The sequence below is a fragment of the Phragmites australis genome, chromosome 16 (assembly GCF_958298935.1).
Source record: "Phragmites australis chromosome 16, lpPhrAust1.1, whole genome shotgun sequence".
NCBI lineage: Eukaryota > Viridiplantae > Streptophyta > Magnoliopsida > Poales > Poaceae > Phragmites > Phragmites australis.
This window is the reverse complement of record NC_084936.1, coordinates 19,923,273-19,995,361: the sequence shown is the minus strand read 5'-3', so window position 1 is coordinate 19,995,361 and position 72,089 is coordinate 19,923,273. Positions and strand designations below refer to the sequence as shown.

General features: G+C 43.8%; 2 protein-coding genes and 1 non-coding gene across 8 annotated transcripts; 2 read left to right on the top strand and 1 right to left on the bottom strand.

The window, feature by feature from the left end:
* The first annotated feature begins 13,696 nt into the window (after positions 1-13,696).
* On the top strand, positions 13,697-13,835 carry LOC133896525 (small nucleolar RNA Z247). The gene has a single exon (XR_009905778.1). It is a non-coding gene; the product is annotated as a small nucleolar RNA Z247 (small nucleolar RNA).
* A 13,088-nt stretch (positions 13,836-26,923) lies between these two features.
* On the bottom strand, positions 26,924-37,797 carry LOC133895319 (inactive poly [ADP-ribose] polymerase RCD1-like). Of its 6 annotated transcripts, none has more exons than XR_009905586.1 (10): positions 37,506-37,797; positions 31,002-32,068; positions 30,672-30,913; positions 30,505-30,584; positions 30,223-30,351; positions 30,036-30,131; positions 28,235-29,003; positions 27,933-28,130; positions 27,589-27,833; positions 26,924-27,409 (listed from the first exon to the last, which is right to left on the bottom strand). XR_009905586.1 is itself a non-coding variant. In XM_062335550.1 (10 exons), the coding sequence occupies exons 3-10, from the start codon at positions 31,952-31,954 to the stop codon at positions 27,688-27,690; spliced, it is 2,613 nt and encodes an 870-aa protein (XP_062191534.1). In that variant the 5' UTR covers positions 31,955-32,068; positions 33,605-33,792; positions 37,506-37,797; the 3' UTR covers positions 27,420-27,687. The 6 variants fall into 6 exon arrangements, 5 of the variants coding, with proteins under 5 accessions (XP_062191534.1, XP_062191536.1, XP_062191535.1 ...); XM_062335550.1 differs by lacking the exon at positions 26,924-27,409 and adding an exon at positions 33,605-33,792 and having other exon boundaries at positions 27,420-27,833; XM_062335552.1 differs by lacking the exon at positions 26,924-27,409 and having other exon boundaries at positions 27,420-27,833; positions 28,235-28,837; positions 28,916-29,003.
* Positions 37,798-55,937: 18,140 nt separating this feature from the next.
* On the top strand, positions 55,938-57,753 carry LOC133896479 (probable inactive 2-oxoglutarate-dependent dioxygenase AOP2). Its single transcript, XM_062337096.1, has 3 exons — positions 55,938-56,548; positions 56,651-56,975; positions 57,061-57,753. Exons 1-3 carry the CDS (start codon positions 56,169-56,171, stop codon positions 57,328-57,330), a joined length of 975 nt encoding a protein of 324 aa, XP_062193080.1. The 5' UTR covers positions 55,938-56,168; the 3' UTR covers positions 57,331-57,753.
* Positions 57,754-72,089: the final 14,336 nt, after the last annotated feature.

Sequence of the window (72,089 nt, the reverse complement as noted above, 5' to 3'; positions counted from 1 at the left end):
CAAACATCAGGTAATTTGCAGGAGGTAAACTGAAGCTCTTCTATTCTCAACGAATGTCAAGTGCTCCAGAACTGAAATTGCAACAGCAAATAATGTCAGATTTACACACATGTACAGGAAATTGACAATCAAAATGAATGGAGAATACCAGCAACAGATTCAATTATATCTGTAGATCAAATTCTTGGGTGAAATGGAATATCGTAAGTTGCAAGTTGCAGTGTTGAACAGTTATTTGGTTGAAAGAAATTGAAATCCAAAGCAGCAAAACTACAGAAGAAAGGAGCTAACTAAATTCTCAGTTAGCGCCACCAATTTCATTGCAATAAATATATAGTATACACACGGGTCCACTCCATAAAAACTAGGTGTAGTATTAGCTTTTAAGCCACCTACCTTGTGGTAATTAAGACCATGTTTTTCAATAAATAACTCACTTGTTGCACGTCAACATTGTCATAATGTTCGAGAAATCATGCCAATATTTGGGGCGGGGGGGGGGGGGGGGGGGGGATAACCATTGAGTAGCGTTTTCATCCATGGATTTGCCATTTCGTACTGATTTAGATTCTAGAATCAAGATGACTGTAAGAGTAGACAGGGACAAGGGGTAAACAGGAAGTCAAAGATCCATCAAGGACTATTAGCTGCAACTGCTCAAGTTCTTGGTAAAGTCCATACTACATTAGTTTTAGCAAAATTAGCATCCAGTTAATTGGGTGATGACCTGATCCAGCTTCAGGAGTATCTTAGTAGTTGGGAATAACAGACTCAATCAATTCATAAGGGAGCATGTTAAAAAAAACGACGACTTGACTCTTCTAATCTACAGATAACAAAAGTTTAGTTCCAGCAGCCATATGCCCATCTGCAGTTTAATTTACCATACAGCCAACAAGCCAAGCAAAAATGGGCAGGAGGGTGACAAGGATAGCCCACTAAATGTGAAAGTTTAACCCAAAATTAGTGATGATACACCTAGATTGAACTAAAGTACCAAACATTGCTCTATCTTGAGAAAAAAACAGTACCTAGTACTGTCATCCATGAGTCTAGCTTTCTTTTTAGAATGACTACCATGCTAGTTAAAGAGCAAACAAAACTTAACGGGTTAGTTCTAGCAATTTGATATAAAATCAATCGGACCCTTTTGAAAACAATGTATTATCAAGACTAAAGAGTGTAAAAAATGTGACCACAAAACAAAATAGCATCTGAATGCAACTACCAAGATACATCTAGTCTTAAAAGCAAATCAGGAAAATAGACACTGAAAAGCATCTCTCATGCCATAAAAAATTAGAACCCAGTTGAGTCCATGTTAACTTACTTGCCAAGTTAAGCAAACCTTGTCTTTTCTCAAGGAAACATCAAAATGCTACGTTGATACTATATAAATAGAAAGAGAGATGCAGAGAGCACAAAACATTAGAAAGTGCCATGCGCCTTCTAATGTTTTATGGGTTAAAGGAAGACCTTAGGAAAAATTTCAGTGACATCATAGTTCTGAATAAAATATTTAAATTGTTCTTGGCAAAATATTAGTGTATGCCTGATTGCTCGTAGACAGTGAACTTCAGTAGAACCTTTTTACCCCTAGGCAAAGCTGAATGTTCAACAACAATGGAACAAATTAAGAAAACAATAATGCAAGCTACACATGATGATCCATGCAGGACACATTATCAGTGCATATATGCATAGATCAACATCGTGCTAATGCTTTACACAAACAACAAACTACTAATACTAGCAGCACATAACTTTCCATTATCTGCCAAGCTCACAGTAACCATCAACAATAAATGAACACAAACTTTTTAAGCGACCACGTGACGTTAATACGTACTAGCTCGTGGCTTTGCATACTTGGAAGGTGAAAAGATCTGTCACCTTGCTTGTAACATAAATAGAGAAGCCTAAACAGAAAATTTGGCTTCCAAAGAAACATAAAGTACTAAGTTCAACTCATGTTCCACTTATAAGGATTCCATTTGGAGTAAATCTCGCATGGAAATTGAAGCAGTACAATCTAGCAACAACTAAAACACTGCCCTGACATCAAACTGACATGCAAATTGGTTCAACAGCACTAAAGAGTAAAGAGTATTCCTACGAACAAGCATTGCAGTCAAAACAGACAATGCACAAGACTAGCCACCAAATTTGGGGAACTTTTTCTCAATTTGGACTAGGCTACAGAAATTTAAATCAAGCTTGCGATTATGCAACAACCATATCAGAACGAATGAAGACATACAACAAAGACCTTACACCTTGGACGATCACACACTATGCCCTCCGTCCGAAGCGCCTCCTTCGAGGCACACGCTGTGGCATCCTCTCCCTCCTCCACAGATCACCGGCGACGAGGCAGAGGATGCAGCCGGCGATGAGGGGCACCCAGACGTACACCTCATCCCTCAGAGTACGTTCCACGGTGGGCTCCATGCCGACGGGTTCGTTGCCTCCGCTCCAGGGGAACTGCCATGGGAGGAACCATCATCACACGAAACCCACCAATCCAGAGCGTTTGTAATAAATTTTTCGGGGAGAAGCGGAGGGGAAAAGGAGTTGGGGGGGGGGGGGGGGGCAAGTCCGGCCGCAAGCCGACGACGATACCTTCAGGACGGTCTGGTGGACCGTGTACAGCCTGATGATGGCGTTCTGGGTGCAGAGCCCCCCGACAAGCAGCACGGCCGCGTAGAGTTGGGCGGTGCCGCGGACCCATCCCCTGACGACCGCGACGATGCCGCCGGCGTAGAGCAGGAGCAGCCACGGGGAGTTGGTCCAGGCGTCGAGCGTGGGGTTGCTGCCAGGGAGCGCCATGGGAGCCGGAACCCCAGGTTCTAGAACCTTCCGTGCGGGGGTGGAAGCAGGATGTGGAGTGGTTGGTGACTTCGGCGTGGGGCGTGGGGGTGGTGGAGGAAGGCGAGCGACGACGGACGACGGAGCGAGGCGTCCGGCCCGGGGTTTTTGAGGTGGCGGAGCGGGTGACGGAACCTTGTCGGGTTAGCGGGTGGGTGGTGGAGCGAATGGTGCGTTCCCGAACGGGTCCAGCTGTCAAGTGGAATCCGTTGGGCGCACCCAACTGGTGTACACAATTCTAGTGCAAACAACGTGCGGTTTCTTGGCGCAGTTTGCAAATGTTTGATGCCAAAAGGGCACTACGGCCTCGGTATATATTTGAATTTTTTTTCCCGTTGTTCTTAGATTTTTTGAATTAGAAATCTTGGGAGCTATAAGATTTTGGTATTTATATAAGTTCATCGAAATTAGATGATTTTTACTTGTTTATTTTACCACCAAGATTAGTTCATATGTAGTAATTCCAACAAAATTTCATTTCAATTGGGGTTTCGGAGTTCAACTAGTCACCCATTACATTTTGCTAGGTGATTATGGTCAATGCCAAGTCAAGTTATATAATCAGGTTGATGGTGGTGTCAATTGAAACGGTGATCTACGGTAATGTTAAAAATCATGTATATGCAGGGCTATTTTAATCGGCTCCCTATAGTTTGTCTAGCTTGGGGTTTACAATTGACACGATCTTAGGATACACATAAAAAAATGTAGTAAAAGAACAAGTGGTTTTTATGATGAATCTATGGAGGTTTTGGAATGCTAGAACTTCACGATAATTCTGCGGGAATTCTACAGAAAACAACTCGAGAGCCCAATCCATCCCGCGACGACCCCACCAAACGGACAATGCTCGTGTCGCGAGCGCGGGCACCTTGGCACAATTGCACCACCGCTCGCAGCGCGGGTGTTGTGGTGAAGATCTTGGCGCGCGGCCTGGGACCGGGAAAGCACGCGCGATCGAGAGGCGCGACGCTCGTCAATGGTTGGCCGTTTGACGCGCTAGCGAGCTGTTGGTGATTTAGCGTTCGGCGCTCGGCGACTCTCCGTGTCGGTCGGTGCACGCCCATGCGGCGGGGCGGCTCTCGCTGCCGTCCCGAGAGGGGGGCTGACGGTGTGCAATCGCAACCGTGATGTGCGTTGCTCACAAGTAAATTAGCGGCCGCGATGTGCGCACATGCGTGCACCCGAGGGCGGCGCGCGGAAGCTATCTGATGCCCCGGCAGGCCGACGATCACGGCCGGAACAGAGGATGACGGGGCCAGGATGCCAGGCGCTGAAGCGTGGCCAGTCAACTCCGGCGGGTCGTGTAAGGCAAGCCGCTTCAGGTTGCACGCCTGAAGCGGAGCAAACCACACAACACGATGCAGGATACCATACCTCCGAGTCCAAGTGCAGATTTCAAGGCTGAATCCGTGTCTAACTCGGATCGATATGTCCTCAAGACCATTTGTATATTTCAGGGAGCACAAGAGAACTCAGCAACAGGCATAGTACAGAGGCAAAGCAAGCAGAACGTCAAGGAAGCCACTGGGTGTCATCAATCCTCAGTAGCAGAAGTGCATATATCTCGAACTGAAGTATTGGCTGACTAAGTCGAGTGTCGACACGGAGCTCGCTATCACAATTTCCTTTTTCCCAGCGTAGTTTCAAAACTGATGTTCGTGACAGCCTTATAAGAAAATAAAACGCACGAACGATAGCCATATACTAGATGATTATGACTAAGGTAGTTTCCACCAAGGTTTCAGGACAACCAATAACTGGTAACGGGATGTAGCATCGAGTCTTGTTACTCCAACCACTTGTAGCTGAACTAATCATCAGGTCACTTGCAGAAGGTAAACCAAAGCTCTTCTACTCCAAACGGAAATGTCGCATGTTGCAGAACTGAAATTGCAACAGCAAATAATGTCAGTTTTACACACAGGAAATTGACAGTCAAAATGAATAGAGCATAATAGAAAGCCATTCAACTATATCACATTCTTGGGTGAGATGGAATATCACAATTTGCAAGTTGCACAGTCATTTGGTTGAAAGAAATTGAAAGCCAAGGCAACAAAACTACAGAAGATAGGGAGCTAGCTGAAATCTTCGTCCCACCAATGGTACACAATGGTCGTCCCACCAATGGTACACAATGATCCGTTCCAAGAAAATTAAGCATAGCATTGGCTTTTTAGGCACCCAACCTGTTGTGTTTAAGACTGCATACTGCGATAAATAACTAACTGGTTGCACATCAACGTTGTCATAATTGAGAAATTATGCCATTTTTGGGAGCATAAAGCAATTGAATAACAGTTCCATCCACGGGCTTGTCATTCAATTCTGATTTTGATTATAGAAAAAGATTTTAGATAACTATCAAAGTACATGGGGACTAGGAGTAATCAGAAAGTCAAAGAGCGCAGGATATTAGCTACAGTTGCTCAAGTTCATGATAAAGTCAATAATGCATCAGTTTTAACAAAATCGGCACCCAGTTAATTGGGTGATGTGATAATCCAGCTTCAGATTGACCTTAGTAGTTGGGATGAACAGACTCAATCAATTCATAAGAGAATGGACATGTCTATCAAAAGGACTTAACTCTTCTAATGTACAGATAACCAAAGTTCAGCTCCAGTCACTAATAGATACTTGAAAGGAACTGATACAATTAAATGCCACCCACTGTATGCATATTAGAATAGTGAATCCCTGCATTAGCCTTAAAAATAGCATTCAAAAATAGTTTATCCATGCACTAGTGCGTTTCTTTATCAGTTGGCACATTGACAATACTATTTCAAACCATGTATCTATAGTCAAAGCAAATAGACATGGGCAAATTAAGAGAAACTAAGCAAGATTCATCACAGTTGCTAACTTCACACTGCAGACCAAATCAATGCTTTTAACAAACAATGGGAGAGTTAAACCGCCTTACTCTCTAGTCTCTATGTCTGGAAAGGCACCGATGATTGAACATCTAAACCAGCACCTGATTGGATGTTGTGCTAATTTAGCTTTTTTAGTGGTAAGTGGTAAGAAAAACAGTCAATCCCAATTTAATTCATCATACAGACAACAAGCCAACAAGTAAATCAAAAGTGGGATCGAGTTTGGCTAGGGTAACCCGCCAATTGCAAAAGTTTATCGAATCAGTCAATCACTTGAAAAAATGTATTATCAGGACTAAAGAGAGTGCAAAAGATACTAGCAAGGCTTAAATAATCTCTAATTGTAACTACCAAGACACATCACACATAGTGTCAACAAAGCAAATCAAGGAAATGTAAGGACAGGGGAAAACATCTCATGCCATAAAAATGAGAATCCATCGGTCCAATGCTACTTGACTTGCAGAAAGCAAACCCGGTCAATCTCAAGGGAACATCAAAGAGCTGTGTTGATATCATATAAACAAAAGGAGCAGTGCACAGAGGACAAAACATTAAGGCCATGCACCTCTTGGACTTACCAAGCTTTATCCTGGGTTATTGGGTTAGAGGGAGATCATGGGGAAAATTTAAATGGCAACATAATTCTGAATGAAAGGCACCTAAAAAAATTCTCGGCAAGAAATTAACGTGTGCCCATTATTAATTGACTGCAACTGTGCATTTTTACACCTAGGCCCAAGCTGACTGCTCAGCAACTACTAAATTAACTCAGGAAACAATAATACAAAGTACATATGATGATTCATTCTGGCCACATTTTTAGATCAACATCAAGCTAATGTAAGCTTACACAGAAATCAGTATCTAACAGCTAATATTAGTGGCACACGCACTTCCATTATCTGGAAGAAGAATTAATACCGATGTCCCAACAACGGTACTCAACAATTAATGAACACAGACTTTTTTAAGGTCACTACCTCATGTTAAATACTAGCACGTGGCTATGCATATTTGGAGGGTGTCAAGGTCTGTCACCTTTCTTGTAACATAAACAGAGAAACCCTGGCAGCTAGCAAAGATTCCATTTGGAGTAAAGATGGCATGTAGCAGTCAAAGCAGTACCATTAGCAGCAACTAAAACATGGCCCTGACATCAAACTGACGTGAAAATTGGTCCAACGGCACTGAAGCGTATCCCTAGGAACTAACATTGCAACCAAGCAGACAATACACAAGACTAGGCAACAATTTTTGGAACTTTTCTTCGATGTGGAATAGTCGAAAGGTCTTTTCTGACTGTAAGGAAACTAAACAGTTCTCAGCAAGAAATTAATGCGCCCATTAATAACTAATTCAATGTAGCGCATTTTAACATCTAGACCCATTCTGAATACTCAACAACAACGGAATTAGCTCAGGATGCAATAACGCAAACCACATACGATGATTCATGTTGGACACACTATCAGATAATTAGCTGATAAAGGTGCCCAAACAGTGCATATAGATCAACATTGTGCTAAATGCTTTACACATAAAATCCAGTATCTAACAACTAATATGCATACCAACTTTCCATTATCTGGAAGAAGAATAAATACCAAAACCACAGCAACAGTACTCAACAATTGATGAGCACTAGCTTTTTTTACGTCAACTACAAGTACAACATGTTAATATTAGCTCGTGGCTATGCATATATTTGGAAGGTGCCAAGGTCTGTCACCTTTCTTGTAACATAAACAGAGAGGCCCAAACATATATAAACGGGAAATACTAAGTTTAACCCACGTTTTGCTTATGAGTATTCCATTTGGGGTAAATGTCGCATGGCAATTGAAGCAGTGCCATCTAGCAGCAACTAAAACACTGCCCTGACATCAAACTGACATGAAAATTGGTCCAACAGGACTGAAGAGTATCCCCAGTAACATGCATTGCAACCAAGCAGACAATACATAACACTCGGCACCAATTTTTGGAACTCTGCTTCTATTGGGAGTTTGGGTATAGTCGACGGAAATTTAAATCATGCTTGCGGCTTGCGGGTATGCAACAAGCAAATCAGAACGGATGAAAAAATACAGTAAACAAACAGAAGAGCTTATACCTTGGACGATCACACACTATGCGTCTATGCCCTCCGTCCAAAGCCCCCCCTCTTTCGAGGCACACGCGGAGGCACTGGCACCCTCCCCCTCTCCCTCCTCCACACGGCCTGCACGCAACCACTGAGGGCGAGGCTGAGGATGCAGACGGCGACGATGGGCAGCCAGAAGTCCGCCTCATACACCAGAGTACCCGCAGCGGCCTCCACGCCGGAGGCATCTTCGCCTCTGCTCCAGCGGACCTGCCATGGGAACCACCGCCACATGAGACGAAAACCCACAAACGCAGCGCGTTAGAAACTTTCAGGGAGCTTTTCGAAAAAAAACTTTCAGGGAGATGGAAGCGGAGGGAAAGGAAGGGAGGCAAGTCCGGCCACATGCCAGAGACGATACCATCAGGTGGATGGATCTGTGGGCAAGCATCGCGGCAAGGGCCATCAGGGACGAATGGAACCGGCCACCGTCGCGGATCAGGCCCTTGCAGATCGCGACGTCAGCGCCGGCGTAGACTCCCAGGGCAGCGCCTGCGTAGCTGAGGAACGCGGCGTAGTCGGGGAGCACCATGGGAGCGGAAACCCTGGGCTCTAGAAGCTTCCGTGCGGGGGTGGAGTCGTTGGTGCGGTGGCTTCGGTGAGCGTCAGGAGGGTGGTGGCCTTGTGGAAGGGAAAGGAAGGCGAGCAAGGCAGCCGGGGGTTTTAAGGTGGGCGAGTTCGGGTAGCGGGTGTGCGTGAGGAAACGGTGCGCGGCCGACCTGCTCCAGCTGTAAAGGAGAATCCGCTGTGCACACCCACTTGATGTACACAACTTAGTACCTCTGATGTGGTTTCTTGCGGCAGTTTGCACATGCTCTGTTCATAGTATTTGAAACTTCAAAAGTCTCTTTTTTGTCACTTGTATCTTGTTTCATTAGAACATCTTCATAATAGCTACTGCAACTAGGGTTTTATTTACCGATAGCAAAAATTTATCGGGGGTTACTGATAAACGGAATTTTCGGATTTATCGGAATTCTATCGGCGATAGGCAAATTTTTTGGTCAAAATAGAAAAAAACAGCTAAATTTCTTTAGAAAATAACACCAATTATCTCCAAATCATTTAACATAAAAAAACTACACATAATAATATAGAAATGAGATAGTATCACTGATTCAAAGATACAATAATAGTGTGTAATGGTGTGGTACTATGCGAGAATTTTAAAAAATAAAAATTTCGGGCGATAAAAAAAATTTACCAGACCCAACCGATAAAACGGAAATATCGGAATTCTATCGCCGATAAATTTTTCCCTACCTGCAACAATGGTGTAAATCAAAAGGGACGATGAAGCAAGCTTTGTTATCAAGTCGAAGATGGAGTGAATAGAGGCGTTGAATATGATGGCATGCACTATGATGGAGGAAGTTTGGCACTACAACTCTACAACTCTGCAAGAATAGATAATGGCTAGCAGGATACACTTTGGTTTGTGGCAGAAGAGGTGAATGAACATATGTCTTAAAAGATGTTAATATGAAAATGTATTTTTAGATGTTTATTTGCACTCGAGGTACTATGATTCCATGTCAATCTCTAACTATCCTTATATTGGTATATGCGTTTAAGCCGTGAGATGCCTCGCTATAAATGGGCTTAACCTAAATGTATGCATTAGTACCTAGATATGGCTTAATGAGAGGATAAAATGGAATTGCATCATGTGCTCAAACACCTGTCACCCGTGCAACTAGTCGCGCCATGCAGCCGCTGCTTGAGATCAGTTAGGGGTTCTAGTGACAACCCCCACCAAATGGACGACGCTTGTATCGCGCGCAAAGCAGCCGGATTGGCGCCGCGCAGCGCTCGCCCGTGTGGGCACCTTTGAGCACCACCCCCTCTACCCAGAGCGTGCGGCCCGGCGCGCGCCTCCCCCATGCCGCGCGCGCGCCCTAGCCGCGAGAGCCAAGCTGCCAGGCTCCTCCGTGGCTTGCACAGCCTCAGCGCAGACGCGAGGCACGCGCCGCCGCACCCCTGAACAGGCGGCCGCTCGCTGCCCGGCCCCCCCTTGCGAGTCGCGTCGTCCTTCGCAGCTTCGTACGTCACAGGCGCCGGTGGTTGCGGCGACCACGTTGGCATGCCGCACCGCCCGTCCGTGGAAAAACTCGCCGATTTCTGCAAGCGTGCGTGGATTGTGACATGTATGATCGAACGGCGCGTGCGGCTGTACGTCCGTTGGGTCAGAAAATATATAGGTAGACGCGAATCAGTGCTCGGTTGGTCGGGGCAGTTGGTCCCGACGCGGCGACGCCCCGGCCTGACCCAATCGGGGCTAGCGAGCCTTGCAGCCCTGGAGATAATGGGTCCACGACGCCGCTCCAGCAGGCCGCACCCGCACCACGCCCGACACTGCTTCTCTTTACGCATCCGCTTCGAGTCGTAAGCATCGGACTACCACCAAGCAACACGATGCAATTCGATCAAGTGTGCAAGTTCAACTCCCAATTCGTTCAACGTAATTCAGCGACAGGCAGGTGGACAAACATAATCTCAGAAAGCGAGAACTATATGTCATCTTTAGGAAGTACATTTGGCTGTATAGTGTCATACTGTCATCCGATAGCAGAGAGAAGGAAAGGAAAATAGAAGTCATATTGCACCTTTTCTCCATCGTCGTATCAAAAACTAAAGTTCATCAGAAGCTAATATGAAAACAAAATGGACGAAAACGGTTAACATAGCCCAATTATGGCATGTTCACAATGATTTTAGAACAGAAAAACTGCGGTAGCGTGTAAGTAGCATCACATCTTGTAAAGGTTCCAGTAATCAAGATTTCAGACAAAGAAGATAAATCGAAGCTCTTTTACTCCAGCAAAATGCCGCACATCCGAGAACTGAAATTGCAGCAAGAAGAAAATGTCAGTTTTATACAAAGGAACTGTCAATCATAATGTACAGAGAACAACAGTAAGGCAGCAACATTTCACCGTAGCAAAGTCTAGAGCGAAACAAAACGCTGCAGTTTAGAGGTCCTACAGTTATTGACAAAAGTGAAGTCCAAAGCGAACGGCTATTGAAGAAAATACGCTAACTCAAATCTGAATTGAAACCATTTACCAATTTCATCATGACAATATAGTCCGTTCATTGGTATGTAACCAAGATCGGCTGTTTAGGAAGCAACCCTGTGATGATTAAAACTGCATACTGCGATAATTAACTGGTTGCACATCAACAATGCAGTAATGTCTGATATGACGGTGCTTTTGAGGAACCATAATCTCACTGGTTGCAAGTAGTGAATATGATAACCATTTACTAAGCGTAGAAGACTGGATGAAAAACAAAATCACTAACAAGAAAAAGCACTCACTACCTATGGGTAATCGCCAAGTACAATCTTACAAACCACTTTAAATAGAGCAGAGCAAGGGCTCATTATAAGTAATCATATGTATATTATTGGAGACCACTTCAAATAGAATGAAGTTCGAAAATCACTGCATAACAACAGATAGCTTGCTACAAATCAAATTTAGGACCATGCTCTTAATCACGTATTTTGCTTGCAAAATCAATAGAGTTGGAAAATGACTTTAAACAGAATAGAGTTGGAAATTCACCAGATAACAATAGACAGCTTTCTAAAAACAAATGTAGAACCAAGTTGATCATCACGTTTTTTTTTTTTTTTTGCATAAATCAAACAAAGTTTCACTGAGATCGTACAAATGCTTTGTAGGTATACTAATACAAAGAAAGATGCATTTATACAGGAAATGAAGGAAGAAAAAAGGAGAAATGGTCACCCAAAGCACATAAGCACATTGGAAGAGCTCATAAAAATTATCAGTTGAGGCATCCTGGACATGCGGAGCATGGCTTCTAACAACCAATTGAGACAACACAATAAATTTCACCATAAACGACATTGCCCCAAGCACAAAGATCTTTTTTCCTATGAACTATACAGTTCAAATAAACATCGCAAAAGAATAGGCTCAATTGTTGAAAACTTTGCTTCCATTTTGACTTGATGACAGAAGAAATCTAGCATGAGAGTTGAGATATGCACAAAAAACCACCACAATGAAGACATAAAGCGAAGGAAGTATCACTAGGATGATTCACACTCTATAGTTCTAAGCATACAGCCATGAACCCCATACGCAGGCCCTGGACCCATTTTCAGGGTAAATGATTTTTTCCGGCAAGAATTGCCCATGGCAGAGTCCTCTAGAAATGCAAAACATTGGTACATAGCAAACCTAAAACATCGGAACAGCAACCGAGAAGTTGTGTCAAACTTACAACTTACATACGGCCAAATTAGCATGAAGGATCTACACTACTAAATTTCCACACCAGAACTATGGAATAAAACCTGAATAGATGTCACATAACACAAGGCCCCAATTATCTCTAATACCCACAAAACAGAGTAACCAATGCAACAGGCAACAATAAGCAGAATACAACAACGAGCTACAAACGTATCCACATCAACAAGCTGCTGGTGATACCATAGAGAGGAGTGAATGCACACCTTGTACGAAGTGCATGGTTATCAGTGTAACCTAGCCGTTCAGCAGTTCAGCTTGGTGCAGCTAGTCCTCAGTCGGATCACAATGTTTGGAAAAATGGCGAAGCAGATCATAAGAGCGTGGATGAAGACAAAAATGTCAATAATTTTGGAACCGATCCTCTCCGTGGAGGACCCCTTTGCCGGATCTAGCTCTTGCATCAGCAGACCCACGGCAAGGAACATGAACAACAAGACGACGAAGGGTACGGGGATGGGATCATAGAGTCCATCCAGACAGCCGCGTGCTCCGGTGTTCTCAGGACAACGCGGCTCAGACGCGGGCTTCTTGGCGCCTCCATCTTGACCAATCTGCCAGGAACTCCAAGGCTCACAAAGCGCTCACAGAGAAAGATTTACAGGAATCATTGAGAGAAATCGCGCAGAAATACCTCTCGGACCTTGGCCTTGAGGCTCTCAAGGCGCCAGTGTTGGAATACATGGTAGCTACGGCCGCATGTTGTATGTCTTCGTTGGAGAGTCCTGGTGATTATTTCCCTGTGTTTGGTATTGAATATCCTCTAGAGATAAGGTTCCATGTCTAGGCTAGTTTGTTTCCTAGTTTGTTCCTTCGTATCTCTGTAATCTGGAAGGATCTCCGCTGCTGATCCTTTATCTGTAATCACCACGGTAGAGGTTGTTTCTACCAATATATATACATGCAAGCTGTGACGGACGAGGTGACAGCTTCCTCGCCATCTTCACATGGTACCAGAGCCATCCACGTTACCCTCCACGTTGCTGTGCTAGATCGCATCTGGAGGTGCCTGTGCCATGGCTGCTTCATCCTCAACGCCGAGCGCAGCAGCCATGAACCCTTTGCTCGGTCATCCCGTGACGGAGAAACTCGGCAAAACCAACCATGCCCTCTGGAAGGCGCAGATCAGCGCCACAATTCGTGGAGCTCGCCTCCAGGGATACCTCACCGGCGCGGCAAAGGCGCCGGAACTGGAGATCACCACCACGGTGAATGAGAAGCTGGTGAAAACGTCGAACCCGGCGTATGAAGACTGGGAGGCCTCCGATCAACAAGTCTTGAGGTACATCCTCTCGTCCCTAACACGGGACGTCTTGACGCAAGTCGCGGCATGCAAAACTGCAGCCGAGGCATGGAGTGCGATTGAGCAAATATACTCGTCGCATACTCGAGCGAGGTCGGTGAACACTCGCATTGCCCTCGCCACGACGCAGAAGGGCAACATGACGATCACTGAGTACGTCGCGAAGATGAAAGCTCTTGGTGATGAGATGGCCGCCGGTGGTCGGCCACTCGACGACGAAGAACTGGTCCAGTACATCATCACTGGCCTAGATGAAGATTTCAGCCCCATCATCTCCGCCATATGCGCCAGGGTGGAGCCCATCTCAGTCGGCGAGTTGTATTCACAGCTCCTCAACTTCGAGACACGGCAAGAGCTCTACTGTGGCGGTCCTCAGGGCGGCTCTGCAAACGCCGCCAACCGCGGTCGTGGCACCATGCGCGGCGGTGGAACCAGTACACGCGGCGGCGGCTTCAGCGGCAGAGGCGCTCACCAGCAGCAGCGTGGACGCAGCCGCGGCAGTGGAGGCCGTGGCCGCGGGCGCAATGGAGGCATCGACAACCGTCCCGTTTGCCAAGTTTGCTCCAAGCGAGGTCATATTGCTATTAACTGTTGGCATAGATATGATGAAAATTATGTTACAGATGAGAAACAGGTTGCCATCGCCACAAACTCCTATGGAGTAGACTCAAACTGGTACATAGATACCGGTGCTACCGATCACATCACTGGAGAGTTGGAGAAACTTACTGTCAAGGAAAAATACAATGGCGGAGATCAGATCCACACAGCTAGTGGAGCAGGTATGGATATTAGTCATATTGGTCATACTACTGTTCATACCCCCAGTCGTGATATTCATCTTTAAAATGTCCTATATGTTCCACAAGCCAAAAAGAACCTTGTTTCTGTACATCGTCTAGCCGCTGATAATTGTGCTTTCCTTGAACTCTATCCTGATTTCTTTTCTATTAAGGATCAGGTCACCAGGAACACGCTTCTTAAAGGGAAGTCTCGAAATGGGCTCTATCCTCTCCCCAGGGCATCCATCAAACAAGCCTATGGCGCCTACAAGATTCCTTTCTCTCGGTGGCATGGGCGACTAGGTCATCCTTCCCACTCCATTGTCAAACAAGTAGTCACTAAAAATAATCTTCCTTGCTTAGATGAGTCTGTTAGTGAGTCAGTCTGTAATGCTTGTCAACAAGCAAAGAGTCATCAGTTGCCCTATCCTACCTCATATAGTGTTTCTACTGTTCCTTTGGAGCTTGTCTTCTCTGATGTTTGGGGCCCTGCTCCTGAATCTGTAGGGAGAAAGAAATACTATGTGAGCTTTATTGATGATTTCAGTAAGTTTACCTGGATCTATTTGTTAAAGTACAAATCTGATGTTTTTCAGAAGTTCCAGGAATTCCAGACTCTCGTAGAAAGGTTGTTCAATAGAAAAATTCTTACCATGCAGACTGACTGGGGGGGAGAGTACCAGAAACTTAATTCTTTTTTCTCAAAAATTGGCATTACACATCATGTTTCCTGTCCTCATACACATCAACAAAATGGGTCTGCTGAGAGAAAGCATCGCCACATAGTTGAAGTTGGTCTCTCTCTTCTTTCTCATGCTTCCATGCCCTTGAAATTTTGGGATGAAGCTTTCCTAGCTGCCACATATCTCATCAACCGTGTGCCTAGCAAAATCATTCAAAATGTCTCTCCTTTGGAACGTTTATTTCACCAAAAACCTGATTACAATTCTTTGAGAATCTTTGGGTGCGCATGCTGGCCTCACTTGCGCCCATATAACTCCCATAAACTCCAGTTTCGTTCCAAGAGATGTGTTTTTCTTGGTTTCAGTGATATGCACAAAGGGTTTAAGTGTTTAGATGTTTCTTCTGGCCGCGTCTATATATCAAGAGATGTCATCTTTGATGAAAGTGTGTTTCCTTTCTCTGAACTTCAACCGAATGCAGGCGCCAGGCTTCAATCTGAAATTTTACTCCGGTCTCCTAGCCTTTTTGATTCCACTGTTTCTGGTCCTAGGGGTGCACAGGATATTGACCATATGTCTAATAATCCATTACCTACTAATATATTTGCTCCTAATGCTACTAATAATCTTTGTGAAGAAATCAGTACAGAATCTGGAGCTCCAGCGCAGGAAATAGTGGCTGATCCGGCGGCAAGTCACGAGGCAGCTGGTGCTGATCCCTGCTCTGCTGTGCCGTCCATCCAGAACTCTGCGTCGGGGGTGTCAGCAGGTGGCGCCCCTGCGGATGTTGCTGTCGCCGCTATTGAACAGCAAGTCTCCGCTGCCGATGACAGCGATATGTCAGGGGAGACAACTGGAGATGCAGTGGCTGATCAGTTGGTCTCCAGGCCGAGGACTCGTCTACAAAGTGGTATTCGCAAAGAGAAGGTATATACTGATGGTACTGTTAGATATAGTTGCTTTACTTCCACTGGAGAGCCTTCTAATCATATTGAGGCATTGGGGGATGAAAATTGGAAGAATGCTATGGAAATAGAGTATGATGCTTTGATGAAGAATAAAACCTGGCACCTAGTTCCACCTAAAACAGGACAAAATGTCATAGGATGTAAATGGGTGTACAAAGTTAAAAGAAAGTCTGATGGTACTTTAGACAGATACAAAGCTCGTTTAGTAGCTAAAGGATTTAAACAGAGATATGGGATAGATTATGAAGACACTTTCAGTCCAGTAGTCAAGGCAGCTACAATTAGAATTATTCTGTCTATTGCTGTGTCTAGAGGCTGGAGTCTTAGGCAACTAGATGTTCAAAATGCCTTTTTACATGGATTATTAGAAGAAGAAGTTTACATGCAGCAACCTCCTGGTTTTGAGGTTTCATCCAAACAAACTCATGTATGCAAGCTGGATAAGGCTTTGTATGGTCTGAAACAGGCACCAAGAGCTTGGTATGCTCGTCTGAGTAAGAAACTTCATGAACTTGGTTTTCAGTCCTCTAAGGCAGACAATTCTTTGTTCTACTTTAACAAGGGAGGTGTTACAATCTTTGTACTAGTTTATGTTGATGATATAATTGTGGCAAGTTCTACAGAAAAAGGGACAGTAGCTCTGTTGGAGGACCTAAAGGAAGATTTTGCACTGAAGGACCTTGGTGATCTTCACTACTTTCTTGGAATTGAGGTGAATAAGGTAAACAATGGTATTGTTCTGACACAGGAGAAATATGCCAATGACCTGTTAAAAAGAGTTAATATGGCAAATTGCAAACCAGTTAATACACCTCTCTCTGTTAGTGAGAAGCTATCCCTTCATGAAGGTTCTCCTCTGGGTCCTAATGATGCAACACAGTATAGAAGTATAGTAGGCGCTTTGCAGTACTTAACTTTGACTAGACCAGATATATCTTTCTCTGTGAATAAAGTCTGTCAGTTTCTTCATGCTCCTACTACTGTCCACTGGGCAACAGTAAAGAGAATACTTCGGTATCTAAAGCAATGCACAAGGTTAGGACTTAAAATACATAGAAGTTCAAGTACTCTTGTCAGTGGGTTTTCAGACGCAGACTGGGCAGGTAATCTTGATGACAGGAGATCTACTGGAGGATTTGCAGTTTTTCTTGGATCAAACCTTGTGTCATGGAGTGCCCGTAAGCAGGCTACAGTGTCAAGGTCCAGTACAGAAGCTGAGTATAAAGCAGTTGCTAATGCTACAGCTGAGATTATGTGGGTGCAGACTTTGCTTGCTGAGCTAGGGATTAAAGCTCCACAAGCTGCTAAATTATGGTGTGATAATATTGGTGCAAAGTATTTATCTGCTAACCCAGTTTTTCATGCCAGGACTAAGCACATAGAGGTGGACTACCACTTTGTGAGAGAACGGGTATCACAGAAGCTTTTAGAAATTGAGTTTGTTCCCTCAGGAGATCAAGTTGCTGATGGCTTCACGAAGGCTCTGCCTGTGCGGCTGCTACAAAACTTTAAAAACAATCTCAACTTGGCAAAGTTGTGATTGAGGGAGGCTGTTGGAATACATGGTAGCTACGGCCGCATGTTGTATGTCTTCGTTGGAGAGTCCTGGTGATTATTTCCCTGTGTTTGGTATTGAATATCCTCTAGAGATAAGGTTCCATGTCTAGGCTAGTTTGTTTCCTAGTTTGTTCCTTCGTATCTCTGTAATCTGGAAGGATCTCCGCTGCTGATCCTTTATCTGTAATCACCATGGTAGAGGTTGTTTCTACCAATATATATACATGCAAGCTGTGACGGACGAGGTGACAGCTTCCTCGCCATCTTCACAGCCAGAGCAGCAGCAGGAGGACGACGGGGAGAAGCAGCCTCAAGGCAACGGAGCAGTCAAGGGCGAACTCCAGCGCGACGGCCGCGGCGCGGGAGTCCTCGCCGCAGGTCCAGCGCACGGCGATGAGGGCGGCGTTGGCGGCGTTGATCACCCACAGCACGACGAGGAACCAGCAGAGGAAGGCCCCAGCGGCCAGCGCGAGGAGCCAGCGCAGAGCCACCGCCGCCGCCGCCGCAGCGGCCCTCCTCCACCTCGTCGGCGGCGGCGCCTGGGGTGGATCCGTCGCTGCCTCGATGTCCGCCATGACCGCAAGCGCAAACCCTAGGCTCCAGAAGGTTCTTGAGAGCGGGGTGGAGGAGCGGGGGTTTTGGGTTGGTGAGTTTGGGCGTACGGAGGAAGACGAGGCCGGTGGGTTTTCCACGACACGTGTCGAGTGTGCGTGCGCAGCCGCATGGCCTCTTCGATTCTTTAACGGGCCGGAGAAAATGGTGCGCACCCGAACCCGCCGAAGGAATTGTTAGAAGCACCAGGCATACTGCACACGGCTTGTTATAGCTGCTCAAATCTCATTTGGTTGGATTTTTTTTATTTTGGCCGTAACACAAGACGTGTTTGGCTGGGCCCTAGCTCTAACTTTTTAAATTGGATATCTCTAACTCCAAGAATATATATAATTTGAGCTATGATTACATCAAAGATGTTTAGATGAGATATCTTGTTTCGATTTTAGGCTATAAATAGAGGTTTAGTCTACTTTATATTAGCCTAAAAACTCTAATCTGAAATGAAGTTGAGATCTAGAGCTCTATCAAATAGAGTCATATTGGATTTGTTTGGTTGCCCGAATCTTCCCTAATTGGTCAAGTGGATGTGTATAATCTTAGAGAAAAACGTGTTTTGTTGTACGTATCTACTGTTCCAGCCTACCCTTGTGGATGTAAATATACGACCTCATCCTAGCCTAGAAGTGTCACTCCGTAGTCTAATCCCACGAATGCAAGCTTTGCATCCGCTCATGCAGACATACCCACTTGTTATTGTCACAAAATCATATTCATGTGAGTAACCAATCACAATCTCAACTCTTATATCCGCTCTTGCGGACTCAGATTCAGTCAACCAAACAAAAATTTGGTTCAGTTTGTCTAGATAGAAACAATAAACTAAACACTTTTCTTTTCAATAAATATGACTTCGTTCAGCCTGCTTATACGATGTAGCTCTATGAAACCTCGTCCAGAGAACCAAACAAACCCATTGACTTCCCTAGTAAAATTTTGGAATTCATCTTACTTTTACCACCATAATTTTCATATAAAAATACAGTTTGGATCATGAAATACAAATTACCTTATTTGAACTATAGCGAAGGTTTAGGTAGTGCTTGGTTAGTTGAATGAAATTAAATGAGATAGGATCATCGTGGATGGATGGGATGATCCTGTATGAGGTGGTACAAGTAGATTGTTCGGTTAGATGTATATGAATGTACGGGAATATACTTGGTTGAATGTATTGGATGATACAAGAACATATTTAGTTGCTTAAAAGTCATGTATTATATCCATGTATAATTTAATTATTTTATAGAAATAATAATTTTATATTTGTTATTATCAATAAACTATGTTAATTAGTACTAATCATTACTAATTCCAGTTAATCATAACTTAAGTTGTCAATAATCATCACTAAATACCCATAATGATAATTAGTTATGGTTAGTAGCATCTAATTGTAACTAATATTTAACTAAAAATCCTTAATAACTACTAATAGTCATTAATCATCACTAACCGCAAGTGATTAGCGGAGTTGATAGAAACTTTATAGGGTCATTCGGCTAATTTTTCTGAATGGAGTGGTACATGATATTAAGAAAATATTCTCATAATTTGTATCACTTTGTCCTAGATGAGATGATACGGTTCAGGCAACCAAACACATGGATATATCATATCCAAAATCATTCCGTACATGTACCATCTCATTCAAGGAACCAAACACTACCTTAATAAGCACTTTGACTCATATGCTGCTTACATTGCTTAATATTTGTCATGATTGCCCAAGAGCATATGCCAAATTAACATATTTTTCCACATCAACATTAGGACATATTTGGTTCGCACATAAGTTTGATACGTCTAAGGTTAGTCTCGTCACTTTTAGACAATTATTTGGTTGACTGTCACAACTGTAGCAAGCCACATTTTGTTAGCTCCTGGTCCACACGTCATGCACTTAGTTTTTAACTAACTATGCCATACTTGTGGCTAAAAATTTGTTTGACACACTTTTTGTGGCAAGCCACACTTGTCTCACCTTAAGCGTGACAAATTTAGCTACGAACCAAACAAACCCCTAGTGTCTACATCAAGTTGCTTCTCGCCACCTCAATCATAATCTCTATTCAACACATGGTTGCATTCAGCAAAAGGCGCTAAAGATATCCGACCACTACACTGTCACCATGGACACACATGCCTTACATGGTTTCCATGGCTAGCAAGTACACGGCTTCTTGACTATGTCAGACTATGTTCATGGATTCCTTAGTGAGCTTTCATTGTTGATATTTGTTTGATGATGTGAGTCACCTAAATTGATTAACCTTTTGGTCTGCCATGGGTACTCTTGCTCCAATACTAACAGCATGGCAAAAAAATCTTTCCTGAAATTAACCCAAAAAGCCCAATCATACCTTCTTTTTCTGAGCCACAAGGATACAACAATACTGATCTTGCTAGTGTTTGAACTTATCACCGTGTCTAGATCTTCTACTCTAGTATCAGTAAGTCATGCACATACCACCTTGGTGGTCACACTGTGCTACGATCTTCTTAGACATTATTCATGGGAACAATCTATGATTTGCCACTGAATAAGTGCTTGTTCCACGATATGCCATCCATTGTGAGAATGACATTGACACACTGATGGTATATCGTAGAACAGGCAACTTATTCAATAGTAAATAGTAGAATCTCCCTTATTCATAACTTCTGTTGTCGGACCAGCTACAGGAGGCAGAGTGCGTGCATACCCCAAATAGGCCGTTGTGCTGGGCTGGTGCGCCTTCTAACTGGTGAGAGGGGAGCCCAGCCAAGCTGGCCCCATGCTTAAAAACCTAGACCGTTGTGTGAGGAAGGGGCAAGAAATGTGTTGAACTCACTCTATCCTCCCCAATTTCTCATCTGCCTTGTGAAGTGGAAATACAGGCTGATATGATGTCTATGCTCCCTTGTACTCATTAATGTTAACTAGCGTAAGAAGCCAGTTAGACAAGAAGTTTAAATAAATAACGTCATTCAGGGTCATATGATCCGGTTTTGATAACTAGAAGTGTTTAGCCAGTCAGTCATATGATCCCAGACTGCCCTAGCTAAAGAAACACGCTCCAACTTTCTAGACTTTCACAGGCAGTTCACTTGCAGCGAGCAGAACAACAGAATCACTTGTGCTTGCCCTCTTACGATTCGTTAGACACCTACTTGACAAACATAATTGTTTCGTCCCTAACTAAGAATAATCATTAGGAGTTAATCACTTCTCCACTGTAACCAACACATGCTGATTGAAGTCAGATGGCCACGCAGTGCCGCTTCACTGATCTTCGTCAGGGGGAACCTTCATTAGTTCCATAGCCTTCCTGCAAAAACCAAATGGATGAAACAAATGTCAGCTGTAATCACAGAACCAGTCGGTCATTGTAGAAAAATGGCAAAAGAAATTTTGAAAAGACAATCATCTGAACCCGTGTTGCTGGTCTGTAGGCATTTGACGCATGCAACTGCTTGTCATTGTTATGGCAAAGCACTTCATCAATCTACTACCGTATTTACAAAACAGGTACTCAAATGAGAGAAACAAATGATCACCTCAGTTCTCTCTCAATCTCTTCATTCCCATATATGGTCCAATTTTTGCGCATCCAGGAGAGCATCATGGGCTTGCTTGTACTCCTAGGATGTCACAAATCCAGGAACATAAGACATAAAAAAAACTTCAGCTAAACTTAAAGCAAGCAATCAGGTTAGCAGGCTAACTTGAGCAGTATGTGAGCTGTAGCCTGACGGTATCAAGCTTTTGCCCAGTTAGGCCGCATCATTCTGCACTTGTGAGCATCTGACAGGGCACCTTTGCGGCTGGCCCAGTCGGTCGAGGTTACTCTCCAAGGCGGCCCTGAAGAGAGCGTCCTCACCTTTAGGCACGTATACATAAACACAAAGCCTGAGGATCACCACGAGAAAGGCAAATGGACACGCAAATTGCTCGATGTAAAAGCAGCGTGAGTACGAAAATACTCACAAGATTTAATTCGTAATAGGTACTTATAATAACCTGATTCTAAGAATTATGTATTTAGATGAGTTAACAAGGAATCGGCTACAAGGTTAAGTAGATTCATATTCAAAAGCAATTTTAACACAAAAGTGTGAGCATCTACACTTAATCACACACCTTTCTATCATGAGATCCATAACACAAACATATATGTAACAAAATCATCTTATCTCATCAATAGCCATCACCGACCATTTCCCAACATACCATACCATCATCCCACATCGGTACTCTACGACTACTGCAAATGAACAGAAGCATGCTCATGACCGAGAGTGCGACAATTTAAATTGTTCTTTCACCCTGTAGGGGTACATCTTTACCCACACGTCATGAGGACCATTTGGCTTGTGTGACCACACAGGTCTACACAATAGGGTACTCGTGATAACTTTTCTCAAGTAAGCTCCAACCGATTGGGAGATGCGCCTATAGGTGTAGGGGTCATCTAGAACTACTCCTAGAGCAAACTAGATACCCCTACAAGCCTATTATGCCCACGACATCTAAGACATTTAAACCAAAGGATCACAGCTACACGAGGTATTCAGCTCATCCTTCCCATAATCAGATATGTGGTTAGTACAGAAAGTGCTAGAGCCAACTGCAACAATGTTCGATGCTTAAACGATACAAGCGGTATATGACATTCGGGTTTCTCTCCCGACCTACCCCTAGCACCATCCACATCTCGTCTCATTCTCACAACTCATACTTCCCAATATCATAATTATCTCGATGAACAATAAAATAAGTTCTAAGCTCGCGAACAATGATTGAACCACTGCTCGACTTCTACCAAAGACCTATGCATTGTTAAGCATTTTGATCAACCTTTTTAAGTTAGACATAAACAATATTCTACCCAGATTACAAGGATATGGATCATCAACAAGATCAAGGTAGAAATGATGCAATATCATAGGTTCTACCCATATAACCTGATATTGGAACTCTAATATGCATAACTTACATAAGTAATAACTTATCAATTTAGACTCCACATGATCCAAATTATAAGGTTAAATATGCTTAGGTGCTTGCCTTGCAGCTCCGACGCCTATCTGACGCTTCCTGCGTAACACTCACAAAACTCTGGTGGTTCGGTGTCGCCTTCGATCACATGGATAGTCGGCGCATTACTCTCTAAATAAACCAAGAACTCATCGCATAAACAAATAAATGACAAAAAAGTTTGCTTGCATGTTTGAATAATAATAAAGCGTCGTGTTTTGAAAATATTTGCAAAAGATCGACAAATGACTCAAGTTGGAAGAGGTTTGAACCTCGGATAAGACGTACTAAGTTCATGTGGCTTTGAGCAGCCGATGGCCAGACCGGCGGTATGACGACGGATAGACCATGGATGTGTAGAGAGATTTATGGTCTAGCACTCAGACCGACGTTATGACGACGGTCAGACCGAACCCCTGGGTGGTCAGACTGCATGGTCTGGCGGTCAGACCGGCCTAGTGGCGGTCTAACCAGCCCTACCTACAGAGTTTGACTGAAGTTTTGACCTACAACCGGCGGTCAGACTGCGAGTCCCTGCGATGCCTTCGACTACGAAGGGAACCAAATGCTCTAGGAGACTAGTGGAGTGCTTCTAGGGTGGTTTAGACAATATTCACCGAGCCAAACTTGAAAAGCTCCTTGGATGAGATCTAGGATAGGGTGGAGCTCGAGTCTAAATAGAATGAGGAACGATTAGGGCTTGGGAACGACGGGAAAATGGTAGAAGATGTCTCACCTTTGCGTAGGAAAGCTTTCTATTGGAGGGGATCACTCTGGGGAATCTCTGAGAGATCGGGCTCCGGGGTGGTGTACAGGCTCGGGGTGGATGTATCCGCGTAGAAATATCTCCGGCGAAGAGGAGGAAGGGGATGAGTTCGGGGAAGTCTTCGAGGTGCTTGGGGAAATCTTTTCCATCGATCTTCGATCGTCGGGGTCATCTCTCCCTTCTCTCCCTTGGTTCATGTGAAGAGTGTGAGTGAGAGTAAGAAGTGAGAGAGAGATCAAGAGAGTGGGCCGATTCCTTAAATGAGCACTCTGCGCCCTGGCAGTCGGACCGCAAGAGTTCCCAATCAGACCACGGGAACAGTCTTTTTTCCTTTTTCTATTCTTCTTCTTCTCAAAAGTTTTGGGGGTTTTCCTAAAGATCTCTAAACCATTTTTTACTCACAAATATACTCACATTGAGGTGGCAAAAACGCGTAAAGGTTCCAAACGTAAAACCTTTAAAATCCGATCGAACATTTAAAATAATAATTATACACATAAAACATAATATTATGATGATTGTGCATACTTAATTACGTAATTAATGTCTTGGGATGTGACAAACTTTCCCTCGCCCCTTAAAACATAATAATAATTATACACGTAAAACATAATACTATAATGATTGTGCATACTTAATTACGTAATTAATATTTTGGAATGTGACAAACCTCCCCCCCCCCCAAAGAATCTTGTCCTAAGATTCAGCAAACTCAGGGAGACTGTGACGGTGATGAAGTGCACTAGAATTTTCCATAATTGGAAAAGAATTATGTAGATTTTCATGGACGGAATGAAAGATAGCCATCGGACCTTCACGTTCACTGGCGGTCACGTGCACTATTGCGCCACGCTGGTACGCGCTCCGCCGCGCTGTCCAGCCGTGAGCCACCGTCCCAAGACTGCAGTTCCTCTGCAACGCCATTGGTAGCTGTGCCACCTCCTCCGATGCCATGCGCACTGCCGCCGTTGCCGAGGCACCGTTAGCTCGAGGTATTGCTGTAATTAATGCAAAATTTATAAAGTCAAGTTGAGACTTGAATTACATAGTGTAGACCCCAAATTATGTTGCGAACACATTGAAGGTAGTCACCTAAATGGTGTAGACCTCTCAGTAGTGGAGGCATAATCTGTAACTATGCAATAGATGCTATGAATCCCACTACCTTGTGTTATGCAAATCTATGTTAACACTTTGAAGGTAATCACCAATATGGTGTAGATCTTGTTTAATTCATACTCAAATTGGATACGCACGTTGAGGATAGTCACTATATGGTAAACATAGTGTAGATCCCAGAGTAGTACTTGGTACTACCTTGTGTATGGCCAATATGAGATATGAATTAAGGTAATCACTTGAAAAGGTGTAGACCTTTGTTTCAAATTTGATATTGGATACGCACGTTGAGGATAGTCACTATGTGTTGGGCAAAGTGTAGATCCTGCAGTAGTACTAGGGTACTACCTTGTGTATGGCAAATATGCAAAGATTTGGAATATTGTGTTATATCAAGTTGACGAGGTTATCACTTATTTTGCATTATTTAATTCTACTTGAATTAATAAGTAATTTTTTGTAAGAAATAGAATTTTAATTGCAAAAATAAAGTTGTAAACATAATGGTATGTCATAGGGAATGCACAAGGGTAAACGCATGTGATATTACAAATTTTCAGATAAAACAAGGTCTGGAACAATAATTTACAACATGAAACAACACTGAACACAATTATAGCTAAAGATAAGGGCTAAAACATAAATTGACATTACTGTAAATAGTAAATATTGGATGTGGCTATAATTATAAAGAAACCTAGGGGATTTTTTGAAAATAGCCAGTCCACCGGCCTGTGGACCTAGACAACTTGGGCTCCGGCTCGTTAGGCCTTTCGGCCCAAGGCCCGACCGGGCTCCCCCTCCCCACACCGTATAAAAAGGGGAGAGGCCGGCAATTATGGTTGCAAACCCTAACCGGCCGCCGACCGCCACATTGTAGCTACCACCGTTGCTGGAAAGGCTGGAGCTGAGTCGGTCAGGATGGAGGCCGCGCCGGCCAGGATGGAAGCCACGCCGCTGGAGATGGGAGCACCGATGTGGGCGCGTCACCGCGCCGCCTTGGAGCGCTCGGGGGCCGATGCGCCGTCAGATCCAAGAGGGGCTCGTGTCGCCAATGTTGAGAAGCCGGGAGGCAAGACGCGGGCACCGGGATCCGCTGCCTTCTTCATGGTGCCGGTGAGGACGCCGGTGTTGGGGGTGTGCCGCCCCCTTCCCCCTCACATGCGCGCATGAAGGGGCCCGAAAGCCCCTTTTCCCCATGCATGCGCGTGCGTCTGGGTGCGCTTAGGCGCCGTCGGAGGGGAGGCCGAGGGCTGCAGGGGCCCACGACCCCGGGCGGAGGCCCAGATGGCATTTGGCCGCCGCTGTCGCAGTGTGACGGAAGCGGCGGTACGGCGTTGTAGCGAAGGAAGATGACGTGGTCGCCAAGTTCAAATCTAGGACAGCCAGTGGAGGAGTGGTGGGAGAAGGTGTTCGAGGGACGTACTCCTCGGGATCTTCCTCTTTCGAGGAGGACACCACCGTCGTTAGGCCGTTGAAGAGAGGAATAGCGCTGCTACGCGCTACCATTGTGGGGGGTGGGCCGGAGCCAACCACTGTTGTGGTGGTAGCCACCGCCGTGAAGGATCGCATGCCAGTGGTCAGTGCTGCCGGTGACCTAACTCCAAAGGAGAAGGGAAGCAGGGGCAGCGAGGTTGGAGGCGGTGAGGCCGGTGGCGGGATGGCAGCAGGGCCGCTGTTGCGGCCAAAGCGACGACGAGTAGCACCACAATGTGGACGACAGCGGGAACGGCAAGGGCATGGACAAAGCGGCAGAATGATGACGATAAAGTACAAAGAAGCAGATATGCCATGTATGGAACATAATGGATGCACCCTGCTCACCTTCTGAGAGAGGCCTTTGTACCTCTCTGTTCTTGATTGTTGTGCTAATCAGTGATAGAACTAGTGTTTGATAACCTGATGTGAGTAAAAATCGATTAGAGTGTGAAAACACATGCATTTATTAACTGAGTGAATGTTTACATATATAGCAAATGAATGGACAGGATATGCACCCATTAGAGAAGTCAGTAACTCAACGGATGTCTTTACATTGATTAACTGTCTAATTCAATTATTGTCAAATTGATCACATTGTTACAATTTTGGAATGTTGGTTTGTAACACCAGATTTACTTCACTGGGGCTGTTGGTTTCGATCCTTGGAAACGTAGTTGGCGATCCTGGGCACCATTTCGCTGTAAGTCCTTGGAAACCAGCGTTGGACGGCCAACCGGCTGGCGTGTCTTGCGTTGCCGCATCCAGCGCGCTGCCCTTTATGTGACCCAGATGACAGAAACGGCCCAGCATACCCAGTCCCAACTCACGGGCAAAAGTGACCAATCCGGCGACGCAGCTAGCAAAATGACGTTTGGGCGCCGGCCATGATCACACTAGGACAACATCACTTGCACCCGCCTCTGCAGTTCCTGCACATGATAATCCACCATGAGAACTAGGCTATTAACACTACCGCCATGGCCCATTACAGGCACAGCAGCCTAAAGAGAACACCACCGGCAGCCATACGCACAGGGAAATATTGTTACGAGCATCTTACTACCACCTGTCCTACGAAATAACTAACTAATCCATCCCACCGACTTACACCAGAGCTAAAACCACATGTACATGGTAATGGGTAACATCACATGTACAGAACAAGGAGATTCAACGGAAACGGCGCGATTTTGACACAGCTGCTGCTCTAATGCCCGCCCTTCTCTCGCAGAGTTGACAGGGCAACAATGGCATTGGTTGCCCCAGTAACATGGCTGCTACCATCGAGGCCTGGCCCAGATGATTTATTCTGCGAGCCACATGGCGCAATCTGGTCTTTCGGCTCCCCAGTTACTGCAGTCACCAACCAACGAATTTGCGTTAGTGAAAACAATAAAATGAAGTGAATGGTAGTCACTATTATGTTCCATAGTGAGTTTTCAGGTACCGTACCCGGTGTCGGAGCATTATACACCTTGGTGGCCGCATCCTGAGCTTTAGGGCGACCACTTTCAGGCAACGTATCAGATCTCGGAGATTCACAGCGCTTTGGCAGTTTAATCGATGCTGGACCATCATGGCCTTTGGGCGTGATACTCAGTGCCAGAGAATCACGGCCCTCAGTGCTCATAGATGGTGAATTTCCACGGCCTGCAAAGAAATGACAGCCAGGACGATCCACATTTGGCACGCTGTCAGTCTTGCACAAATGATGTATGGACTAGAGTAAAACTTGATACAACAGAGAGGCTTACCTGGCGTGTGGACTGGAGGTATGGCAACCGGTGTTAAATTGACCTGGCCTTCTACTGAATGACGTGCTGGGCCTTTTGATGCAATACCCAGTGCAAGAAATTCCTGGCCTTCAGGTGTCATTCTTGGTGAAGAATTGAGACGTTTCACGCCTCTACCTTCAGAATTTCCAAATGCCAAGCTTGGTACAGTAGATTCACAGCCCTTAGGAGTGAAACCTGGAGCCAAAATTCCATGGGTTTTTGAGGCATTAGTTGGTGCTACAGAAACATTACCAGGAGGTCCTGTGGTTGGTGTAACAGAATTGCAAACTTCCACACTAGGAGATGCAGATCTTCCAGAAATCGTGCTCAAAAGGCCATCACAAACTATAGGCGCCACTCTTGCTACAAAAGAATCTTGGTTTTTGACACATCGGGCAGCAGAGTTTCCAGGTGACATGATTTGTATAGGAGAATCTCTGCCTTCAGGTTCCACACTTGGAGAACCCCGGCATGTGGCACCGGCAGAACTAGATGTTTCTGTCACACTACTCGGTGCCAGACAATCATGGCCTTTGGGCACCATATCAGTTGCAAGGGTATCGCATCTTTTGGTGCTAAGAACTGCGGTGTAATCAGCAACCGCATTTGGTACACATGAATCACCATGGTTAACACTAAGAGTCAATGAACAATTCTTGCCTGTCTCATCCAAGGATAACTGTTCTGGTGTTGCCCTTGCGGAATCACTGGACACAGCTTCAACAGAAGGCTTGTACCATAACGATGGCTGCAATAGAAGCCAAAAACAAAGTGATGCTAAAAACGTAAACATGCCAGAAAAGAAAAAGGTAGTACACATTGCTGATTTGGACAGCTTAATCAGATGCCTGAGAAGAGCAAAGAAAATATTATAATGATTTCAGCGAGTTTACAAGTTCCTGGCTAGACGGGGTTCGGTACTACCCTACCTTAGCAGCAACGCCAGGGAGACGTCTCTCCCCGTGGTCAAGTTCCTTTTTTAATATTATAATGATTTATCTGTGCACATTACCAATAGTGCTCAAGAGACATAAAGCTTCAATTTTCCTTACCATGAACCATAAAAAAAATTTAACTATCAGAGATGTTAAAAGTAGATACTATGCACAGAATAGCCTTATTTTGGTTTCAAGTCATCCATTCCAAAAGGATAAGCAAGACTAATTTGTCAAATAACAGGTGCATATTCCATACTATTCAAGAAACACAAATCGATTTTTGTATAAAGGAGTTGAATATCTATTGCTTTTGCTTCAGAAAAGATAACAGGTGTGGTCTTTAAAAACTAAAGAGAACATGCGAATAGCACGGTGGTAAGACCTCCAAATGTGAGGCTACCAACCAGGGCTCGAACCCTGGTTCTCGCAAAAAAGGCTCCTCGCTGTGTGTTCCCCGTGGTCGTGGCGCGGTCGCTCAGCGATAGCGTGCGGGTTGTAACTGGCTTTCGGGGCATTTTCTCGACCTTAATGCAATACCTTCGGGATGTCTGTCCCCTTGGGTCGAGTTTTATTTTTTTAAACTAAAACGAAGCCTTCTGTTATGCAGCCAGATTCATGACTTGCATGTCGCAACATACATACTGGATTTTATTTTTGTACATGCAATGCACATTGAATATAACAACCTCGAAATGGTTACTTTTACTGAATTTGCAAGAATAATGTGTCGCTAAGTCTTTCCCATACAAGCTTGAACTTACAAGGAGAAGAACCAGCATGAACCTTGAAAGTTTCCTTAGTATTGACAAGAAACAAGGAAATGTGTGCTACTAGGAACTTACACAGTAATGAAGTTTCTTCAAGGCTTCCAAAAGTATTTTTTCTCCAACTATTATTATCATATTCTTCACCATTTCTTCGCGAGTTATTTTACTTTCCTGTCAAGAAGAAAACTAGAAATGTTTCAATGCCCACCATACAAACCACAAACAATATCAAAAGGTATACCATAGCTTGAGTAGATAGTACCTTCAGCTCTTCATAATGATGGAAGAACAGCTCCCTTGCTACAGATGATATACTGTCTTGAATTACTCCAAACAGAACTCTGAATGATATCCATGGGGAAGCTGGTCCTGCACCTGTTTCACACATTACCTGAGTACAGATTGAAGAAGGGGAATCATTGGACAGCAAAGCTAAACATCTATAAGACAAGCTTCTACTCTCCCACTGTGATTAGTAGACATGCATCTAACAGGAAAACCAGCATGTTGATGGTGAACTGTAACAAGATTCAGGTTGCCTCACATGTTGAAGAGAAGAAATATCCACTGCAACTTCCTTTGGTGATGGGTGAAACCATAAACCCTTCAAGCCAAGCAAATAATCTGAAAATAAGTGCACAAAAAAGAAGATTCACTCCACCTATATCAATATGACATGATAAAGGTTTTAACTCTTATTAATCATCTTACTTTGAACTTTTGGGACAAGCTTGAAACTAACAAGGTATTCTAAACGCATGTGAGTGCTTAGATGTGATGGCCACATCACATAACACTTCGGGTTTGAGCAATCATCGACACCAGAATCATATATCTCGCTGCTTGGAAAAGACTCTTGTGATCCAGGCTCGACAGCTTCCATGTTGCCCAATATCACTCGGCACAGCAACATATACTGCACTCCTTTTCTGTCAACATCACAAAGACCGACACTGCCACACAATAAAATGTGATATGAATATAATAATATATTAAACATTACAAAATTGTAGTCACAACAATTAAGTAATGAAAACACACCTGGTAAAGGCTCGGTTTTCTGGTGAAAGATATACACCAGCACTCAAACCTGCCTTCTCAACAGATTTTACAGTGGTACCCAAACCATTAATCAGAATCCTAACTATGTCATTCTTCCTAGACCCTATCCATCCATATCTTACATTTGCATCACCACATTCTTCTTTGGTGGACCTCATCTGTCTTTCAAAAGCTTCAAATCTACATTGTGCAGTAATATCATTTGGAGAGTAGCGGTGGACATGAAGTATGCTACTTGGTGTTGCAAATGAACCCATACCAGAGAGGAAAAGGTCCTGGACAAATAGAAAGCCTTCACTGCCTCTTTCCACAGATGTCATTTTCTTGCGCAATACATCTGTAGTGGAAGGTTTTTGAGGAACTGGAGGGCTAGATTCAAGGACAACTTGCTTGACCACTTCAGGTGGAGAATTTGCAGCCTTATCTAACATTATTCCCTGTGCAGTGCTGTCAATGTTACCAGAACCCCCTTTGGTCATTTCATCACTTTCCTCGTCAAAGAACAGAGAAGGAGAGAAACGCTTGCCAGTGTCATCAAACCATGCAACAGAACGCTGCTTTCTGGTTTTTAAGTTGACCAGGGTCATTGATAAGAAATCAACAAGAAGAGGCTCATTGTCCATCACAACCACAAAACTCGATTTATTGCCTCTGAATTTTTCAACGAGGGACTTCATTATTTGCTCAGGAAAATTGTGCCAAGAACCTTGTTTGTAATACATGATACAGCTAGGCACTTCACTCTTCAGGAAATTGACACAATCACTGGCAAGGTTAGGTCGTGTGCAACAACAATTGCAGCGTTTAGCAGATGAATCAAATGAGGGCCAATTCTCAGATTTGACACGACGAGATTTGCAGTCTTTTGACAGGCAGTCATCGACGAGCTTTCTCTTCAAGCACAGGGAATTGGATTCTTGCAGTGATGCCATGAGAAGCCTTCGTTCTCACTCCGAACAAATGGTGAAAGAAAGAAAACTAACTCTAATATGTATACAATTTACAGGTCTCCCTTCATGTTGACATCTCAGTGGTAGAGAATGACCCTGTATAAGGTAATGGATGAATGTCTCTCAAATAGAAAACACGGTTCATGAATTTGTGATTGAAAGTTAGTAGAAGAGTCAGGATTCAAGAAGTTGGCAAAATAATAATGGAATATTAGTACAACAGTATAACTAGCCTTCATAAGACAAAAACACCAAGTGCACAAGGAACATCAATTGCATAAAACAAGCATCAATCGTGCAAATAAAGAGTCTACTTAGGCTGGTTCCTATATAATGAAGATTAGACAATGTATCTATGAGCTTTTCCTCCTAAAAACACAGAAAAGGGGTATGTAGCAGACATATAAGCTCCAAAATTAGTTGTTGAAGCCCTGGCTCAAAAACAAGTTTATAGGGATCAAGCATAGCAGTAGCACGAATTCTCTTTCATGAAGCAGGGTTTGGATTATCACTCAGATACTGTTCTAAATACTTATGCAACGCCATTTGCCAACCTCTAGAATTCAAAAATCAACACCATAACTGATTGAAGTATCAAGGATGTCAAAGTCCTATCCATGTTGACATGAAAGCATACCTTGAGTTGAAGATGATAGACTTGTTAGGAATAGCAACTTATATTCAATAGTAGCCTATGGGGGCAATATATAGAGAGTACATGAGAGAGTACAGAATAAGGATTCTAGTAACCTATACGTAAGGTATAAGGACTGTATATTCCTAACACCCCACTCAAAAGCAAGACGTATACAATAGCGTTGCATTTGAAAAAGATGACACTAAGTAATAAACTTAGACTAATACATCCAAAAATTCTCTCTTCAAAACTGTCATAGAGTGGAGTCTTGTAATCCTGTCGAATCAAGCCGAAGAAGTGCAAAGCAAAGCACAGGAGTAGAGATGTGATGATGACAACGAAAGAATGCCCTTGATCAAGAATCGCAACAAAGCGACAACGAGTAGCAAGACGATAAACGAAAATTGTCACTAGAGCTACGAAAAGACTAAGATGACACAAGAACGCCCTAGATCAAGAATTGCAAACACAGCAATAACAAGTAGCGAGACAACGAAAGAAGTTGTCACTAAAGCTACGAAAAATTCTAAAGGAAATACCACCTCTACCAAATAGGAAAATATCAATGCATTTTAATAATATTGGTAACTACCACCTCTACCAAATAGGAAAATACCAATGCATTTTAATAATATTGAAAACTGATGTCGCTTGTGACAAGCGGGTAAACATTTTTCTGGTATATCAAAGCTATAGCAATTTAAGTTTTGAACAATATAACCACATGGCATTTTTAGTTTTGCCAATACCCTGCGAAATAATTCCTCATTCAACTACTTGCGGCTCAAGAAATCCTTTTCCATAGGTTCACAACATCAATCATCCAAGTAATCAAATTTGGTCCACGTCAGTGATGCTAGATCGTGTGCAATCCACTCACGCACGACTCAGATTGGAATTGACAAATAAAACAGTACAAGATATTAAACACTATTGGATCAAGTGAATTTGAGAATAAATAAACATCATCCATGTTTCAATGAAAATATACAGACCCATTGAGCAAGAATTATTCTTGAAGCAAATCTTCAATACTGCAAGAGCCCAAGCCAAAATGGCGTACAAACAACTCTTATACATGGAATCCTAAATAACATGCCATCTTCACCAACCCAATCTAGTGACCACAATAGCTGAATCCTGACAAACATCAACTTGTCCCCAAAAATAGGCAAAATCTGATCTGAATACCAAATTTGAAATTGCATCTCATTTTGACTTGAAAATCAACAAAGAAAGCCAAATGGATCAACACAAAATACGCATGCGCAAGCATAAATCATCCATCTAAATGTTTGAGGACAACCTATATTTAGCCGAAAATCGAGCTCCATCAATACCTAAACAAAATTGGGCAGGCAAAGGCAACTTGGCGGAGTAGCACACCTTTTCTAAGAACCAGCCCAACTGGGTTAGTTGAAACTTATACAGCAATTGACAATAAAGCGGCAGACCATAAAAAAATTTACTTTTAGACTATACAAAAACAAGCTATTTAAGAATGAAAAGATGGATGTCACTAATGATATCAAAGAGATACCTGGTTTAACGGAGACGTGTGTTTCAATGACAGGTGGGAGGGACAAAGTATTTCTCCCATTGTGCAACCGAATAACATTACGAAAAACTTGCTAACTATCATAAAAATTATAAGAATACTTTGTATCATAAGGCACAATGTCATCTATCATCGCACCAATTTCAATATAAACACTTATTTTTAAGGAGAAACAAAAAAGACAAATGCATTAGGAAGCAAGGTGACTATTTTAGGGGACTATCTTGACAACCGAATAACTTCAGAGTAAAATGATTTTTTCCACCATGTTAAAATCAAGTTTTTTCCTTTGAGATGACAAACCCCTCGTCTTCTTAGCCCAACAAAACTACAAACCATCAGTGCCCTCGGCCCGCACCGATCGGACCAAACAATCATAGCAGCTAGTTGGTCATCAGGTAGAGTCACGGGCAGCGATAGGCACCACTCCTCTCCTCCCAGCGACCCAGAAACCCCAAGTTCCCTCACTATCCTATTACCACGCTCTCGCCTCCATTCCTATAAGTCGAGACCCCACCCCTCTCCCGGCACCGCTACAACTTGCCACCGCTTGCCCTACCGGCACCTCACCGGAGTCCTCGTCGCCCTACCACACCTACACTACCCATCGCCTCCATGCCGGCTTGCTCCGCGTTTAGAAAACCGGTAACCCTAACCATTGCATCCTCAACTCAGCTATAGAAGAGCACTCGATGTGTAAGAGAAGGAGCCACCACTAGTTTCGGTGCAGCCCTTGTGACCTCTTCTATCATGCCCCGCCGCTGGCAAATGGTGATCTTGAGAAATCCCAATGCACTCCCTTCTAAGCACCTCTTTCATGATTCATATCTCTCTAATGCGATTTGCGACATCCATCTTCTTTTATTCTTAAATAGCTTGTTTTTATTTAGTCTAAAAGTATTTTTTGTGGTGTGCCACTTTATTATCAATGCCACTTAATTATCAATTGTTGTACAAGTCTCAGCTAACCAAGTAGGGTTGGTTATTAGAAAAATGTGTGTTGCTCCGCCAAATTGCATGTCCATTTATTTTTGTAGATATTGGCGTGATGGAGCTCAATTTTTAGATAAATATAGGATTTGTCCTCAAACATTTAAATGGATGGATTTATGCTTGCACAGTTGCACATGTGTATTTTGTGATGCTCATATTGTTGTCTTTGTTGATTTTCAAGTCAAAATCACATGCAATTTTAAATTTAACATTTTGGATCAGGTTTTGCCCATTTCTGGATAAGTTGATGATTATCAAGATTCAGCTATCGAGGTCACCAGACTGGGTTGGTGAAGATGACATGTCATTTAGGTGTTGTTTGGATCCCCTGTTTTACGAAAACTAGTGTCCGTAATACATGTTTTAGTGTAACCACCTCTAAAAGTTTGTTTGAATACCCAACAAACTCCCGTACATGCAAAACCAGTTTTCCACAAAACCAGAAAAGTGTGTTTGGATAGAAACAGCTCTGCATCGTTTATAATAGAATCGGTTTTCACAAACCTCAATTTGGACTTCCAACATAATACATCCTTTTCCCATTGCTAGGCGGGAAACTCTCCCGGTGGTGCGCTCGATATGCCAAGAAATTGTTGCCGCCAAGCAAGGTATAAGGATCACGAGTAGGTTTTTATTGCCAAACTAATCAATCGAGATCAGAGAAGGTCATCACCGTCGCCATCAGCTGGCTGTCGAGTCACCATACCTTTTCCCGAGCCCCTTCAAGTCAGTCCAAAGACTCTAGTTCAACGCCCAAGCTCCATTGATCAGAGGTGGTGTCCTGTTCTTATGCATCAATTTAATGCCAATAAATAGACCTATGTTGATTAGATAACACATTTCACTTGTTGCTTGCATGGAAATCAAACACTTAGATACATTGTGCATTACTTTACGGAAAAATACTATCAAGAGCTTACCTGCATCTGCATGGATAAAGGCCGGAGGTGCCCTAGGGACTAGAGCTGACTACAATGGTGTGCATCAATATTCTAGACTTGTTCCTCTGCTCCAAGAGGCAGCATGGATCGGCAGCCTTCCACTACTCTCCTCCAGCTTTCTGCCTATCTCCCTAGCTTGCATGTTGATCGCTGTTATACCTAGGCACGGAGGTCGTTGAGGACGGAAGCTATGGTGTCGACGGGACAGTGAGAAATTGGAGGCGGTTGGGCAGTCAGGGCAAGGCAACCCATGGCAAAGGACGCCACCCCTGCTCGCCCAAATTAGTGACGTCGACATGGCCGTCTCGCCCTAACCAGTACCATCGCAAACCATGTGCACTCAAAGCTGCCGCTGGCGAGCTCGACGGCATGAGTCGAGAGAGAGGACGGGGATTCGATGTGTGGTGACCAGAAGTGAGATTGTGGGGAAAGTAAGAGAAAGAGAATGGAGGCTGAGTTCGTAGCAGCTCATAGACGGAGATGTCTGTTGTGTGTGATGACTTAGCGTAAAAACCCATTTTTGGTTTATAAGATCCAAACAAAGAATTTATTAAATACGTTTTAACTGGCTAACAACCTTAAACTCGTTTTCCTAAAAATCCTCTTAAAATGTGTTTTGTTAAAATTGACTTTTATTTTGGGAGATCCAAACAACAACTTAATGATTTGATTCAAGAAAAATTATTGCTCAATTGATGTGTATATTTTCATTGAAACAAGGATGTTGTCTATCTATTCTCTAATTCACTCGATCCAATAGTGTTTAATGTCTTGTATTGTGTTATTTCTGTGAATTCTAGTAAAACAGTATATCGGTCCATTGTAAAGGAGCGCATGATATACATATGCAAGGTGGAACAACTGAAACAAATATCATGTACCCAATGTTATTATCAGGTCTATTATGAGCAACCACTTCTTCCAAATAAATTTCTGTGAAAATCTTAAGTGACGTAGCATCTCACAGTGCTTTGTGCTTGGTGTTTTCCATTTATAAACACAACATACAAAATTACCCCAATGCATAATTTCCATTACGAAACATGGATACTGAGATTTAATTAGCTCGGTAATCCAGTAGCTACTGAACTAGTACTTGATAACCACAGCATGGTCTAACGCTAGAGAAAATTAAGGTTTTGCAGTCCTCAATCAGACAGCATTGTGGCATGTAAGTATCAAAATATATATTCAATAAAATGCGTTGCATCTGCGAGTTCGACCATAACCACAACAGACTTTCTTGGTCAAGTTGATAAAACAACATGGAGCGATAACAAAATCAACACCAGGCAACAAGTATTGGCATCCAATTCGTCGGCATGGACTCAAATAATCAGCTGGTTGGGAAGCAGACTTGCAACTACCTAATTATTCTGCATCCGGAGGGTAGAAGATGCTCACCTCGGCTGGCCGACGGTGGCAGGGACGGGAATATGGCGGCGCTCTCCTCCAGATCCGGGCTTAGGGCCGGTGGGGGCGAGCTCGTCGATGCTAGTTGAGGCGGCAAGTACGGGACGGCGGCGATGCGGACGGGGAGGTGGCGGCCGCGTTCTCGTCGGGTACGGGAGGAAACCGGCGGCGTAGAGGACGGGGAGGCGATCTTGGAGAATGCCTCTCCTGTCGCCAGCACAGGCGTCGGGATGGCGAACGGGCAGACTTTGTGGAGCCGTGGAGGACAATCCGTGAAACTCGAGTTTCGCTCACAGTGAATTCTACCCGTGATGGGCCCACACTCACAGTGACAGTCATGGAAAATGTACCGTGACCGGCCCACCCTCACCGTCACGAAAGCCCGTAGTATCAACATTTTTAGGTTCTGTTTGTTTCAGCTTCGAATTCTAGCTTTCAGCTTTTATAATCCGAAGCTGAAACAAACAGACAGTTTTTGGTTATAGCTTTTTAAAATCTGCTGGTTGGATTGTGAGAATCTGAGAAGCTGGTTTTCCTCAGTTTTTGATAGATTGTGAAAGTCCATTTTACTAAACTGTCTATTAAATTTTTTTAGAATCTACAGTCTAAAAGCTTTTCACAATCCAGCTTTTTCACAATCCAGCTTTTCACAATCCAGCTTTTATAAGCTGCTTTTTAGAATCTCTAGCTGAAACAAACAGGCCCTTAGGATTGGGATCGTCGGTAGGATTATTTTTTTCCAAGTAGGATCGGGTCGTATGATCATAATTTTATGAAAATTTTATTTTCAAAGTTTAACTTATTTTTATATTAAAAATATATTTAATAAGTATGAAATATCGTTAAACATATATTCTAAATATAGAAACTAATAAAATATGTCAGATTAAACTAATAAAATTTAATCATGTATAAATCTTAGCGATTCTATAGGATCCTATAGAACTAGAGATGGCAATCAGGTACGACGAGTACGAATAGTGCTTACCCATATTTGTACCTGCTAAATTTTACCCACCAGCAAGTATACCTGTGAACGCTCAGGGTATAGAGCGGCCCCCAAACCCATTATCCATGGGTATACCTATTTACTCGCTTGCCACAACAAATATACCAAACAATGTTATAAGTTCCATACATCATTTGTTCATTCTATGTGAGAATAGTGTAATGGTTGCAACAAGACATATAAATAATTTTAGCAAGACATATAAATAAATGATTTTAGTATGATTTCAGCAAGATGTATTATTTCAGTATGATTTCAGCAAGACGTATACTGAACTGTATTATGGTCATCTACTCCCAAGCATAGCACAATTTTCATTCAAATAAACATTTGAACAGACGAGCATTTCAAAGACTCAAATGAACATGTGAATACGGAATAAGGACATCATTAGAGAACTATACGGGTTTCGCGGGTATGGGTACGTCTTACCCATACCCGTACCCATCTACCCATCGTGTAGTATTTTCCGCCCACGAACGTACCCGTGGATACCAAATGCTATACATACCCTATCATATTTGGGTATTTACCCACAGATAAACGGGTAATCGGGATAAATTGTCATCCATGTATAGAGCTCTAGATCATGATGCTATGTAAGATCTTAGCGATTATATAGGATCGTATAGAACTCTCATTTAGAATTATGATCTACAAATTTAAGATATATAGTGGGATCAGTATCGTTTCGACTTCGTAGTATCGTAGGATCGTAAGATTTTAGGATCCATATTGGGATCCTGACAACCTTGGTAGTATCCCTAATCGGCTCATTATAATAGTTAGGATAGGGGATCCCTGATGTGGATGAACCGTTCGAGCCTCAGATTGTTGTATTTGCAAAACTCGTCTCACCTCATTTGGATAGCATAATGTGGTGAACTCGTTTGGGGGTTTCTTGGTCAGCAAGTGCTCAATATGTGGCCATGACGACAGTGGTGGCTCGGCTCTCGACAATCGTGACGATTGTGGCCGAGAGAGGGAGAAAGGAGGGGTGCGCGAGCTTCAACGATTGGCCGGGATGGAAAATGGTGGAAGAGATAGATATAGCAGAGGGGAGGTGCGCGGTGGTGGCCTAATGAGGGAGCAACGACTATGATTGCTACAAAGAGTGGCACTATGAGTCATGGGCATGTTCGTGGGGAGCTAGGTCCGTTGGGTTCAATTGGCCGCGCCTGATGCAAGAGGTGGAAGGACATGGGCCAAATCAACCTAAGAATTGGCTCGTGTGTGGGAACATGGATATACTTTTTTATATTTCTTAAATTGAAAATTTACAAAATTAAGTATTCATTTTGAAATATTGCACATATAAACTTCCTATGATTTTTATGAGTTATTACAATTTTCCGTGTACAATTAATGTTTCTATGTTTTCTAAATACCCTAAAAATCCTAAAAGTACCCTTATACTCTTTACATGCAAATCCAACCAGTCACGCGGCAAGCGGCTATGCGGCATCGCTTAGGGCGGGTACAAAAAGCTCCAGCACAATGTGGTGAACCTGTTTGGGGGGTTTCTTGGTCGGCGGCGATGGTCGGCGCGTGCTCAACAACATCCATGATGATGATAGTTGTGGCCGAGGGAGGGAGGAAGGAGCGGTGCACGAGCTTCAATGCTTGGCCGAGAGGGAAAATGGAGGGACGGCGATATAACATAGGGGAGGCGACGATGGTTGCCTAGTGGGGGAGTGACGGCTACGGTTGATAAAGAGGGTGGCTGTCGGAGGATGAACTCCTTAAGCGGGGATCCGAAGGGACCCTCTTTGAGATTCGGCCAGGGGGATGATTCTGAATCTACCTCATACGTGAATTAAATGAGAGTATGTGGGAGATGCAGGTGGGACGGATGATTGGATGCTAGTGGAGTAAATGCTCGAGGGATTTTAGATAGGTTCGGACCGCATGGAGCGTAATACCCTACTCCTGTGTGTATGCTATAAATGTTCTGGGAATGCCTCTCTGTGGATCTCTTGCGTTACAAGGATTTTTGTCTAAGTCTAGAGCTTCGGTCTTGCTTCGAGCTTCGAGTGTCCTGACTTCGTTAGCTTGTCTGCCGTCCGTCGTCTGAGTCTGTCCCTTCCTTCTTCTCCAGGGTGTGCTCCCTTTTATATCCCGTCGGGCGGCTTGGCATGCCTAGAAAGGAGGGCATGAGTCCCCATGAGCTATAAATGGAAAGCAACCATCATGGGGCTGCAATTTGATGCTACGGGGGGTTGAAAAGTGCATCCCCGGCCGGTCTTGTCGCCCATTACGCGCGGCTTTAGTCGTTTGCAGGAGGAGGCCCACCGGGCAGCCGCCGAACCACCCCGTATGCCCGCTCAGTTAGAGCGGGCCTGACACAGCAGGGGGGCAGGCGATAAGCCTCGAGCCCGACGACGATATCTCCAAGCCGCGCAGGATGACGTCCGATGGGACCCGTCGCATTAAATGCCCCCACGCCTCCCTGATGGGCAGTGGTAGGGACTGACAACATGCGTGGGGGGAGTGGTTGGAAGCGATAGGCCACGCTTCCTCTTAAATGCAGCATCGGGCCTCTCACCAATTGACACCTCACCGCTGAGCTCTTGTGGGGTCCACCGGCAAGAAGCTTCTCAGGTCCTCGGTGAACTCTGGGTGCTCGGGGACTACTGTTCATAGCCCCGAGCGCCCTCTCCCGGATATGTCTTTTCTTGGTCCTCGGGGAACTCGAGGACCACTGTTCGTGGCCCCGAGCGCCCTCTCCCGGAACTGTGTCTTCTCGAGTCCTCGAGGAACTCGGGGACCACTGTTCATGGCTCCGAGCGCCCTCTCCCGGAACTGTCTTCTCGGGTTCTCGGGGAACTCGGGTACTCAGGGACCACTGTTCATGGCCCCGAGCGCCCCCTCCCGAAACTGCCTTCTCGGATCCTCGGGTAACTCGGGTACTCGGGGACCACTGTTGTAGCATCTAGGCCCCTAAGAAAAAAGTAAGGGTTTCGGTGCTTACTGACAACCATATCATTGTGATTAACATTTCAGCTTTTGAGAAACAAAGAAAGACTTAATTGTCAATGGTGACTTTACACTCTTGCCTATTAAAAGATGTGATAATCAAAGGACCAGAACGTGAAAGATAAGGATCTTCTATATCTAAGTGTCACAAGGAGATGAATGACACTTAGAGTAGTATAGGTTCTTTTTATTCTTAATCTTTTGACCGTACTATAAAGAGGGGCTAAGAGTTGTACCTTGACTTAGGAGAGTCTAGACATAGTCGATGCACACTTGTGATTTTTCATTACTAGGTTAACCTCAGAAAATCATTGGTTCCGAATCTCAAAGGTAGAACTCAAAATTGCTCTGAAATAGATAAAATCAGCAAAATTTCAGTTCACCGGATGATCCTCTGATGTCAAAGTGAGTAAGCCGGAGCAAATTCCTAAGAGTTCTGACTTGAAAAATTGATGAAGAGCACGCCGGATAGTCCGGCGTCCTAAAGGCGGAATCACCGGATAAATAGATAGCTATGAAGTCCAGAAGTAATTCTATACACCGGATAGTCCGGTGTAGCAAAGATGATCACCGGATGAATTTTTACAGAGAGGTTGTAAACTATCATCTGGCCCATTTCAATGCACCGGATGATCTACTGTAGGCTAAGATTAACCACCGGAGTTTTAACGGCTAATGGAACAGTTAACGGCTATTTTGTCAGATGTATTAGCACAGGATATTCCGGTGTGAAACGTGTTATTCACACCGGACCTTCCGGCGTTAAGAGAAATTCTGGGTTGTTAGGTAACGGCTAATTTTCGATCCTTTGCCTATAAATACCTACTCATTTTGACCTCTCCTCAACTCTTACGACCCTGTAGCAGCTCATACACTTGGTGTGTCATTTAGAAGTAAGAGAGAGCACTTGTGTCCATTCTAAGTTCTTAGTTGAGGATTAAGGACTTCTTTGAGTGCTTGAAGAGTAACAAGTGTGCATCTAGCTGTTGTCTAGGCTTGGTCTTTGTCAAGTGAAGCTTGAGGCTTGTTACTCTTGGTGGTTGGCAACACCTAGACGGTCTTGGTGATCGGAGGATTTCTTGGTGAGCTCTTGGAGGAATTGTGGGAGCCCCGGAAAAAGAGGGTGTACTTGGTTTGATACCCGCCAATCCGGAGATGGAGAAGGGGTAATCAAGAGGGAGCACTTGAGCCTTGGTGACTCAAAGGGAGCGACATCCTTGGTGGATGCTCCAACGAGGACTAGGGGGAAGTGCCAACTTCTCGAAACCTCGGGAAAAAATCGGTGTTGTTTTCTCCAACTCTTTACTTTCTTGCATCTTATTTTGAGCTTTGTTATTATTGCAAGTTCTTCTTAGAAATTATCTTTCTTAGTTAATTCTTGCTTGGTTAGCTATCTTGCGCTAGTTAAAATTCCTTACTTGCGTTTCTTTTAAGTTTTATTTGGTCAAGTGGTAGTTAATTAAAAAAAATTAATAACCCAATTCACCCCCCCTCTTGGGCTATTCGATCATTTCAACTGTTCATGGCCCCGAGCACCCTCTCCCGGAACTGCCTTCTCGGGTCCTCGGGGAAATAGTCTCCGAGGGAAGACGCCACGTGGCACTCTGTTGTCCTGGCCTCGGGACTCGGAGACCCCTGATTTCTATGTCATCGACAGTGACGCTACGAGTCATAGGCATATCCGTGGACAGGTAGGCCTATGGTGGGTTCAGTGGGCCACGCCTAATGCAGGAGGTGGATAGGGTCGAACCAACCTAAGAATTGGCTCTCTCAAGTACATGGATCTGCATTCGTTTATGACAACCTATAACAGTCATCGGTAGTACTTTGTGTGTTATATTGCTGGTATCTAAACACCCAATACAATTAGACTAAAAGTATAAAAAAGCCTTATATAACTCTTTATAAATAAATTTAGAGATTTTACCTTAAAAACTCTCACTAACCTATATCCTATGACTCCTAATTTTTGAAGACTCCTAGTATCCCCTCCATCCTTACTAAAAATAGGAAACCTAGCCAAACTTCCAATCCCACTCGGGCCCACTGCTCCCACCCCGCCAAGGATGTGCGTGATGAACTCGCCGCCCTTGCCAACTCCTTCCGGTGAGCGCCTATGTTCCCGTGCGGCGCCATCGATATTATCAAAAGCTCGCACCACAGCTCGGCCTTCCACAGCCCACAGGTCGTCGCCCTGCACGCACTCCGGGAGATTTTTCGCGAGCTTCAGGCCTCTCCAAACTATGCCATTGGCTTCCTTCTCGCCGCCGTTGGCTTCTTCTTTTCCGCTGATTGCTTTTGCTTCGTCGACTAGAATGCTGCACATGTACCGCACGGAGTTGTTGGCGATGGGGAGCAGCCTGGGCTTGTAGAACACCAGGTAGGCACAGTACTTCAACAGTGTGGTGGCCAGAATTTTGTAGTCCTCCTCCGATCCTTCGATGCTCCGGCCGTCCTCCAAATTGTTCGACCCTTCAATGCTTCGCCCGTCCTTCAAGTTGTTCGATCCTTCACTGCTCCGGCCGTCCTCCAGTTTGCTGGTTGCGACGTGCCACACCATGATCGTCTCGATGTTTGTCGGAGCCTTGCAATAATTTGACAACGATTCGTAGCCTTCCAGCTCGATTCTCTTCTGTAGCCGCTCCTGACCTCTTGGTAAACGTCCCTTGTTCTTGAGGAGCGTATCGCGTATCGTTTTCAGTACAGCGGCAGGAACCGGCCGGAGAGTCTTGCATTTCTTGATGCGGAAATCTTCGTCTCCGGTCAGCAGGACGAACGATCTTCCTCGCCGGCGTGAAGAGGAAAGGGAGAGAGAAAAAAAAAAGAAAGGGAGGAAGATGACCGGTGAGATCCACACATTAGCGACATAGAAGAGCGAGGAGAGACAGTCTGTTGGAATATAGAGATTAGAGATAAGAAGTTTATTGGAGATGGAAGAGATTAAGAAGAAAATATTATTGAAAAAACTTTCTATATAAAAATATAGGGTGAGTTTTAAAAATTCTTTTAAAATATTCTAAGATCAAGATGAATAAAGGTCATACCGGAAATATAGTTTGGCTCATTTCCCTTTGCAAAACTGGGTTGCTCTTTATTTCCTTCTTTACCCATTGGACGTTGGCCTATGTACGACGAATGATAGTATTTCACCCAAGAGCCGGGACCCAAGTGCCCAAATGTTTTAAAAAAATGTCCCATGGAATCCACGCGCCGTAGTGTAATAACGACCATTAACAAGCAACAAAACAGTCACATGATGTCATAATCAAATGCTCAAGACGCAAAAGCTCCGCTCATCCGCTCCGTGTGCATCCGATCGGCGCGGCTTTGCCGAGTGAAGTTTTTTATATATTTTTTCTTTAATATTTGCAAGAATATACGTTCTTTTGAAAAAATTAAAAGTGCATATAGTTTTTTAAGTATGATTTCGGTAATTAATGATAATATTTATAGACTAAAAATATTATTCTGAATTGTTAATATGTTGTTTCATATGTGATACATAAAAGGAGAGATATGTATCAAGATAAATAAGCTCTAAGTGATTCTCAGGTAAGTGATGACAATACTTATGAATTACCAATTATATTGAGAATTATTATTATGATTATTTCATAGAAAATACATAAGAAACGAAGCATGAATTCGTTGAAGAATGACACTGAGATAAAAAATGTATTGTTATTATTGAGCTCTTAATGATACTCATGAGATGAATGAGAAGGTCAAAAAGATTGACAATAAGTAAAAAAGGCTAAATTACTTATGGATATCAAGTAATTAAAGATATGATATTGTTAATTAGGTTTTATGGACTAACTCATGTGTTTTGTGCTTAAGTGTGAGTTAGAGTTAGGTTGCATAAGAGGACATGAGTTGAATTGAGATATTCAATATGTCAAGTTGAAAGAGCAAGATCAAGATAAGTTTAGCACAAAACTTATGTATTTGATTCTTGTGGTTCATGTTTAAGTGGTAAATCGGATGAAGATGATAAAAAAGGGAGAACTTTTCTACGTATGATGCATGAGAAGCAATCAAGTAAACTTTATCGAGCTTTCGAAAGATCAAATGAATATCAAAATGCAAGTGAGGATGATCATCGATATCAAGAGAAGAGAAGTTGATGATGAGCCTTGAAGAGCTATGAGAAACAATGAGACTTGGATGATACATTTGTCAAGTCCGACGGGATTGCTCAAGGTAAAGGTATAACTAGAATATGTTTTCTAATTTTGCCGATCTTAAGGAGTTTGGTGAGAGACCGTATTATAGGATCGATAGCCGTACTATTAAGAGAGATTATCAAAAGCGTTACTCAATTATTGTATCGAGTGCTCAAATCATGTGCTTAGTGCGGGATGAGTTTGTATTGAGAGTTTGTTTTAGGAGTCCAAGGTATCTAAAAGGTGTTTTAGATCTAACCTTTTGTGTTGTTGACCTTAGTGGCGAAAAATGGTTGTATCCAAGCCTTAGTGGTGTTTGGCATATTTCATACGGTTCTTAATTTAATCTTAGGGGATTAAGCTTTGGGCAATGGGTGAAAGTGTTCGAATAAATCTTCGGAGTGTTCCTAGCTTTGATAAAATGTGTTTGAGACCATTAATTTAGTATGGATGTATAGTCCTCTGAATAATCTTTCCGTAGAGTCCGAAATCGTTGAAATCAGACTTCAGAATAAAAAATTATTGCTGTTTTTAGAGTGTCAGCTGTTGTCGGTGTATTAAGTAAAGGGGTATCCTACCTAAACGGACTCCGTAGGGGACCTAGCAACTAGAGGAGCATACTACACAAGGTCTGGTCGGTCTTACGACCAGGTGCGGCCATAGCGACCAGTCTAACACCCGCACGACCAGTCTCCCTATACCATCACATATATCCGTGACCAGCCCCACTAGTCACAGGGCCAGATTTGACGCAACTTGTCCAGAGTGCTTTTTCTGATAAACCACTCAAGTGTTTTGTTTCCGCAGGGGCCTGCATCAGTGGATGAAGTCATGGACGACGCAGTTGGGTATTGTCCCGTTCTGTAGCATTAAATGTTGCGGGATAGAATTTTGCTGACCGGCACGGTGGCGCACGATGGATGGGATGTTGTTGGCAGCCTGACCAGGTAAGTGGATGGGGTCGGCGGAGAAAGGCATTTTCCTGTACCGTAGCATTAAATGCTGCGTGATAGAATTTTGCTGGCCGCCACAGTGTCGCACGACGGATGGGACGCCATCAGCAGCCCGACCAGGCAAGTGGATGGAGTCGACGCAAAAGGACCTTATCTTGTCCCGTAACATTAATTGTTGCGGGACGGAACTTTGCAGGCCAGCATGGTGGCGCACGGCACAAGTTGCATAGAACCCTCAGAGGAAGTGGGCATGTCTGGTCCTCTGTAATGATGGTTTGGGTTAGATATTAGGATGAACAGAGGTCTTCTGTTTGGACTCATATGTAGGTTCTCCTCCTCCCTGCTATATATAAGAGGACGAGGAGGAGGAGGCAGAGACTGGCTAAGACATCATCTGTAATTCAACTGAGATCCTTCATAACACACATATGACATAGGGCTATTATCCTCCGGGATGCCCGAATCTGTATAACTCCTTGTGTCCCCTCGTTCTTCGAACACACACACATCTGATTCCTGAAACACCATTGTCGGAGGATGAACTCCTCAAGCGGAGATCCTGAGGGACCCCTTTTGAGATTTGGCCAGGGGGGTAATTCTGAATCTACCTCGTACATGGATTTAATACGAATATGTGAGATGTAGGCGGACGGATGATCGTCTTTTTGTAGGAGTAAATGCTCGAGGGATTTTAGACAGGTTCGGACCGCACAGAGCGTAATACCCTACTCCTGTGTGTATGCTATTAATGCTCTTGAAATACCTCTCTCTGGATCTCTTGTGTTACAAGGTTTTTTATCTAAGTCTAGAGCTTCGATCTTGCTTCGAGCTTGGCGTACCTCTGCTCCGCTTCTCAGACTTGTGTGATATGCTTCTCCAGAACTTCTTCGATCCGTCAAAGCTTGTCTTTCTTCGGAGTGCACCCCCCTTTTATCCTGTTCGGGGAGGCTTGGCGTGCCCAGAAAGGAGGGCACGAGTTCTCATGAGCCATAAATGGAAAGTAACCATCATAGGGCTGCAGTTTGATGTTACAAGGGGTTAAAAATACGCCATCGGCCGGTCCTGTCGCCCATTACGCCCAACTTTAGTAGATGCAGGGGGGCTCATCGGGCAGCCGCCGAACTACCCCGCATGCCCTTTCGGTCAGAGCAGATCTGACACAGCAGGGGGCAGGCGATATGCCTTGAGCCCAGCGATGATATCTCCAAGCTGTTTCCTTTATGGGCCCCGCAGGGTGACGTGCGATGGGACCCGTCGCATTAAATGTCCCCACGCCTTCCTGCCAAGAGGTGGTAGGGACTGACATACTCAGTACAACAGGCGTGGGGGGAGTGGTTGGAAGTGACAGGCCATGCTCCATCTTAAATGCAGCATCGGGCCTCTCAACAATTGACACCTCGCCACTGAGCCCTTGTGGGGTCCACCGGCAAGGGTATTCTCAGGTCCTCGGGGAACTCTGGGTGCTCGGGGACTACTGTTCATAGCCCTCAGCTCCCTCTCCCGGATATGTCTCTTCTCGGTCCTCGGGGAACTCTGGGTACTCGAGGACCACTGTTCATGGCTCCGAGCGCCCCTCCCGGAACTGTCTCTTCTCGGGTCCTCGGGGAACTCTAGGTACTCGGGGATCACTGTTTATGGCCCCGAGCGCCCTCTTCCAGAACTGAGGCTTCTCGGATCCTCGAGGAACCCTGGGTACTCGAGGATCACTATTTATGGTCCCGAGCGCCCTCTCCCGGAACTGGCTCTTCTCGGTCCTCGGGGAGATAGTCCCCGAGGGAAGGCGCCACGTGACATTCTGCTGTCCTGACCTCAGGACTTGGAGACCCCTAGTTCCATATCACTGACAACTATCCACGCGTCCACTATCCAGCATACCCTGGAATCACTGTCAGGGATTTACCCCTGACAGCTGTCCTGAAATCAGAAGTTCCGATATGTAAGGTCGGAAGTTCCGATGCTAGTCGAAAATTCTGATGTTTTAAGAATCTGATACTCTCAGTTTGCTAGTTAGTTTCTAATCAAAAGTTTCAATATTTTAGTCAGAAGTTCCGATCTAAATCAGACTGTATAATATCCTCAAAGCCTTAGGTTCTCGATTGGGGTTGGTTCTAATTGAAAGTTCCTATCTAAGCATCGGAAGTTCAATGTGTGCTGGGAAAAGGCTGTAATGGCTAGTTTTCGATTGTTGGGATTCTTGGAATCGGGGGTTCGGATTGGGGGATCAAAAGTTTAGTACAGAATCTATCCAATGGCTAATTTTTAGAGTGGGGGTATAAATACCCATTAGCCTTATTTCGTTGGGCTGGTTTCTCAGAGGGCTTTGTGCTGCTCTTATAAGGTGTTTTGAACTTAGTGTTCCACCTTGAGTGATCTCCTTCCCTCTCTAACAAGATTTGGTAAAAATTAAATATTGGTGGCTTAGTGAGTAGAGAGAAGTGTGTAAGAGGTGTGGTGCTTTGGTAGCCTATAAATTGTCGCATAGGTTGCGTGTGTTTGAGAACACAATGTTGATTGTGGTATTCAAGAGTAACAAACTTCCGAACTTGTGCATGCATCGTCTCCTAGACGGCTTGGTGGTGGATTACCGATGATCTCCTCAAGTGAAGATTGTGAGGAGGTCCAGAAGTGGTTACAGAACTCGCCATCTCTAGAGTGGAGGAAAAATTGGCTATAATGGAGGCGAGGAGTGCATGTGTGCAATCTCGTGAGGAGAAGTGTTGAAAAAGACCCGACTTAAGTGTGACTGAGCTTCCTCAACGAAGACATAGGATATCGGTGAATATTCGAACTTCGAGAACAAATCATTTATCTCCGTATTTCCTTACACTTGTGCATTACTTTGATATCTATACTTATATGCTTATTTGTATGTGTATAGAGTTAATTTCGTGATTCTGAAATCTGTTGTTTTGAACTGATCAAAACTTCCGATTTTGGGAATTGGAACTTCCGTTGAACAGTAAAATCGAAACTTTTGATGAACAGTAATTTCAGAATTGTAGATTAGAGTTATCTTGCTTGATTTGAACAATCTTTGTCTCACTCTAAGATTGTAAGCTTCATATTGGTTTAGGACGTTTGTGCACTAGTTGAATCTAACATGTTTATGTTTTTTACATATAAAAAATCTGTTAGTTTATTTCTGCTACAAGTTTAGACCAAATAGTAAAAGGGATGAATTTTTGATAAAATGTATATTCACCCCCTTTATGCAGCATCATTGTCCTTTCAAAAATTGTAGAAGTAGGCTACCGTCGCCCGTCCATCGGGCGAGATCAAGTTGTCGCCCGATGAACGAGCGATACCTTATGGGTCCTGCTTGTTAGTTAATAAAAAAGCAGTAGACATATGGGGCCCTCAAGATCTCGCTCGTTCAGTGGACGGGAACTTGATCTCACCTGCTGAACGGGCGAGATCTTGCGCCAACAGCCCCACCAAAACATATCACCTATTGATCGGGCGAGTACGTGTGCACTATTCACTCAGCCAGTTCTTTTGTATGTTTCCACATTTTTTATTTAAATCTCGATTTTATCTAGAGTACGTGCGTGATTTAAAAATTCTAAACATTTTTATGAGTAAACAAGAGCTCACTAATAACCTATTTTAATTAGTTTGATAAAAAAAACCTAAACCAATATTTAATTAAAATTCTCCAAAACAGCTTACTTTTATAACTTATAGAAATTTTTAATGCATTGAATAAATTCCCAAAAATCAAGAAAAAAATCACTGATATTTTTATCATATGATGTACTAATTTATAAAAAAAATTCAACGCTCGGTTATTTGGTGAAAAAGTAAGTTACTTTGTAATGCTCTATTTATTTTTATTTTTTTTCATTTCATGTGACATTCTTTTTTCACTAAAGAGAATATCATTTGGAATGACAAAAATGCAAATAATTGGAGCATTATAAAGTAACTCACTTTCTCACCAAATAAAGTAGGGTTGAAAACTTTTTGATAAATTAGTACATCGTATGATAAGAATATTAGTGAATTTTTTCTGATTTTTGGAAATTTATTCAAGGAATTAAAAATTTCTATAAGTTATAAAAGTAGATTGCTTTGGAGAAATTTAATTAAATATTGGCTTATGCTTTTTTATCGTACCAATTAAAATGGATTGAATTTACTTATAAAAATATTTAGAATTTTTAAACCACTCATGTACTCTAGATAAAATCGAGACTTAAATGAAACAAATATGAAAATACACAACCGTACACACCAGACATGACTGGTTGAACAGTGAGCTATATGTTTTGATAGATCTACTTGCGCAAAATCTCACCTGTTCAACATGCGAGATTAAGGTCTCGCCTAGACCTTGTGAGCCCTACATATCCATCGGTTTTTTATTATCTACCAAACAGGACGCACCAGGTGTCGTCCATTCATTGGACCAAAACTTGATCTCAGCCAATGAATAGATGGCGATAGTCTACTTCTACGATTTTTTCAAAGCGTGTATTCTTATAAATATTAAAGAAAATATATATAAACAAAAAAAAATTCTTACCGAGTCGCCCGCCGTTCGATCTGTCATCTGCCTGTGACCTGAACTCCCTTGTCATCTGCCGCTGGCGCTGGGCTGCGATGTCATGTCAGTGCTGCCTGTATTGTTGCTGCCTCGTCGCGTCACAGTTGCAGCCTTGCGAGACGAGTGGGAAATGGACGGAACCGATGACGACTCGACGAGTCCATCATCGCCCTCATCGGGACCGGTGTTTTGGCTCTGAACGGTAGTCATTCGATTCATTCAGCAAACTCGATCAGCAGCAAGGTCTAAGGGCTTGTTTGGTACAATTTCTGGCTAGTTTCTCCTTAAAAATAAGGATTATGCTTCTAAACAGCCTGTTTTTAGGCAGCTTCTCCTAACAACGCCTTTTCTCATTGAATTAGAAGAGAAAAGTTGTCGGGCACCCGCTTCTACCATAAGCTTATGGCTTTTACGGACCTTAAAATAAAATTATCCCCATAGCTTAAAGAAAATTATCCACAAATACCATTACTACACCCGTTAGGCCAATTACAGCAGAGGAGTTATCCCATGCTGCAGTACCCATAAAGTACTGTAGCACTAGTAGTACTGTTTATAGAGGCTGACAGCGGGATCGGAGAGAGAAAAAGAGTAGTAGAAGGTAGGAAATAGGGTAGCTGCTGGAGATGAAAAAAATAAGAGATGCTATAATAGTAACAGGGGATGCTATAATAGTATTTTTGAGAATAAAAATTTAAGATAGCTGCTAGAGATGACCTTACTCCCCTGGCCCCCTGGCCTGACTCCGTGCTCCAGCACCCGACTCCACTCTGGAGCCACCACCCCTCTCCACAACCGAGCACCGCTCCTACAAGCTTCTCTAGAACCATCCTCACCGCACTCGAACTCTATGAGTCTGTTTGGTTTTTAGCCCCCGCTGCCAAGCCTAATTTTGATGAAGACCGATTATTTTATCTTTCATTTAGTTGGGGTCAAAATTTAGCCTAATCATAGAAATTTTAGCATTGCTCATACACAGTAAACAGAGAGTGGGCAACTTTTGGGCGGGCGATTCTCTCATAAACAAATTTTATAGTATCTTCCTACGAAAGAACTCCGTGAGACGCTGATCTGTATATCTTCTGATCCAACACTTGAGCTGAAGAGGAGAGAGAGAAAAGAGGATATATGTCATTACAAAGAAGAATGTCTTTTATAGATATGATCCTATAGAATTTACTTCGAATTCTCTTGCCCGCATTTTGGGTTAGCCCCATGGGAGCCAGAGATGACGTGTCAGCTAGCTGTTGGATGCATTAAATGTGTTGTGTTTTGGCTAATCTTATTTTTAATGGCAATATTTGCTAAACCATTTATCCGATTACAAACCTGAGTGAATCATCATGTTCTTTGTAGTTAAATCTACACATCAATACCCATGTTAACTATATTTTAATGCTAAAAAAAATTACTAATGTGTGAGGCCCTTACAATTTGGCTAAAATTTGGTATGTCTACTATTCAAACACCCTCTTCTAATTTTAATTTTTTAATTACCATAATTTTGACTTAGTCACAAACCAAACAATATTTTTCTACCAAATTTCATCGTTGCCTTAATTTTACCCATGACCAAAATTTAAATTGGCTCATTGGAGCCGCGAACCAAACACCCCTATGTGACCTCTCCCCCTCCCTCCCTCTCGGCCAATCTCTCGTTCCAAAACTCATCGGTTTCGTCAGAACTCATCCTCGACGGATCTATGGTTCGTGTGGCCCTGCATCCAGCGCGCCGTTCCCGTTCGTGAATCTAGGTTTCTTTTTCTGGGAGAAATGAAGTTCGGAGCATGCTATCGATCTTGAGTCATGTAGATATATTTATGCCGGCATTTTTCTGTGCCGACTTTGCCGGTAGATTCATAGGCTACATTTGGATCCTGTTGTACCGAGCTCGTATGGATTTGAGACCACGAATCTGTCGTTCCATTGATTGTGTGGATTTTACAGTTTGCGCGTTGAGTTATTTATGGAATTGGCCAAGCGCTGTGTTGTGAGGGCTCAAAACCTTTTATTTTGGTTGCTCGTATGGGCTACGGGATTAATTAGCGTAAATTTCAGCGTTCTTCGCAGATCGATTCTGTTCTAGTTTGTCCTACTTGTAAGCTTCAGAGAAGCCAGGTCAATAATAATCCTATCAATTTTGTTTCCTTAACCTGTTCCATCCATGGTTCATCAATGCGTGTGACCACCCAAAACCGTCCACGGGCGGTAACTGCACAGTAATTTGATGAAATTCGATGAAAATCGAATGAATTTTGTCGAATTTTTCATTTTTTTAATTTTGAATGTGAGTCTGATAAAAAAACGGTCGACTTAGGAATTCGGTGCGAACCAAATCGGCCAGTAACCAAGCGGTTACCAACTAATTTTCAAATCCGGGTTCCATCTAGTTGTCCAGTTTGCACTAACCTTTTATTTATAGAAAATGGCATGGCTTTCATGGCTCTATCATCTAAGTTTACAGAAGTTCTTAATTATGTGTATCGTATGGCAGACAATATTATCAAACCAAATGATCCAAACTTTACTATAGTGTATAGTAAATTTTGTGAGCCTAGCTTTTAGCCTCATTACAAGAATGCCATTGGTGTTATAGATGGGACCTATATTCTTGTAAATGTGCCACTATCAAAACAAGTTGTGTATATTGATCGGCACGGATATTCTAGTCATAATGTAATGACTATTTATGATTTCAACATGAGATTTATATTTGTCGTAGAATGATGGCTTGGATCAGCTCATGCCACTCGTATGGTTTTAGATTTTTTTAATCAAGTGCAAAGACCACTTTCCACATTCTTCGAAAGGTATTACTTTGTTTTCTCTCTCTATATCTTACTTTTATCTTAATATATTGAGAGTTTGTTTTTTAACATGAAAGTATTATCGGGTTGACTCGGGTACCTAAATCGAAAGTGTTATCTTGCTCCCTAAAGGGTCTAAGGTACCATGTACCTAATTTCATATATAGTAGTCGACTAATTGGATTGAAGAAGATATTCAATTATGCTCATTGATCGCTCCAGAATGTTATTGAATGTTCTTTTGGTATTCTTAAGATGAAATGATGTATTATTCTAAATTTACTAGTCTACCTAATGGACAAGCAAAAGAAAATCATAATTGCTATCATAACTCTACATAATTTTATTAGTGATAGTCAGTTATGCGATGAACATTTTGATGGACTAGAGTCAGATGAGACATATGTCCATAGAGAGATTGGACCTAATACCAATGCAGATGATGTTGTGAGCGATACAGATATGGGTAAACTTCGTGATGCTATTGTAGCAGTTTTGGTGTCTTCGTAATGACTTACATATTAAAGTGTTATCTTTTGTTAAACTCATATGAACTACATGATGGCTATTAATATATATTTAAATTATAATTTGTGTCTACATGGAATGTAGTATTCTTCTCAAATTTTTCTTGCTAATATTGTTATAAAAATTCTTTTAAAGAAAAATAAAAAAGTAATGAGATATCAATGCCTAAACTAAACCAATAGCAAATAAGTCATCATATTTCTAGGGGTATCATAGTTTTTTCATACTCAGAACAGACAATCAGTCGTATGAAAAGCAGGACTGTCAAACGGGCTACTTCTTCATCCAACAGCTTCTCAGGACAGCTAGCTTCTCAGGAAAGCCAGTTTATCAAAAGAATCCTCAGAGAAAAAAAAAAGCTATGTCAAATAGGATCTAAGGATAGTGCTAGCCTAGGAAACATAAATGTAAATCTTCACAACTAAGGGTCAGTTTTAGCATTTCGTCAGGTTCCAACCAGTCGAGAACAGAATTTGTCCAAGTCTCGAAAGATGAGAAATTTTAAGTGGAGTGGAGGACCAGGCAGTTTATTTGGTCCTAAATAAGTCTTCGCCACTCTGGGCCCCATGTACGAAGTGGTGTCTTGCACTTGATCAGCCGTATTTCCAGACACGAGTCGTAGTTAGACTCCACGCGACTCGGCTTGCCAAGGTTCTCGCGACTCATGTCCTGCCGCCGCCCATCGGTCCCCCTCCTCCTGATCCGGCGACCTCGCTGGCGGCGAGAGGAGCGGGGATCCTCCATATGCAAAGATCTAGCAGCTTTTGCAGGTTTAATATCTACAGAATTTTCCTTCGTTGGCTGCTTCGATGTGGCAACGGAATAGGATTTCGGCCTTTTCATGCTTTTCCCAGCAACTGCATTGGCTCTCACGAGGTCTCTAGTAATAGGAAAATCTTTAGATTTGCTTTTTCTATTTGGGAATAGGAGATAGCTTTTTCCATTTTGCGGGTTTTATTTATAAGTCATCGTCCTCACTGGTGGAGGCGACAGAAGATGCTTCTGGGTTACCAGCTTTAGTGGATTCAAAGATGATGAGGCTTGATTTTTTTTTCTTCCTCAACCATATTAAGCGGTGTAGCTACCTATACCCATATCGGCTTGTAAGACGCTAGATCTTGCGATGATTCCAATGTTTATGGTTGCTCGATAGCTAGATCTTGCGATGATTCCAATGTTTAGGGTTGCTCGATAGATCTTGTTGTATGATTTGATCTCGGCTTCCGAGATGTTGGATATTGTGGTGATTCTAATGTTTGGGGTTGTTCAATTAATCTGGTTGTAAGATTTAATTTTGACTTTAATATTCTACCTTGTTTCGGTCCAGTGAAGCGATGCAATAGGCGGCGAAAGAGAAAAGGGACAGAGAAGATAAGGTGCTAGATGTAATTTATTTATAATTTGCTTGTCTTTCATGGTTTTTGATATAAGGGGTTTGTAGTTCTCAATTTTTTAATATAATCTCCTTTCATTGGGAAAAAAATGGCGTCTTGCACTTTTGATGCGCTAAAGTTAACACAATAAATCAAAAGTTTAATTACCTGCCCGAATAAACAACTAGCGCGATTTCCTCGTCGCCAGCGGCGTCACATGATCAACCAAGCCACTACACCTAACCTGTTGACTTCTAGAGCTAGTTAATCAGTCACGCGAAGCAAGATCCGGCGGCATGGGCTCCGGCGAACGCGCAGGGGAGATGGAGATCTCCAGGGTGGACCTCCGCGGGGTGGAGCCCGGCGGGCCGGGGTGGGAGGACGCTCGCGCCGCAGTGACCGCGTCCATGGCGGCGCACGGCTGCGTCGTCGTCGCGCACGACGCGCTCGGCCCGGACCTCCGGCGCGCGCTGTTCGGCCGCGCCCTGCCGGAGCTCTTCGCGCTCCCGCTGGAGACCAAGCAGCGGAACGTCTCCGCCGTGGGGAAGTACAGGGGATACATGGGGCAAATCCCGGGCATGGCGTGGGAGAGCGTCCGCGTCGCGGAGGCCAGCGACGCCGGCAGCGTCCGCGAGTTCGCCGACCTCCTCTGGCCGCAGGGCAACCCGGAGTTCTGGTAAGACCGCCTGCTTAATTCTTGGCCGTCTCTTGCCTTCTTGCACTGGTTCTGACGAAAGTACTTCGCCATGGAAATTTCTCCCTTGTGGTGTCCGCCCAGTGAGACAATCGTGTCGTTCGCCAAGAACATGCTGAAGCTGGAGCAGATGGTGGAGACGATGACACTGGAGGGCCTCGGCGTCCGGGGAGAGAGCATCAACGCCCACCTCGGCTTGCTCACCCAAGGCTTCCGGCTGTCGCACTACGGCGCGCCGCTGGACAAGGTGACCAGCGTGTCCATGCAGCCGCACCGCGACGACAGCATGACCACCGCTATCGTGCAGCACGAGGTGGAAGGTCTCGAGGTGCACGTCGGGGACGGGCGCTGGCTCGCCGTCCCTCCCGAGCCGGAAACGTTCACCTTCGTCGCCGGCGAGCAGTTCACGGTACGAATCAGCCACGCTTCTCCGAGCCGTCACGATTCCTCTCGATGGTTCTCACGCCGTAGAGACGTGCCTATGTGTCGTGCAGGTCGTCACGAACGGGCGGGTGCCGGCGTGCCTCCACCGCGTGAGGACGCCGAGCAACCGCGAGCGGTTCGCGGTGCTGTTCGGCCGCCGGCGCAAGGACGGCGTCGCTGTGCGCGCGTTGGACGACCTCGTCGACGCGGAGCACCCCCTGATGTTCAACCCATTGAAGCACGAGGAGTACTCCAAGTTTCGTTACACGGAGGAAGCGAGCAAATTCGATGATCCATTAAAGGCTTACTGCGGAGTGGAGAAGGACGGAACCATGGAGTGATCACGCAGCTCGCATGCCAGCTTAATTATTGTTCCATGCTGATTCGCTATTGTTATCTACTAAGTGATGTTCTGGGTTGCATGTAGCCGAATCATCAGTGTCTTTTACATATTGAAATTAACACTTAAAAATAATACATATAGATTTGTCTTGAAAATTATATTCATGATGTCACGACGTATAGATTTGTCTTGAAAATTATATTCATGATCTCACAATTTAGCTATACATTGAGATAATTTATTATAGAAATTAGTGATTCCAAGCTATACTTTGAAAAATATGTCAACACCCAAAGTCCCAAATCGACTCTTTTTTTTTTAACCAAGGGATTAGCTCAAATAGCTTCGCTTAGATCTTTTCATACAGAAGTGAAGAACAGATCAATTGATTATATTGTTTTATGAAACCTCCCTTATTTCATTATTTGTACCTGTGCCAATGTGGATAACTTTACTATTCTCATATTGATGGGAGTGCTGTTTAACTTCTGGAACTTTGTTTGTGGCAGCAATCAATTTTGCAAGGGGTCCTGATTAAAAGAGCAACACATGACGAGCATGGGTGGTAGATCCGATGCAACACCAAGCGGATAGCAATTCACGAACATAAAAATTTCACTAGGACATAAAGATATATGGCTTATCAGAATTGATGATTAGATGATCAATTTTGATATTGATTCTTTTGATATTTTTGTCTATTTGTAACATGAGTTTGATCATTTTGGGATCAATTTCTTCATCGTTTGATGAGTTTTGATTATTCTTTTTATAGCTCTCTTCATCTTCATTTGCATCATCTTCGTTTGAGCTTGACTCTTTCTCTTGTCTTCTAATTTTCATCTTTATATGTGGGTATGATACTTGCTTGTTTGTGAGAGTAATGTTCTTGATATTGGATGAGGAAAAGCCTTCCACTCTCATATCCATGGTTATCTCAGGGACAATAATCTTATCGAGCACTTGACTTGTAGTCATCTTCTTGATGTCGTTATTATCGTAGATGATAAAGACTATCAACTTTTGCTTTGGAGGAAGAGCTTGAAGTATTCTTCTCACCACTTGATCATCGTCAATTGGCGTCAAATCTAGCACATTGATCTCATTGACAATAGTATTCAAATATGAGTACATATTATTAGTATTTTTACGGGTAAATTGTTTGATGCTATTGAGCTTAGTAATAAGCACATGATATTTTGCATTGTGCACATCCTTTGTGCCTTCATAAATTTCAATGAGACTAGTCTAAATATCATGTGCATTAGTGAGAGAATAAACATGATTAAATACATCAATATTTAAAGATGGTAAAAGGACACTATTCGCTAATGTATCTAATTGTCTCTCCTTATTGGTGATACGAGGTGTCATCCCTTTCTCGGTGACTCTCCAAATATCTAGACCCTTTGCAAATAACAAAACTTTAGAATTTTTTAATGGGAGAAATTTGTGCCATCGAAAAGTAGAACGCTATGGGTATCCATTCCAACCCCAAACGTCACAACTCTAGGATGTTAAGCCTATCAAGAGCACAAAACTCGGATACCAATTATGAGGAACGATGACGTTCTAAGAGGAGAGTGGGGGTGATTTATGACACTTAGAAACTATTCGGCTCCAAAAACTTCACAAGATAAATTTATCTTAATTTCTATCTAAATGTGCTCTAGATTTCTCTAGTGTGTCTACTCTACCGCTTAAGAGGATTGCAACCTACTCTAGCAAGGTAAATTACAAGTATGTAAATACAGAAATATAAATAAGGTAGAGAGATAAACTCGGCACAAGAGATTTTTATCCCGTGGTATCGGTGGCATGAATGTTGCTCCTAGTTCACGTTAGAGATCTATAAAGGATATATTCACAGTCAACACCCGATCACGGCTATTGAGCCACCAAGTAACAAAGACAAGGTCTCAACTTAGATAAACCACCAAGCCACCAAGGCAAGATCTCACCACAAATCTCTCTTCCGGTCTCTTACCGTCATGATCACTTCGGAACTTGAGCCACCAAGGTAAGGGTCTCCACGTCCTTGTATATGTGTCTTACCGTCACTCCACATCAAGTCGAAGGGTCAACAAATTTAAGCCACCAAGGTCCAAGATACCGGCGAGTCACCAAGATTCCAAGACGCCGATGTACTGCTCGATACAAGGTATTTTTTTTCCATTTTGACCCTTTTTGCAAACTATTTTGGAAAATGGACCGGTAGCAAAACTATTTTCAGTTTTGACCCCCCAGTTCCATGCTAGTGGCTCTAGCGTGGATGTTAGCCATGTTCGAGCCAGTAATAATGGCATGGATATTGGTGCCAGCGTGCCACGCTGCGAGGAGCGATGCTAACGGGGATCCAACGTGGCCCATGCTCCGCGCCAAGAACTCTGGTGAGGTCCTTTCATATCCCGTGCCACGAGCTCTGGCGCGGACCCCCCGACACATAAATCCCCGCGTGGGCTCATCTTCCTTCTATTCTCCAGTCTTCTTTCCTGAACCGAGCCGTACACAGGACGGCTTCCCCTCCCCACCCTCTTCACCACCCCTCTCAAATCCGTATTTTTGTTGGTTTTAACCGTGATTTTTCATCGGAATCCGATTGTCAAGGTAAACTTGTCCATCTTCCCTTAATTTCTCCTCCGATTCTACCATACTCATGTGGGTTTGAGTGGAAACCCTAGATGTAATTTGTGGTACGAAATTGGTCGTTCTAGTTGATGAATTATGGTTTGGAATGGTTAGAAATGCAATGTAGGTTGCATATGATTGAATATTTGTTCTGGAACAAAAGTTGATACTATTTTCAAATGCCCACATAATATGATGTTGTGATGGGTTACAGTGTTGGCATAGAACAAATTGATGAATTTGTGCAATGAATTTGCTCATTGAAGTAGTGGACAGTGAATTTGTGGGTTGAAATTGTGTGCAATGATTTTTTAGAAGATGGTAACTAAGTTTATTATGTAGGATTTGGTAGAGTTGAACGTAAAAATGTTTGGTGCATGTTAAATTCGTAATGGATTGGTGTTTATGCAGTTGTATGATACGATAAACCATTTGTGGCGTAAGCAAAAGTGGGCACACGTCGGCAAGGACTATCCCGATGTTAGTTGTAAAGATGCCCCCGTTCCTCCCGCTCTTCCTGTCCCGACTTGTGACTGTGGTAAGCCTGTCGTGGTCCTTCAGTCCCTATATAAAGATATTGCTGGACGCGTATACTACATGTGCAAGGATTATCGTTTGAGTGTATATTTATTTTGGGTTAGGGTAGAAGCATATGACATTACTTTTGCTGACATGATGTTTTAATAATTTACAGAAGTGAGAGATGTGCTACTTCTTCCAATGGATTGATGGGCCTGAGATGTATGACCCGAGGATTTTGAAGGTGAAACGATTTACTCAGTATTCGAAGCCATATGACAAGTTTGTTCGTTAGGTTCCTTCTCCACCAAATCCACCAAAACTGACCTATAAAGAGAAATCAGATTTGAGGGGAAAACGTGTAGCGGATCCTCCGTTATGCAACTATGGGAAGCGAAACGTGTTTTGTGAACCTTCAGGGGGATCTCCTTACTTCCGTTGTGAAGGGATAAAGAAGGTAAAAACTGGGCAATGTAGCTTGTTTACAATTTGAATGAGATATAAGTAGATGTCATGTACCTTGTACCATGAATTTGAATGCAGCGCCATGGTGCTACTTGTAACTTTCAGGATTTGTTGTACTGTCCCGATGGTGAATGGATGGAGGAGGAAGAGGATAAAGGGAAAGGAAAAAGGGTGATAGAACCATGTCGTCCAAGGAGAGCTATAGAGGATCAAGAGGCAACGGCTAAGGCGATGCAAATGGAGATAATGAAGGCACTTGTTGCTAATTTGCCTATGCTTATCCTGGACGATGATGATGATGATGACGCTGATGATGAGTTGATCTATAATGGGGCGGCCGATTAGTATTATGGGTTAGTTGGCTGGGTATGTGGATGCGTTGGACCTATCTATTATTTGTTAGGTGTAATGTTGTGAACTATTTTATGAGCTTAATGTGTAATCGTCGATGATTGTACTATGTGAACCATATCATCGATGATTTGTGAGCTTAATCTGTTATCCCCAGTTTGCATGGCGAGTTTGATTGGTCAATGTGGCTAATTTGGTTGATTCCTGGAACAGTTCTTGTGCACTCCCTACTATGCCTCAGCCACTACTTCTGCTCCCTTGAGTAATCACCAGCCTACAAACTCCTTGTATCCTGTGGTCGTGGGGTTGGTGCCTGCTGAGCTGGTTGAGTTGGTTCCTTCGGCGCGGAACAATGGAATCTTCGTACCAAAAACTTTGGCGCGGAGAGGTCGCTCACCCTGCCACCCACCAAACTCTCTGTATCATTGGCGCTGGATTGGTCATTACCCACGCCAAATACTTTGGCGCGGATAGGTCGCCCGCCTAGCCCCCCACCAAACTCTTTGTATCGTTGGCGCTGGACTGCTCATAGCCCACTCCAATACCATTGGTGCTGGACTGCTCATAACCCGCGCGAATACCGTGGAACCTCATGCACACGCCTGGGTACAGTAGCACTTCTGCGCCAAATTCTTTTGCGCGGAGTATTCACAGTCCAGTGCCAGCGATACAAAGAGTTCAGTGGGGGTAGCCTGGTTGATCTGTTCGTGCCAGAGTATTTAGCGCGGAGCATCCGCAGAACCGCGCCAATTTCTTTGGCGCGGAATTCCTACATTCCAGGCAAATCCTCGCCAGTTTGCATTCGTGGCAAAGGCACATTCTGGGCACTTGTCATACAAAATCCTGGCAGCAGCAGCAGAGTCACAGATATAGTTTCTCAAGCCAAAACATTGCATAGTTACACAGCTCATTGTTTTAACAGATTTCATACTGACTTCATACAGATTCAAGTCCATAGTTCATACATAGCGGATTGTTCACAGAGTTTAACAGAGTGCATACAGAGTCATACACAGAGTTCATACAGAGTCATATACATTCCGACAGAGTCATGCACATATACTTCATACATAGCCATAGTGACATGGTCATAAACATAGCACATGCATTTCACCTATTGCCTGTGGTGGCGTCCTAGAGCAAGTGTACCAGGAGTGTACTTCTTGGGCTATTTATGACGACGCTCTCCTTGAATCGCTAGAGACGTATTGATGTAACGGTCATGGGGCTTTTTGCGAGGACGTGCCTGCGACACCTGTGAGCCCGATGGTGCATCGACAAGCTGGGATGATCCTATCTCCTCAGGGCCTTCCACATCTTGTTCCTCCTCGGCCTCTTCATCCTCGAACACATTGACATGTCCCTCCTCCTCGTACTCACTTGTCGTGGGTCCCTTGTGGCGTGAACCTCCCGAGGTGGCAGCACTTGCTGAATGGGAAGGACCTCGTGACCTCGATCCGCTGGCTGCTGGATGTGGGGGAAGGACAACATCATCGACGGGGCCACGACATCCAAGACGGGTAGCCATCTTGCGGCACCTGGAACGCAAACGCTGCAATCATGAAATGTATGGAGTGAGAACTACAAATAATGATCATAGAAACACATGGTCAAAAACGCGTGTTCGTTGACGTAACTCAACAAAATGCCTAAGAGTAATCGACTCATTGGGAGCTCCAATGAGTGTCCCTAGTGCAAGCCCAGCCTCATTGACAGTCCTAAGCAGCTCGTGTGCCTATTTACAAATTCACATAAAATATGTAATATAGGTAACACAAAAATTATGTAAGTGCAAATGAGATTATTAGTAAGCCTTACCACCCGGTCTGCAACTGGGGCACCCTCTACTTCGGTTCCTTCACGAACTCCCCTGTCGAATTCATTGTTCACCTCGTCGTCGGACTCGTCCTCCAACATATCCGCCTGTGTCCATCTAGGCCTCAAGTGAACACGGTAGTTTGCATGATACCACTAAAGGTACCAGTTGAATTGTCCAACATCGTGCTCAAGGGGCTGAATGACATTGTTGGCTTCAAAGTGATGGAACTCATTGATGTAGCGTTGGTGCTTGTGAAGCCGGTCTGTAATCTTCTTACACTTTTGCCTATCCATTCTGTTGTATATATAGGGAGTCGTAAATACGATGAAGTAACATGGAAAAAAGGGGGAGACACGAAAACATTAGGCGTACTTGTGGAGGTCGATGCTAGTAGAGAACGGCTCCGGTAGACAAGGTTGCCACCTCCCGAATTGCCTCATGACCCTATGCGGGAGGTGGTACTCGACCGCATAGAAGCAAATCAAGGGGCATCTTGTCACGCCCCGACATAGGGTCCAGCAGTAACAGTTGCCACATGTTTATACGAACTTTGATAAACATGTAAGGCTGAGATGGAAATTCAAATTTCATTATATCAATAACTCCTCTGAAACTACTCTATTTATTACATCTGATATCGCGGAAGCTAAAATAATCAAGTGGAAAAATATCAACTACTAGATGGATTTATTTTCCCTCCCGTTGGCTACGTCTATGGCTCGTCTTCATGCCCCGACATTGGTTCGGTGGCATGACCATCACTGCTTTCAGCTGCAAAAAAAAAAAATAGATTAAAGCAAGGGTGAGTACGATAAATCACACTCAGCCAACAGACACACAAAATAGTAGATTATTTCACAAGGGCTATTTTTTTTTCTTTAGTAAAACTCTGGTGTTACACATGACCACAAGCTTCCCAATTCGGGAGTCACAGGGGTGAAATTTCGCACTTTTTAATCTCTTAAGAGGGGTACTCCGACATCAGCAGTCCCTACTAGAACCTAAGTCCCAGCAGAGCTGAGCCCTTAATCCCATGAGCAACAACAACCTTGACTTACTAGTATCGGTTGCTCCTACGGATCTATCACCGATTACTCTGTTCTGTACAAGAGTCATTCTCTGTGGAGAACTCAGACAGTCCCACACCTGAACTATGATCGGTGCACAATATGTTTGCTGTCGTAACACCAGCATTTTACAATATAAAATCAAAACAAACTACTCATAATGCATACTGTAAAAAGGTACGCATGCATATATTAACGTAAGAACACGAAGAGAGAGCATAAGCTACTAGGGTGGTCCGCTTGCCTGCTCTGCACCGCGGTTGGCCAACACTGAGCTACCTCTTACTCCTGCGATCCTTGCTTTCCACCCAGAACAAGTTGTTTGATTTTCAGTGTGGCATGCCCTCTTAAGCATGGCCACCACTACTATTTATAGGAAGCAAGGACCTGTCCAGGTTATCTCGTGCTATCCAGTTGCCTTTTGAGAAAAATGAAAGAATGACCTTTCGGTACATACAGGTGAGCCTAAGAGCTAGTAGGTTTGTAGGTCTTTTACTGAGGTCAGTCTGCTGGCTCTCTCTCAGCCAAGCAATAGCTAGCAAGCTTTATTTAATTGGTTTGGGAGAAGCCAAATTTTTGTGCATCTGTGACCAGGTGCAATGCAACGCCATATGCTCATGATGGCTAGTGTACTTCCCAGTTTAGTTAATCTTTATCCTAGTGTCTTCTTCCTTTGTCTCTAAGGTACAAGAAACACCTGATGAGTTTGTCTTCTTCCCAGCTTCAATTAATTTTTTTTATGGGCATTACACATCTCATCAACCACAAGTGCGAATCTCGCGTACACAAGATGTTCAAGTCCATCGCCTGCACCGCCTAAGATTGATATGGCATCCATTCCACCTACAAGTGTGATCCAACCATTAGCGCTAAATAAACATCAAATTACCATAACTTACGATTCCCTTCTATACTAACACTTACATGTCCAGGTTGTAGGTAGTCTGACTCATTTGTGTAGGACTTCTACAACATCTTCTTTTGGCCAATTGACACGGCAACTCTATCATATAGATAAGCTGTTGTGGGCTTCCTATCGGCAACAGTAAACCTCCAATGCTTCTTCTCCACCCAAGCAGGTCTACCCACTGGAAGCTGAATCCACATCCACTTCTGAAGAAGGTACACACAACCAGCCAAGCTAGAATTCGCACTGCTTCGCCGGCATGCGTAGCACAGCTGTCGATATAGCCATGCCAGGGCTGCTGATCCCCAGCTGTAAGTCCCCACGACCTCCCAATCTCTGAGTAGTGGCAAAAACATCCAAGAAGCAACATCGCCGGCTGAATCTGGAACAAAACAGCCCCAAACAAGTGCAGGACATACGCCCTCGTGTACTGTTCAACAGTCTCCTCGTCAGCATCCTCATCCTGAGAGCGACACCGGAGGTCTTCAACTCATGTGAGTCCTCGTCAGGGTGAAGACCAAGTAGCTCCTCCACCATATCTCGCCAACCACCTGAGGTCGTGCTCCCCGTGACCGGCTCACCGCTGATAGGAAGAGCTAACATCTTGGCCACGTCCTCAAGCATGATATTCATCTCTCCACATGGTAGGTGAAAGGTGTGCGTCTCGGGCCGCCATCTATCAACAAGGGCAGACAGAGCTGATGCATTGTATGTAGGCATTCCGCACTGGCAAAGAGTTGAGAAACCAATAAGGCCTGCCTGTCGCAAGTACAGGTTGTATCGCTCGTCATACTCCATAGCAGGGTGACCTCGTATGTGGAGTGTTGGTGACATCTGCAATGAAAAAAGAACAAGAATAACATGAAGGAAACAAAAATACAAAATGAAAGAGACAATGCCATTAGCAGGATGTGAACTTTTACCTCTCCTCCGGTAACCTTCCTCGCCCGGTGTGTCGCATCGTAGTGCTCCTCCAAGGCTAGTCGATGTGCCATCCTGGAAAAAAATTCAACAATTAGATAACAACATCATAAGAAAGAAACATAATTGGAGGACATTTTACAAATTGTAACTCTTACGATAGATGAGAAACACAAAGATTGTCTAGACGTCCTGTTGCAGCATGCCCCACGCCTACTACCCCCTCTTCCCCTCTTAGACTTCTCACGTTTAGGGCATGTTGGTTTTTTTATGCCCTTTCTTATGGCAATGTGAGCATTCATCTTGGGTGCCATCGTACAAAAAGTAATCCATGTTGTTTTGTCTCCGTGATGACCCCATCCTATCCATGTTGTTCCGCAGCCGCTTAGTTTTCTGTCTTCCCCTAGTGCTGACCAAGAGAGTATCATCGGCCGTGTATGTGCGACCTTCGTATTGGGGCCACTGCGTAGGATCAAGGTACGGTTCAAAGCGAGGTGACCATGTTTCAATGACAGCATCTAAGGAGAACTTGAATGGAACACGTAAAGGCGATTGATAGTCCGACTTATGGATATGGCAAAGTGTTATCAAATGGGAACATGGAAGGTGATATATTTGGGGTCGTTGGCAACTACACTGATTTGTAGAGAGAATGGCCACGAATGCCCAACTGCCATATTACTTACCACCCACACTTATGCCACCACACTCAGTTACCTCATACTTCCATGACTTCTTGTCAAAGCACACCGCAATGGGCCGCTTTAGTCTTTTGTTGGGTTAACTTCTTCAGAACCACTTTTTCCCACTTTCGCTTGTCCACATTTTTCAACTTCTCAGCTTTGCTTAGCCTGTCAACAAAGTACTCATTCAGCTTCTCGAAGGTGTAGGTCACGATTGCTGTAACGGGCAAAGACCTAATTCCCTTAAGTACTTTGTTGAAAACCTCAGGCATGTTGCTAGTCATCATACCATATCAGCGTCCTTCCTTGTCAAATGCCCTAGCCCACTTATACTTCTCGGCCATATGATCTTCCAACCACTTACAAAGACCTTCATCAAGCAGCACAACCAACTTCTTCAACTCCTCAAAGAACAACTTCTTCTCTTCAAGCATGCAAATACGTTTGAGATCCTCCGTCTGACCCTTTGTAGCGTTGTGCCAGTGGAAGTTGGCCGCAAAGTTCCGCATGCACCACCTATGGTGCACATTGCAATGACCAGGGATGTCCATCTCCATAGCATTCAGAATACCTTTGTGCCTGTCGGATATGATACAAACTTCACGATGTGGCCCAATTAAATTAATCCTAACTAAGTGCAAGAACCATGCCTAATTCATGTTGTCCTCCTTTTCCACTAGAGCAAAAGCAAGAGGAAGCAGCTGATCCTCTCCATCTGCACCTATCGCGGTCATCAAAGTGCCCTTGTATTTCCCCGTCAAAAATGTAGCATCAACCGAGAGGACCGACCTGCAATGTCTGAACACCTCCACACATTGTTCGAAGCACCATAATGCACGATCGAAAACATGCTTTCGAACATTATCAACCATTACCAACTTCTCATGATGTGACTCTATGTGGTACACCATGCTCGGGTTCCACTCCTTAATTGCTTTGAACAAGGTAGGAAGACGTACATACGCTTCACTCCAATCGCCATAAATCATCATCCTTGCCATCTCCCTAGCCGTCCAAGCCTTCCCATAGATGATCTTGTAGTCAAATAACTCCTCCATGATCTTAACCAAAGCTCCAGGAGTAATGTTAGGCTCCGCTTTCACAGTGCTGCATAGTCGATATGCAATGAATCTGGCATTCAACTGCAAATGCTTGTCCGAATATTCGTCATCAACACATGTGTGGGGCTCCACAACACTAGTGACTCTCCATGTGCTGTGGTTTGTCTTGCGGGCCCGGACCATCTACGCACATCTAATTGTCTCACATTGCACAGTGTATCGCACATTACAATTAGAGTGAGCTACTTTAAATGGCCGGTTGTGCTTCACTGAATACTCTTGGAGCCACATCTTCAAGGATAGCATTGTGGGGAATTCATTACCTTTCTGCACAACTGGCCTTCGAGAAAAGTCAAGTACCAAGGCCGTAGTATGACCTCCATCTACTACAACACCTTCGATCCCACTAAGGTCCATAAATTCAAAGACACGTGGATGGACAATCACCGACTCAAAAGCACGGCAATCCTCCTCCCTCATGTCACCAACGGGACCATCATCATCGGAGTCCTCCTCGTATTCAGCCTCATAAGGGACATCGTCCGCTGTCATGTCGCCAAATACACGAGGGTCCAATTCATCGGATACCCTTGCTAGATCAAAGTCATGTCATACTAACTCCCTCTTGGCTGCACGACTTGCTTCTTCTAAATCAGCTTGTTCCCTACCACCAACTGTTGATGCATTGATCGTACCAACCTCTTGTGCCAAATGCACTAAATCACTCTTCAATACCTCCTCTTCACAAGCATCTTCAATTGCAGGTTGGGAACCACCATCCCAAGGTAAAGGCTGGCTTGCACCTACTTCAACCTTGGTATCTAATCGCTCGTCAGCCCAACACATTGTATCGATGGCTTCAAGACATGGAGACCAGTTTAAATCAGTCCAACCTCAGCATGTGTCTGAACCACCTTCCTTGCCACAACCACCTCAAGAGTTTTCCACTGAGATTCCTTCACTGTGTCCACATATGCTTCCCACTCTATGTCACCCTCCAACTCAAGCATTAATTTGTGACTATGGCCATGATCCACGTCATACCTTCCTTGCAATTCAATAACTACATCCGGTTCATTCCACCCCACCGCCTCCTTCACTCGTTCTACCAACTCAACAAACTTGGGACGATTCTTGAAAACTACAACCTTCAATCTCATACTACTGCTAAACTTAGCACTTCCATCATCATTTTGCAAAATTTCACCATCATAGTGCACACGGACTATTCTTTAAATCTATAGCAGGACATCGAAATGCAACATATAAGTTATTTGGCAAAAATAAAACATAACATTTATGATGTGTCGAACAACATGTACACTACATAGGATCATATGAAGACACAATATCGCAAATTATCAATGCATAACAATAAACCCTCACTTTTCAAATGAACTAACACAATCACAAAACAAATCTACATTTATCATGCACATACATATAAATTTCATGCCAAATTGAATAAAATTGTAATGATATACAACTCTAATTACCAAAAACCAAAAAAATTAAACGAAATTGAACCAAATTACATATACAACCCATATGCTACCTACATTGCCCCACACATGAATCCAAACTACAAATGAAGCCCAAAAACAAGAGTTTTTTCATGGATTCCTACCTTTAGGGTTCACACCAAAATGGCCCTAAATTGCCACAAATCGAGACAAACAACAGGGGGGGGGGGATGAGATTACCTTGAAGACCTGATCTCCAAGCAAATCTACGGTCAAATCTCCCAAAAACATTGGATTTTAGGAGGGGGTGGAGAAGTGTTCGGGCGTCGCTTCTGTGCAACTCGATTCGGGGAAGAAGACTGGAGAATAGAAGGAGAACGGGCCCGCGTGGGACTTTATGTGTTGGGGGTCCGCGCCAGAGCTCGTGGCGTGGGATATGAAAGGACCGCGCCGGAGTTCTTGGCGCGGAGCATGGGCCACGTTGGATCCCCGTCAGCATCGCTCCTCGCAGCGTGCCACGCTAGCACCAATATTCACGCCATTATTACTGGCTCGGACATGGCTAACATCCGCGCCAGAGCCTCTGGCGTGGAGCCGGGGGGTCAAAACTGAAAATAGTTTTGCCGCCAGTCCATTTCCAAAATGGTTTGCAAAAAGGATCAAAACGGGGAAAAAATACCGATACAAGTTAGGATCACTCTTTGATCCCTTCTTCAAGCTGCAACACCTAGCTACAACTCACTCTAGGCCTATAAGCACTAAACACTATCTAATCTTATGCTTAATCATCTTAGATAATCACTTTAAGCACTTTGATGGCTTGGATGTCTTCTCAAGTATGTATGAGCTTTCTTTAGACTCCAGCAGCATATCACTGTTCAAATGACTAAGTGGAGGGGTATTTATAGTCTCAAACCCGCCAACTAGCTATTTTCCCAATGGCTCAGAAAAGTTGTTAACACCAGATAATCCGGTAAGAACAATAGTACTAACACTGGATCATCCGGTGAGTACAAACTCAAAAACTAGCTATTAAAACTCCAATCAAAGCCTCTATGGACACTAGATATTCTGATGTGCCTTCAAATCCATCACCGGACCTTTCGGTGAATTATCTTGAGCCACACCATGCCACTTGTTCTCTGTGTAAAATGTTTTGGTGCATTGATCTTTAGAGCACCGGACCTTCTGGTGGGTTGTTCTTCATTCTTCAATATTTGTAGTCGCATCTGCAAGAAATGCTCCGGTGCTATAATTCGGTGAGCATAAACCAAGCACCGTACCTTTCGGTGGGTTGATCTTCAGTCTTTGCACTTGCATTCTTCTCTGCAAGAAATGCTCCAGTGTTATCCAGTGCAGATCACTAGACTATCTGGTGAGGTTCTCAGTAGTCTCCCATTTGTAAGAAATACTCCGGTGAGTTCAACACACAGAGTACTGGACTATCCGATGAAGCTACCAGCCTTTGAACACAAAGCTCCGGTGAGTATTGCATCTTGTTACGGTGGCTTCTTGATGTATTGCATCTATGAGACCTACTACCATATATTCTTGACAATCATGTTAGTTTCAATGACTATGTTGTCATTAATAGCTAAAATCACAATCATGACCTAATAGGGATATTTTCGCTACACATGGTCCACGACGACTCAAGCCTATCTCGCGATCACAGCTCATGACCCATGTTGCCACGTATAGCGGCCTAGGCGCCCTCGAGACATGGGTGAAAACCACATGCGTGAGTGTCGATTCCTAAGTGGCTGAGACCGTGTGTGATGATCGCGTGCATGACAGCTCATGACCTGATTCGCACTACACTCGACCCGTCAACCGTGAGATAGAGAGTAGCGGTGACGCGGGCGCGACGGTTGTTGCGACGCTGGCACGAGCACGATAAGGTATACACACCCAAATTGAAAATCTTGGACCCACCATTGGGGGATTGAGCCCCATAATGGCTGCCACACCCTTTAAGAAGGGAAATGAGCTAAAAGAAGAGAAGGAAGAAGAAGAAGCATGCCCTACAAGCTTCCACGTGGTTTGCCACTGAAAGGCAGAGCAAGCATTTCAATCATTTAAGCGTGGTGTTGCACGATTTCATTTGGATGCAGCATGGTATTATTTTTTTGGTAAATAGACTTGCACCAAGACTCAATGACATTGTTTCAAGAAGCCAAAGCGCTTTTGTCAAAAAACGATGCATTCATGACAACTTTATTTGCATGCAAAGCGTTGTAAAGGAATTGCACAAGAAAAAGAGATTGTCTCTTTTTGTAACGCTTGACATATCGAAGGCTTTTGATTTAGTAAATTGGCAATATCTAATGGAGGTGTTAATGAGGCTTGGGTTTGGACAAAAATGGCTTGACTAGATATGTCAACTTCTGGCTTCCTCTTCCTCTCACATTCTGCTCAACGGGCCGGGTCAGGAATGTTTCCATGTGCAAGGCCTAAGACAAGGGGGTCTGCTATCGCCTATGATGTTTATCATAGCCATTGATCCACTACAAAGACTGGTACGGTTGGCAGAGGAGAAAGGCTTTTTGAACCCGGTGCTACCTGCAAAGGCCAAGCTATGGTGTTAATTGTATGCCGATGATGCAGCCATTTTTGTCAATCCAGATAAGCAAGAGTTGAAGACCTTAAATGACGTTCTAATAGCTTTTGGGAGATGTTTCGGCCTGATTATGAACTTATCAAAGACGGAACTTTTTCCAATTAGATGCCAGGACGTCAACAGTGATGACCTCCGCTTGGTTTCCCCAGGGCAGATCAAATCCTTCCCGTGTAAGTACCTTGGGCTTCCTCTGCATATAAGAAAATTGAGGAAAGTTGACATTCAACCATTGATTGATAAGCTTGGTGGTAGA

What these genes read in the sequence shown, in the direction of transcription:
- LOC133895319 (XM_062335551.1), bottom strand. Translation starts at nt 31,954, where the DNA reads ATGGCATCACTGCAAGAATCCAATTCCCTGTGCTTGAAGAGAAAGCTC. An exon ending in GAAAACCGAGCCTTTACCAG is followed by an intron (nt 30,914 to 31,001) that starts GTGTGTTTTCAT and finishes ATTGTGTGGCAG; the next exon opens with TGTCGGTCTTTGTGATGTTG. An exon ending in ATATTTCTTCTCTTCAACAT is followed by an intron (nt 30,352 to 30,504) that starts GTGAGGCAACCT and finishes ATCTGTACTCAG; the next exon opens with GTAATGTGTGAAACAGGTGC.
- LOC133896479 (XM_062337096.1), top strand. Translation starts at nt 56,169, where the DNA reads ATGGGCTCCGGCGAACGCGCAGGGGAGATGGAGATCTCCAGGGTGGAC. An exon ending in CAGGGCAACCCGGAGTTCTG is followed by an intron (nt 56,549 to 56,650) that starts GTAAGACCGCCT and finishes GTGTCCGCCCAG; the next exon opens with TGAGACAATCGTGTCGTTCG. An exon ending in TCGCCGGCGAGCAGTTCACG is followed by an intron (nt 56,976 to 57,060) that starts GTACGAATCAGC and finishes TGTGTCGTGCAG; the next exon opens with GTCGTCACGAACGGGCGGGT.